At 31.3% G+C, this 72,089-nt stretch overlaps 4 protein-coding genes across 10 annotated transcripts in view; 3 read left to right on the plus strand and 1 right to left on the minus strand.

Annotated features, from left to right (window-relative positions):
* The first annotated feature begins 9,301 nt into the window (after nucleotides 1-9,301).
* LOC107422065 (transcription factor IIIB 60 kDa subunit) lies at nucleotides 9,302-23,408 on the plus strand. Of its 3 annotated transcripts, none has more exons than XM_016031459.4 (19): nucleotides 9,302-9,678; nucleotides 9,789-9,870; nucleotides 10,500-10,575; nucleotides 11,299-11,384; nucleotides 11,512-11,588; nucleotides 13,853-13,954; nucleotides 14,123-14,235; nucleotides 15,111-15,190; nucleotides 15,520-15,606; nucleotides 17,366-17,446; nucleotides 19,150-19,299; nucleotides 19,380-19,544; nucleotides 19,763-19,844; nucleotides 19,934-20,070; nucleotides 20,621-20,701; nucleotides 20,858-20,935; nucleotides 21,812-21,892; nucleotides 22,221-22,274; nucleotides 22,846-23,408. In XM_016031459.4, the coding sequence occupies exons 1-19, from the start codon at nucleotides 9,617-9,619 to the stop codon at nucleotides 23,068-23,070; spliced, it is 1,899 nt and encodes a 632-aa protein (XP_015886945.3). In that variant the 5' UTR covers nucleotides 9,302-9,616; the 3' UTR covers nucleotides 23,071-23,408. The 3 variants fall into 3 exon arrangements, with proteins under 3 accessions (XP_015886945.3, XP_015886946.3, XP_015886947.3); XM_016031460.4 differs by having other exon boundaries at nucleotides 9,303-9,678; nucleotides 19,949-20,070; XM_016031461.4 differs by having other exon boundaries at nucleotides 9,303-9,678; nucleotides 13,892-13,954.
* Nucleotides 23,409-39,725: 16,317 nt separating this feature from the next.
* Nucleotides 39,726-46,847, plus strand: LOC107422066 (protein FAR1-RELATED SEQUENCE 5). 4 transcript variants are annotated; one of them, XM_016031462.4, is made up of 4 exons: nucleotides 39,726-39,885; nucleotides 40,723-41,147; nucleotides 43,708-43,924; nucleotides 46,451-46,847. In XM_016031462.4, coding segments are annotated over exons 1-3 (630 nt in total). In that variant the 5' UTR covers nucleotides 39,726-39,884; the 3' UTR covers nucleotides 43,912-43,924; nucleotides 46,451-46,847. The 4 variants fall into 4 exon arrangements, with proteins under 4 accessions (XP_015886948.1, XP_015886949.1, XP_024931442.1 ...); XM_016031463.4 differs by having other exon boundaries at nucleotides 39,731-39,885; nucleotides 40,732-41,147; XM_025075674.3 differs by having other exon boundaries at nucleotides 39,737-40,007.
* An 11,942-nt stretch (nucleotides 46,848-58,789) lies between these two features.
* LOC107422069 (protein FAR1-RELATED SEQUENCE 2) lies at nucleotides 58,790-64,030 on the minus strand. 2 transcript variants are annotated; one of them, XM_016031468.4, is made up of 4 exons: nucleotides 63,883-64,030; nucleotides 62,746-63,185; nucleotides 60,044-60,261; nucleotides 58,790-59,013 (listed from the first exon to the last, which is right to left on the minus strand). In XM_016031468.4, exons 1-3 carry the CDS (start codon nucleotides 63,953-63,955, stop codon nucleotides 60,058-60,060), a joined length of 717 nt encoding a protein of 238 aa, XP_015886954.3. In that variant the 5' UTR covers nucleotides 63,956-64,030; the 3' UTR covers nucleotides 58,790-59,013; nucleotides 60,044-60,057. The 2 variants fall into 2 exon arrangements, with proteins under 2 accessions (XP_015886954.3, XP_060671233.1); XM_060815250.1 differs by lacking the exon at nucleotides 63,883-64,030 and adding an exon at nucleotides 63,684-63,853.
* A 7,558-nt stretch (nucleotides 64,031-71,588) lies between these two features.
* LOC125423161 (L10-interacting MYB domain-containing protein-like) overlaps nucleotides 71,589-72,089 on the plus strand; it is a 504-nt gene continuing 3 nt past the window's right edge. Inside the window, exons 1-2 of the mRNA XM_048476771.2 lie at nucleotides 71,589-71,732; nucleotides 71,811-72,089. The exon at nucleotides 71,811-72,089 is cut by the window's right edge and continues 3 nt beyond it. Coding sequence (XP_048332728.2) covers nucleotides 71,589-71,732; nucleotides 71,811-72,089 — 423 coding nt within the window. The remainder of the gene's footprint in view (nucleotides 71,733-71,810) is intronic.

The following is a 72,089-nucleotide window of genomic DNA, read 5'->3' on the forward strand; positions in this document are numbered from 1 at the left end:
ATCCAAATAGATTGGACCATAGAATCCTAATTATTTTTAACAATTTAGATATACTTTTCTTTTTGAGTGGATATTTAGGGAGTGATGAAATATTCTCCCACAATTTAGCTCCAACTCCTCTAAGTGAAAAATTCATTTAGTGGAGTGATAAGTGTTGACTTTTGAATTAAGGATTGTTTAATTTGATGAGCATTTTCATATCGATTCCATATTTATCAGTCTTATCCTGATTTTATATTATATTGCTTGTACCATTACTAACTTGGTCGATATCAAACATAGGGCTAATTAATTAATAAAGTTCAAATATGCTGATACTAAGAATTGCTCCTTAAATATCAATTACATGTCAAGGACTACCTTGTAGATCGAGACGATAGATTTTAATATTGTTCCACCACATACCTTGCCAAGTTAACACCTTACTTAAGGTCAAAAACTAGTCCGAGACAGGTGAAATACCCCACAATGTATATGGCTTGTAGCCTTTACTGATTCCGAACCATTGTGTAGTCATTACTAGATATGCAAAAGGGATAACCCTGATTTCCTTTGTATTGTAGTCATTCTAGTTTGTAATTTGCTTGTAGCCATTCAAATATGAGACCGGCTTGTAGTTTACCATAATATATATAGCTTGTCACCTTCTCTAATTGTAGAAGGATTAGATAGTGCAATATTGAGTTGTTTTTGAATGGAGGTTTAGTATTGGGCATGCATATATAAAATGTAAATGTTATGAATGAATATGAACAACTAATGAGACTGACACCTAATTAATATGAATGACAAATGAACTAACTCCTAATGAATGCTCATACATCAAAAGGGGTTGGTGTGATGGGTCTTTGTCAACCTGAAGTTTTCTAGCTATAATCTCAGTATTATAACACTATACCACAAACCGCTTCCATTTTTTCCTTACTTTATGGATAGTTTGTGCCAATAATTTGGTTGTTTAACTGGCTAACAAGTTTGCTTGTTCGCAGTGTGAGTGTTTGTAACCTTATAGTCGTTTTTAGTGATAGCTTTATGATTGATAGCAAGTAGATTTTTGTACCTGCTATCATAGATCCTCACCTAATAGCATGGAAATGTCCTACACATGCATATATATACAACATTATGATTAAATTGGAAGAGACATATAGGATTTACTATGCACTAACTTATGTAACATATATCTTTAAGATATAAGCTTGATATACATAATAAACCCATATTCAAATAGCTCAAGCTTTTATGATTAGTGGTAATTTAATATGACATCAGAGCTCAAAATCTTAGAAACCTAGGTTCAAATCCCATCATCATCATATTAACACCCATTTAAAGAATTAACACTTGTAACAAGGAACGTTAGACATAAGCTTAATGTACATAATAGGGGTCCTAAGGCGGGAACTGTCATATAGTAGCCATAGTGTTAATTGCTCTCTTTTTTCTATTGAATGGGCAAATTATCTAAATGAAAGCCTTTTTTTTTTTTTTTGCCTCTCGTATGAGGTTGTCGTACCTTCTTTCTATCTACTATCAAATGACCTTATAAAGTCCTAAAGGTAGTCTCAAAGATAAGGAATTCAAGCCATATTCATTTTGATTAGCTGTTCAGGGAAAAGAGTAAGGCCTATAGGCATGTTCGAGCTAAGATCGGTTGAGGCGGGTAAAGATGGTTGCCTAGTTTACTTGGTAAAGGACTCATTTTGTTTAGCGGTTATGGGTCAATTGTAGGTGGTTTACTTGTGTACCCCTATTCTCATAGTTTACATTCTCATTTAGAAAATTGAATTTTCAAATGAGTTCCATAGTTTTGATTGGAAACTAAGAGGTAATTCTTTTAAAGCAATCGAGCAAATGTGTGTGTACTAGCTTTCTAGCTTTAATAGCTTGAGTACTAGCCTCTTAAATTAAGCAGGGTGCTTTATTTAGGATGCTAAGTAGCAGTAGAAGCTATAGGCAAAGGCTTTCAGATTAGTAGCTAAGTTACTTTCGTTCATTTTTAGGGGAGAACAAAACCAGGCATAAGAAGCTTCAATCACTATTGGTAGTTCACCCGCTAAGGGAACGTCAAGAGGAGGTTGTTTACTTCCATTGACTTTACTATCAGTATAGTATAGAAGGTCTTTTTTGTGTGAAAGCTTCTAGAATGCCATTTATTTCGTAATAATAAACTTTTCCACATAGAGGTTTTAGCCACTTAAGGCGAGAGCGCATCCACAAAAAAATTATATTGGATCGAGAAGAGTGCTCAGCCTTGGTGCAATTTTTTTGGTGTCAATGGATTGATTTCACTAGTGGAGCACTTTCTACAATGTGCGTAAGTAGAGATGCCACTTTCAATGACGGACATCGGTTCTTGTGGTAAAGTAGCATCGAGTTTCGCTTGCAAATCAACAAGTTTATAGTTGCTAGATAAGTGGTACCTATCCGGTAGGAAAGTCAAAAAAAATTTTTGTCTGCCTCATCCATTTTGGAAAGTCAAAATTTTTTTTTTGTCTACCTCATCTTTTTTTTATTTTTTTTATTTCATTTGTTCAGGTAGTAGTTTTTTATGGAGTGGCTAGGTCAATGGATTGGTAAGCCCAACGCTCCAAAAGATGATGACATAAAAAAGGAACATCTATGAAAAAAATTTGTAAAGTGTTCGTCTAACTTCTAAAGGAGTTTTTTTATCGGTATTGCAAGGGTATGGGCTTCTGCGACAGGTATTGTTTAAGGGGACGAGAAAGGTTTTCTATTTTGGAGGTAGCCAATCAAATTGCCAACGGGGTTTTTATTATAAGTCACTTGAGACCGATGTTGACTCCCTTAGGAAATTACAAAACTTTCTAGTAAAATATAAATAGTAATATTTCTAATTAGGATTCTTACATGAATGCACTCTTGATTTTTAACTTGGTCCATTACGATCCATAAAGGAGGGGGCTTTCATTTGCAACAAGGTAGCCATAGGGAAACTTGTGGATGGGTTGAATCCTTCGTGATGGTGAAGCTACAATTTTGGAAGCAAAACACGATGAAAGCTTATGTTTGTACACCCTTGCTTAAATTTATACCCTTAAGTGAGAAAGGTGCTAAGCGAAGGTACATTATGAAATTTTTGAAAAAGAACTCTTAAACAATATTGTATCATAGATGATAGTGGCTTTACTTATTTATGTGAGCTAGTTGATCGAGAAACTATCGCCCAAAGGTGCTTTTACGAAAGCTGGTCATCAGTGTCTAAGATCCTTTCCTCACTCTAACTTTAGGAAGTGCACTCCTACCTTTTCTTGTGCACTAAAAAACTTTCAATATGAATGTATAGAATACTCTCGATTGATCGGTTGTAATGTTCATGATATATAATCCAATGTTCGGTGAGATGACTTTCTTACTGACTGAATCGCTCGAATAAATGAAGGAAACGAGGCTTCTAGCTTAGCTTTTCTCATTGGAGAGGAGAGTTTTGACTGCTAAGGAGGCAGGGGCATGTCTAATGGTATTGTATATAAGATCATTGTGACATTTAGGAGTGATCTTTCTCTTTTCATAAAGCTAATGATGATCTCACTTTCAAAAGAAAGTATAGACGTAAACATAGCTCCATATCGGAGACCTTGTTAAATTGAAATCATGATATTGGCTGTGCTACTATAGTTTTTAGCAAAGAACAAATGCCGATGATTCCATGATATGGTGCAATGAATTTCCTATCACATTTACCCATTTGTTTGAAGAGTTGACAAAGGTAATGTTGCTTCCTTCACATCAATGGGATTGGAGGTGTTCCCCCGATCAATGCCTTCCATTTTTATCTTGGATCAGGTGAATTTTAAAGGCCATATAAATGCTTGTCACACATGATGATTCTAATGGAAGACTACTAGCAATAATGTGCAAATGTCACCCTTGCCGAAGTCTTCAGTGTGAATTCTTATTTTCTAGCCAAAGTCTGCCTTGATGACATTTACATATTTTCATTGGCATATAGGCATTGATATAGTAAAAATTCTGCCTTGATGACATTTTCATATTTTCATTGGCATATATACATTGATATAGTAAAGAAATTATGACAAAAAATATGAAAATAATTTGTCCAGATAAAACTATCATATGATGCTGTGCTGTAAGAAAAAGCACATTGCACATGACAAAAACTCAAAAAATGAGAAAGAAGTTAACGAACTGGCAATTAATTGAATATAGAGAACAATAATCAAATTTAACCTTTACAAATTAGCATCAAATAATAATACGCACAAGCATTAGCAAAATAAAATACTCTACTTATCTTTTGATGCGTGAGTAAACTTCTCCAATTTTTGATATTTTCGTTAGTAATATGTGTTAATGGCAAAAGAGATTGTCCAGCTTCTTATTTATACATCCAATGAGCATGTGCATAGAAGAATAATTGAAATAATTGTACTAATCTTTCCATGGTCTCTCTTGATGAGTCAATTCCTCAAAAATCAATATGATTGTAGCTACCAAAATTTATCAAAGAAGAATATAGCATATGGCATTCCAAAATTCAAACTAAGGTGAAATAATATATTATAGTATAGTATTTTTAAATAAAAATACAAAACCAAAATCAACTACTTAGCTTTTTATTTAATCTGAGAGTTATTGTTCCTTCTATGCGATAGATGTGTAAATATCGCAAAGTTGTTATTCCAACTTGCTTCTTTCATATCCAATCTCTGATTTTCTTCCTGAGCAAAATATATTCAGTTTGACTTGTTTTTTCCCTTATGTTTGATGTTTGCTTCCTTCATGAATACTGGATTTCTCCATTGTTGAAGCTTTTTTGCCTTGCGTATTATAATCCTTATACTGTTTTTCTTATCCTTCAACTTTCACAGATATTAGAAATCAAATAAATAATATACATGGTCACCAAAGAAAGCGAAAAGGTACTAGAGATAAAGAAATTTGCACGAGCTTTACTTTAGAATTGAAATAGAGGTAATATACGGGCAAAGCATTCATTCAAGAGCACATGGTGCCAAAGTCTGTTAGTTTGATTCTATACAATTATAGAGAAAAATAAAAGTCGATATTATCTCATGGGAGACAAATAAAGCACACACATATGCATATATTGGCAAATTTTTCCTGTAAGAAGATTTTGAACGCTTTACATTTCACCAATTGACAATCCAGACATAATATACTTAACGCGTGTAAAGAGACCATATTTAGAAAAATAAAAGCATGTTTTGGATGCACATATATAATATAATAATATATATATATATATATATAGGCCTTCTATGGTGCAGACGTCTGCATTTTTTTATTGTGCAGACATTCTAAAAAGCAATGATTTTTAAAGAAACCGTCATACAGTCTTTAGAAATCTTCTATGGTGTTCATTGGGAACAACTCGCCTTAACCATTAGTATAAAAAATTTAGCACAAGAGGGGGCACTGCATAAGGAATTTATGTATATTATGGAACAAATTCTTATCTATCCATTGGTGCGATACTCTATGATGGTGAAGTAGAATGCCATTTATGTTAGATATTTTGTGCGGACTAGTCATAATATTGTGACTTATTTACAAGGTTTTTTTATATTAGTAATAAGACTAGCTTGGTTATTGACTTTTTTAGTAGAGTCCTTGAGCATGCACTCTTTGTAATACTTTAATTGGTCTATTAGACTGAATGATCTATCTCTTTAGAAGTCCAATTGTCTTATTTCCTGTTTTATTATTATATATTATTGATATTATTATTATTACTATTATTATTTATTAATTATTTTGTATATATATATATATAAATAAATTGGGGATGAGTCACTAGTGATAATAATACGATATGTATTTTGGTGATTAAGGTTTTGAGGTGTCTATGATGCCTATTTGTGAAAACCTAAGGGAAAAATGTAAGATAGCATTTTTTCGTGGCATTGCTTTTGTTACTCTTGTGTTATGTTTTATAGGTAGATATGATAAATCAATGACTGCGTTTAAATGTTAGTAATTTAATTAAATACAATTTTGTAATTATATGTGTAAAAATCTTGGGATGATAATGCTACAATGATATATGTTTAATTATTCATATTTGATAGCACTAACAATGTGATCATCCATATTTCAACGCCAACACCTTGCTCATATTTATATAAACTGAAAATTGATTTTTGGGTCTTCTTGCTGATCAATCAATTTTTATCCCTTTTGTAAAAGGTTTGTGTGGATCGATGGAAATCGGGTACTAATAGTACTTTAATCTGTGGCTTTGTAGCATTTTTTAATAGCGAAATGAGATGCATACAAAATATTTTGGAGAGAATTATGTAACCCTCATACCTGTTGCACCGAATTGTTAAAAAGCACTTTTCTTTATCATTGAAGAATTTGTGATGTCTACAAAATTTCCCAACGGTTAAGTCATATAAGGCTATTGGATTTTTTATGAAAAATATAAAACATGTGTGTAGAATATTGTATATTATGTGGCTTGTTGATGATTTTAAACCTTTATATAGATTCATAATTAGGATTTTAATGAGAATAAGTAAATAAATAAATATATTATTCAGAAAAATAAAATATTCTAATTAGGATTTCAATCTATTCAGATTTAAGCACTAAATAGATTGAACCATATAATCCTAATTATTTTTGATAGTTTAGATACAATTTCATTTTTTGTGCGGATATTTAAGAAGTAATGAAATATTTTCTCACACAATAATACTACTATTAGTTTATAATTAATTATATATATACTAGTGTTAAATCTAGTGCGATGCACGAAAAGTGTAACTACAATAGATAGTTTCGATAATTATCAATAAAATTTAATTAATTATAATCAAATCAAATATTAAAACATCGTATAAATATCATTCCACAAATAAAATTCTTAGTAATAAAATAAAATCAGTACAGGATAGCAGTTAAGATTTGAGATTAAATAAGATCACAAAAATCAACTTAGTCATAATTACAAATCAAATTGATGGTCTTATATAATTTTAATTACATTGAATAGTTACCAAAAAAATTACTTTACCCTAAATCCAAAACCCAAAAGTATGCAATTATACTTTTAAATACGAAATACACATTTTATATAGAATCGATTTTATATTGCTCCACATTATTGAAATCTTGTCTCATATATATATATAAGTACATTTTAGGTACTTTTGGAAATATTGAAAAAACATGCATTATTCATTTTAAATTTCTGATAAAGTGATAAATGTCATTATTAATTACTATATATTAATCTTATTATTTTATAATGAAATTCCACTTATTACATATCAATATATAAATATTTATTAGTGTATGGAGTTTTTGCATGAAATATCTTTAATATCCAAAATATCTTTTATATACATTTTTTTAACCTTATTTTTAAAAAAAATTCAAAAAGAAAACAAATAAGGAGAAAACAAATTCCTCTTGCCAAGTTTCATTTTATCACTAAAAATAAAAATCTTCATACCCACATATTATGGAAATTTTCAAAAATCAAAATCAAATTTTTCCTTCAAAGTTTTATGAAAATTGTGAAATTTTTGTTTGTGAAAATATCATTTATGTAAATTATGTCGAAATATTATTTATATAAAATATGCTAAAACCATTGTACACACTGTTGTAAAGATTTATAGCCAAATTTTAATAATATCCATACGTTATAGAATTTTTTAAAAATCAAAATCAAATTATTCCTTTCAAGTTTGATTAAGATTGTGAAATTTTTTAAATAATTTTATTTAAGAATTTTATTTTTTTAATGTATTTGAAAAGGAATAAAATGAATTTAAAAATGAAATATGACAATAATTTTAAAATTGTAAAATTTTTAAAATAATTTTTTTTTAAATTTTAATTTTTTAAATGCTTTTGAAATAAAATATAACAAAGATAAGGATGACATGTGTCAAAATTTTTTTAACTATTTTATTTTTATATATTATATAAATATTTATATACATACATTATTGTGTTATTATTAAGTAATATTTTGAATTTTGCAGACATTGGGTACGGAGCATTGAGAAGAAAGATATGAAGTCTTGAGTTTTTCGTTTCTGTTTTTTAGTTTTTTATTTTATTTTTATCTTTTTCTATGCATAAGAGGAACTTCTTGAATTCCAAAGGAGTAAATTGCGGGAAAATTTTATATACTAAATTTTACATTTTTGAAAACCCATTATTTATATCTTTTTAATTTTTTAAAATTACCAAAAGAATTTAATTTCCCTTTTTTTTTTTAAAGTTTTTGCAAGCACCTTTGTCTAGGTTACCTGTAAAGAACAGACAAAGCAAAATAGCAAAATAGCAAAATGAAGCACGCTTATGGAGATTCTAACTGGGGAAAGGACTACTCGGGGTAGAAGCGGTTTAGTCAATTATTAAAAACCAAAATTGTATTTTTATAATATTATTTAATTATAGAATATAAATTTGTGATTGTTTTTAGACTTTTAAACTGTTAAAAACTAACAACTAAAACTGTTTCAAACAATACACACACATATATATATATATATATATAATTAAAAAATTATTAATAATAATTTTTTAAAAATTTAAAATTTAAATAATATAATAACAAAATTTAAAAGATATAAATAAAATTTTCCATAAATTTCCAAAGAATACGGAACCTCTTATTCAAAGTTTTCTTGACCATTTGACATTTAACTAGCTGCATTAATTGATTTAGGAGAAATAACAGCATGTTTGGATAAAGATAAAATGAGTGGAAATTTAATATTTTGAAAAGTGATAATTTTTTTTTATTTAGATATTTATTGTAAAATAGAAAAGTATAGACTCAATAAATTAGTATTAGGAAAATATGTGTAAAAGTTATTTCCATCTATAAAGATGTCATTTTGAAAATTTTAAAAAAAATAATTTTAAATTTTTTTAAAAATACATATTTATCATTAATTTATTGTATAATATTAAATTTAATTACTTCTCAATTCCAACTTTTCCATTATTCATCAAACAGATAAAAAAAAAAATAATTCTTAGAAAATTAAATCCTAAAAATTAATTTTTCTCTTCATTTTGATACTTTCCAAACATCTTATAAAAAAAAAAAGTACAAAAAATAAAAAAAAAGCTTGAAATGAAGAATGTAAGCAGTAAAACAATTATTATTGATTTAAAAAAAAAACAGTATTATTGATTTATTTTAATTAGGTAATCTAAAATTTGTTATTTATTAAATAAAAAATGTTAGGTAATTCAAAGTCTTTGATACCAAAAATAAGTAAATAAAGAAATAGCCACGTCTCCTGGAAATAAGAAACTGCATTTTTACAACTTCCACTTGATTTTTATATCCCTTTCTTTGTCACTTCCCTCCTCCCAAGCCCCTTTTTCTGGCAGAACCACACACACACGCAGCGCCAGCCTCCCCCAACTGGCTCCGCCGTCGACTGCCTCTGCACTCGGAAGTTCCGCACCCAAAAGCCACCGGCAAAAGGTGCCTCCAAGCCGTCTGCAAGATTCTGCTGCTGATTGCGGCTTTGATTCTCAGCAATTCCGACCTCCTCCGTCCAGGCAAAAGGAGGAGGTGGCAGTATTGATGGTTTCGTTGTGACCTACTACTACTACTACTACTAATACGAAGATGGTCTGGTGTGGTCATTGCAAATGTGATCGTCCTACGCATCGCGATGAGAATTCCTACGTGTAAGTGACCACACCGACCTATCTATTCAATTTCTGCTCAAATTGATTTCAATCTTTTTGAAAGCTTTTTCTTAAGTGTGTATATGTCTTTTTTTTTAATTTTTTTCCAGATGTTGTGGTGTATGTGGAAAAGTTATTTACGATGACTGCTTTACTGATGAACCTACTTTTGTCAAAGGCGCTGGTGGAGAGGTATGTTTTGGTTTTGCCCTCTAACAATGTCACTCAATGCAATATGCAATTGTTTAAACTAAGGAAATTGATTTGTAAAATCAATTATATGTGTGTGTGTGTGTGTGTAAGAATGGTATATATGTATATATAAACGCATGCATGAAAACTTTTCTATGTAATGTTGCTGACGGCAAGCTGTAAATGAATATTTAGTAAAGTGACAAAGTGTGAAAAAGTAGATCCAAGAAGGTGTCACGCCAGTTTGCGCAACATAGGCTCAGCAAAGTTGCTTTAGGAGATTATTGCTCTCTCTCTCTCTCTCTCTCTCTCTCTCTATATATATATATATATATATCCACTCACCTACACAGATTGCTGGGCAGAGGTAAATGTAGGTGAGGTGCTTGGAAATGTTTAAAGCATTAGCTTAAATGGGGGTAGATATGAAGTTTTGAGTTACAGTTGAGTATCTGTGCAAATTTATTTTATTTCTAACTCATGGTTACTCTTTCATGCCATGTATATGAGTAGTTTCATCAATTATTATCAATGGTAATCACCATTCCACATGGATTTTGCTTCTTTACCATATATATTTATATATATATATATATATATATTTAATTTAATTACTTTTTACTGTGCAGAGCCGCTTGGCCGGTTCTTTTGTAAGATCCATTGCAAGTGGCTATTCAGAGTCACTTAGACGGACTTTAGATAAAGGTATGTATCTGCTTCTTTTGGATTTTTTTTGTTGGCTTTTTCCCATTCTGTTACTTTCTTTTAGGAACTTAAGCTATCAATATTATTGTTTTATAGAACTTAGGAAATTCTACATGACTTTTTGCCATTTCTTGTGGTCGCTTTTAAATTTAAGGGAATGAAACCTTTCTCACCAAGTCTTGTTCAAAATTTGTTCACTTTAGGATCAAGCTATATTACTTACTGGAACTTTGGAAATACCATTTAATAATAGATTCAAAATAATTATTATAGTTATGATGGTTTCATATTGGACAATGCTACCATCAGTTAATTCCATTTTCTACAAGTTAAACTTTTGGAATGTTTGATGACTTAATATGGTATCAAAACTAAATGGTATAGTGCTCTAATGCTACTAACTTCCATATAAATTTACTGTGCTGCATGCGTAAGGCCAAATTTCTGTCCTGTTATTGGCATTCCTATGTGTGAGGGAGAGATTGTGTATGTGTGTGTGTTAACTTGATATTTGTTGTCAAGTCCACTTTTTACATGCTTAGGCATGATGGTAACATGACATTTTTATATAATTTTTATGTATTATTGATTTGATAGTATCAATTTATTTAATCAAAAGCCTAGATTTTATGGTTTGAGACAAGATATCAAGCCACTTATATTTTATTATATGTGTTTATAGTTTCACTCATGTCTCTATAATTGTTGTCTTTTATTTTGCAGGGTCAGATGAAATAAGACGTATTGTTTTGGTCTTGAAAATAAGTGGTGGTGATTCCATAGTTAACCCGGCTTCTGCTTTCTACAAGGTGACAGCTTATTGTAATTTATTTGCCTTCCCATACCCCTGCTCTCCCCCTCCTCGTTCAAATGAAAATATTGTGTCCTTTTTAGCTAGCTGAACAGTATTTGAAATCTGACTTTGCTAGTTTACAGATAGCAGTTGAACGCAATTTCACTAGGGGTCGCAGAACAACACAAGTTGCAGCTGCTTGCCTTTATATTGCATGTCGGTAAGTCACTAGTATCACTTGTGTTCTTGAGAGATTGACCTATATATATATATATATATATATTTTATCATTGTGGATAGGCTTTTTGTTCTAAATGTTTAATTGTGGGTTTCAATATTTGTCCTGTATTATTGTTAGTTTAAAGGAGATTTATGAAAAGCATACTTCTTGTATGATTTATGAAAAGTATACTTCTTGTATCCAAACTATTAATGTTAGAGGAATACTGTCATATGTTAAGTGTTAGAGCTATTTTATTTTTTTATGTTTTTTCCCCCTTCCATGTTAAAGGTGTAGCATGATCGTACAACTCCTTTATGTGTATGATGAGAATAATACATGGAATCCAAAAAAAGAAAGTGTATCATTATAAGCTGAGTAACACTTGTGTTTTACAAGAAACCTTCAGCGAACCTTGTGCAAGATGTTCCCTTGCATCAAGTATATTAATACTAGAAAAAATAGGGTACTTGTTGGCATTGGTCTATAACATTTTGAGAATTTTAAGATGATATTTGTAATTTGATAAGGATTTTAGGTGATCTTAATTCTCAGATTTGGCAGGGCTATTTCATTCTGATCTTATGGTTATGTTCTTCAATTGTAAATATAATTTATTTAACTGTTGATGGAAAAAGCCATAAACTTAAATAAAATTGTATTCAGTGGTAAGTAGCTGAGATATAATTTGTTGTATTGAATATTTTTTTGTAGGTAATGTGGATAAAATATTCTTAACCTATAATCATTGTAAGCAGAATGGTATGACATAAATAAATATGTCATATTTGATTTTATTTTTTTACCAATGATCTTAGATCTTATAACAAATGATGATCTTAAAGTTTGTTGCATTCATTCATTTAGGTAATTTTAATAGGATTGCTTTAGATTATTAATTTTATTTGTCGTAGTGTGAACCACTTTAGTATAATAATTTGAATAGATTGAAGTGAAATTATAGTGGTAGGCATCCTTTTCATTAGTTATTCTTATGCCTTATATCTCGTTATGGCTTGTACGGAGGAGGATGGGTTTTAGTTTGTTAGACTAATTGATGATAATTGGTTTTTCTATTCACAAGATGACATTTTTTTAATTAGATAATAGTACGAAAAAGTGGAAATACATGATGGTGAAAGGACCTATTTTGAACCACCTGCATTTAGCATCCATTTATATCTGTACTCTTAAAATTTTGTCCAAAAAATATTCATCACTGTGAATAAGAGGAATGAGAGTCATTCTATTATAGCTAAAACCTATATAACATTTTAGATCTTTTAATACTAGCTTAGAAAACTTTAAGAAAATACTAAATATAGAAAGAGTTCTATATTCATTCATGTTAGTAAGTTGTTACTATGCAGTTTTACCAGCCATACTTACCATGAATTTGCTGTATAAGTGAACTACAGTGGAGTAGCAATTGAGATGTTAGCACTTATAAGTGACAACTTCAATTTCAAAAACAATCTCTTAGTGCTATGTAAATTGTATTTATCTTAAAATTTTGAGCTACATCTGAAAAAAAAAAAAAAAAAACACAAGAATATGGTATTAAATTATTCTACTTTCATTCATTTTAAATTTTTATGTTTCCTTTTGTTTTTGTTTTGATTTGAGTCTGATTGTTAGTTAAAGAGATATATCTTCGAATTTATGTTAAATTGAGTGATTAGGAATGCAGCATCACATGGAAATGTGGTTACCATAGAAAGAGCAAGGAGAACTTGGTTGGATTATCATTTATTAACCCATTTGGCATACTAAATGGTTTTAAAAGTAAGCTAAGAGGCAAGTTAGGTGACAAACTTAACGCTATAAAACTGTCTTATTAATGTGAAAAACAAAAACCTATCAGCTTATTGATGCAAGGAAAGAAAAACCAAAACTTGAGAGGATACTGGTAGGCTATTGAAGTTCTCAGACAGTTATAGAAATTTAAATTTAATTTGTTCTAAAATACTTTAGCTTGTCAACTGTTTCATGGATGATTTACCCAAAAAAAAAAAACAAAACACTGTTTCATGGATGTACTGTAGTAGATTTTAGGCCTATCTCCATATGTGTTATGACATATAAGTTGAGAAGCCAGAATACTATCTCATTTATTGGTCATTTTTTATGTTTCTAATGACTTGGGAGTTATAGTAATTGTCATCACAATTTTTAAAAATATATATATTTTTGTCCTTTTTCAGCACCTTACTATTTTCTAAATATGAAAAGTTTTTGTTGACTGTTTTCCATATAATTAGCAGACTCAGTAAATATTGCCTGCAATTTATGTTGTTAAACAGGACAGTTGAACCTCCAAAGCCATATCTTCTTATTGATTTTTCAGAGACCTTAGGGATAAATGTGTAAGTACCTATTTTAATTATACATATGACATCTTATGTACGGCTACTTTCAACAGTAACAAGTATATATGTTGTCTCTTTCTTGGGGGGAAAAAAAAAAAAAGAAGTATATATTTTATCTTAAATGCCACTTTTTGAATGTATCATTGACTAAATCTCTTTCTCTAGGTATGTATTAGGTGCTGTGTTTTTGCAGCTTTGCCAACTGCTAAGCCTTGGAGAGCATAATATCATTAAAAGACCTGTTGATCCCACCCTTTTTATTCCTCGTTTTACAGAAAGTAAGTTCTTGGTCACAAGTGTTACAGTAAATAGCTAGGCTGTTTTAGTTTCTTAAATTTTTATTTCAAACTATGGAAACACTAGTATGGATCTGGAGGACGTATACAAGCTCAAAACAATATGGATATTGTAATACAATACCCTCTAAGAAGATATATTTATATGGAATCTCTTGGAGACTAGGGTGCTAAATGGCAAGACTACATAAAAAGTCGATGTTTTATTAAGATGTACATTAACATATAATACAAATATTGTACATGTGCTGTGTATATATACAGAAATGTTATAATAAGCACCAATTTCATGTTATAATGGGCAACTGTATGGTCGTTGCCATCATTCTACACTATATGATTTAGTGCCGTCCCCGCATGACATCATCTCTTGTTACATGTGCAATGTTGCCCAATAGATCGTTTCTTATATGCTAACCTTCCTCAAAAGTTTTCTGCAAGCCAGTCTCATTTTATAGAGACAGCTCTGTGAGAATTAGGGTTTTCTCTTGAGTTTTGCCTATTTTATGCCTTTGCATGAGAGAGATAAATGTATTTGGAATTATTAGTTGTGCGATTTTCGTTGATAATGTGGAAAAACTTTTTGATCTCTTCTGTGCATATGTGGAATCTTGTTTTTGTACTTTGCTTTAGTTTTGTTGAGTTTTCAATATATATATATGTATATATATATATATATATATGGTTATATATATGTGTGAACCCATGAAATCTCTGTGCCCGGATTATTTAATTCTTACTACGGTATTAGTTTGTTCTGATGATAGCGATGTCTATATCCACATACATTATTTTGTTAGAAAACCTTATTTATCTTTTATTTTGTATTTTGTATTTTGTATTTTTTGGGTTTATAGAGTTATTGGATGGAAGAAATATTGAGGTTTCTAGAACTGCAATGCATATCATAGCTAGCATGAAGAGAGACTGGATGCAGGTAAGATGTAGAAGACAATATTTTAAATTTTGTTGCTGTTACAGTTTTATTCTTTTGGAAATCTTTCATATTACTCCCTTGCACTTTGCAGGTAGTGCTTATTTATCCTTGAACTTTTAACATCTTTATATGTATACACACAAAAAAGTTATTGATTGCTGCCACTGAAAGTCTAAGATTTAAATAAATACTATGTCTAAAGTGGGGGGTGGTAATATGTAACTGACCCTGATTTTTTATAACAATTGATTTCTCCTTTCCAATGTGAATTGTTCGTTTTGTTGAACCCTCCATTCAGGTGAATTTAAAATTTCTTATGTTATTTGTAGACTGGCAGAAAGCCTAGTGGGCTCTGTGGTGCAGCATTATATATTTCTGCTCTTTCACACGGGTTTAAATTTTCAAAATCAGACATTGTAAGTCCAGCTTATCCCATATAATTGTTTTTGTTGCTATACTTTCTTCTGAATCATAATTACCTTCCCTGCATTCATATTTATACTGTTTATTCTTCATTTTTCATGATTATCATTTGGGTTTTGTAAAATATTTTGAATGGTTCATGACAGTAAGTTGATTGATTTTATGATGAAATTCTCATTTTGCTAGTTGTTAATCATTAAAGGTCTTATACTGAACAATTTATGTTGATTGAAATAATTCATGCACGCATACAAACATATTTTTATAGAGTTTAGAAAAGAAAACTTTTTTCTGAAGCATGGACCACGTACCACCGGAAGAAGCACTATTATTACTTTAGGACATATTTTTTTGGGATAACGATGCATTATACAGCTATACTCTGTCGTATGATACTGCCTCTTTCTGTATTTTATTATGTCCTAAATCTTGCCTCACAAAATGTTCAACTACTTCATTTTTTGAATAAGTTATAGTAGAAAACGCAACAATGAATAATTGTGTACTTACATGCTTGACATTTGCTGTTCAATGTATATATAGAATTTAAATTGTCTTTGTATGGGTAAACAATATATAGATACATGTGCAGCCTTGCTATATTATTTATTTATTTATTTTTATGGAAAATTTACTTTTTGATGAGAAGGCAACATATGAAAAGAGGATGAGGATTACAGTTTAGAAACTAAGAAAAATAGATTAGATTGCTGCTTTCCAAGTCAAGAAAATGAGAGTTGGAACATCTGTAAACTCTTTGGAAGTAAATGCCCATAAAGAAACTTAAAACTTGAAATAATCCCGTAAAGACCTCATGTCTCATCTCTTGTCATAAATCCTTCCATTGCCTTCTAGCCATATTGTCCAAAATAAAGCCAATATTGCACATTGCACAACTCCAAAGAGCTAGACCTCTTTTGCAACCGATCCTTTAAAATTAATTTTATTAATAGATTTGAGCAAGACTGGGGAAATACCCAAAGACATTCAGCTTCTTCCACCAACCATAACCATATCTTAGCAGCCACGTTGGTAAAAATGAAGGAATGAGCAATCATTTGACTCAAATATTTCTATGCATCACATATTATGAGACAAACAAGCGTAAGGTCTTCTTTTGAAACATAGCACAGGTATATAGCATAACATGCACAAGAAGAAGCCAAACAAACATTTGAATCTTAATCTGTTTGTAAATCAGCTTTCCAAACTATAAAATGAGGTTCAGATACTAAGATATTATGGTCTAGTCATCAACTAGGAAGGTGAAGTATAATTTACAAGAAATTTTTTTGAGGAATCTAGCTTCCACACACTCTTTTGTCATGCATATTTGGATAGATGATCACCCCTTTAAGAAGACATAACAATGTACACAAATAAAAAAAGTTTCTATTATTTGGATAAAAGAAATAAAAAAGAAAATGAGATTCCTAGAAATTAAAGAATTTTGACCAATAATCACATGTTACATGTTCCCTAAGCTTGGGGGTAGCTATTTCTGACTAATTTCCACATCAAAACTTGAATGCTTGTCTGTTGTCCTAAACCCTTTGTATATAACAAAATCTGAAACTTGGTGATCTTAACTTATATGCAATTCATTAATTTGTAATAACTTTGGCATGTCCTATTTCCATGACTCTTACTTGAGGTTACATGGTTTTTCTTTTCTTCATCTTAACTTTTGGATTAATAGTTCTGCCCAAACCAATTTTGAAATTTTGTTTTAATGAATTTCTTTTCTACCAGGTTAAAATTGTACATATTTGTGAGGTAACATTGACAAAACGATTGATTGAGTTTGAGAACACAGATTCTGGGAAGCTGACTGTAAGTTACACTTCTATTGGAATATAATCTTGCACACTTCTATTTGAATATTTATTTCATAAAAAAATCTGACATTCATTTCAATTTTATTTTTCATTTTTTCTGTAACTCATATTGCCTGTAAATGCGCAAATATCAGAATGGGCCCAAATATTATGCACTAAATACTGCAGCAGCATTTCCTCATTATTTTAATAATTTATTTATTTTCTATTTTATTGCTGTCTCTGTGTGCAAGTCAACCCAAAATTTTCTGCCCTTTTGATGGTCTTCTAAATTAGAGGGCTTCTGAATTGCTCAGTAATAGTTTTTCTCCCTTTTTACTTTTGTTTTCATTAGTATACTATACAATAGTTGTTCAGATTGTTTTGGTTGGCTTATAGAATATAGACATAAATGTATAACACTACTTGTAGTGTATGTTATCAGTTTTAAACCTTGATGAGACCGAATCTACTGGAAGTTTGAATTTTGATCTCATTATGTTCATATCTTAAAAATAGGGTTTGAATTACGTATAGTAGTACTAGAATAGATTAACTGCCCATTTGGTTGTGGTTTTGTTTGTCTGGGATCTGTTTTAAAAGGTAAAGAATTCTTTATATATTATGTGGCTAAAAATATGGAAATACTTTTTATTAATCCTTATTATAGGGAATCACTTATTCAGTGATTCTAGAAGAATCACTTAGTAGGTGCTTTCTTGGAAACTCTTTTTGTAGGAGAAATTTGTCCTGTGAAATCATTCACAAACATGCTCTAAATATATAACCTCACGAAAGCCAGTTACTGCTTTACTGAAGCTATTTACTGCTTTGTGAAGATCAATTATCTTCAGTTCAGTATCCTTTTGGCTTGTCGCCTTGTTCAAATTATAGTTGTTTTACCACTGTTTTAGACTTTATAGTGTCTGTGCCTTTTAATAATAATATAATACCTGGCATACCTATTATGACTTACTGGTATAATGAGAAAATTATTTTCCAGTTTACCTTTTAGGGGAGGAGGATTTCACCTAGACCTGGTCAAACCCAACATCTGGATGTGTATTCTCATTGGGTTTACCACTAGGCCAAACCTATGAATATTTTCCAGATTACTTGCTTTCATCGGGCCATTTCCAAAATTTAGGTTATTTCACCATTTCTTTAATTTATATGAATTTCATATACACACACACACACACACACACACACACACACACACACATATAAAGAGCTTCTACGGTGCGGACTGCACCCAAAGCCGATGCTTTTTTCAAAAAAGCATCGGCTTTTCTAAAGCGAAGCCTTTTTCCAAAAAGCGTCGGCTTTGGGTGCGGTCCGCACCGTAGAATTACTCTATACATATATATATATATATATATATATATATATATATCATTTTAGTTATTGCTGTTTATTAAGGAAAAAAGAAACACAAATTTTAGTTTCTACTCTAGCCAGCCTCATCATTAATCATCTCGAGATATTTTGATTGAGATGTGATGTTTAGATGCAGTAATGAGCGCTGTTTGTTGCAAGAACCAATATGATCAGTGTGTTTTGAAGTCAACTGCTTCCTTTTTTATTGTATTATTGTCGTTACATTAATTGAACAGCTTGAGCTAGATAAAATAGTAATGGTAACTGTGGTGCAAAATAAAGTTGATAACTATTTTCCTTATATAGAAAAGATGACTGTTTAAAAAAACTTCATTACAGATTGAGGAGTTAAACAAGAATGCCCTGGAGCTCAAAAAAAGCACATTATCATCTTCTGGATTTGAAAAGTCGGGAGAAATTCTTTGTGAACATAAAGACAGTGGTCAACCTCCATTTGCACATGGACTTTGTAGAAGTTGTTTTGAGGATGTAGCTCTCTTACACTATTCTCCATTTGCTTACTCTATGCGGCATGTTTCTCTATCTTTGATATGTGCTCTTTGTTGTAGTTCATTGAACTTTCTGGAGGACTTGATGGTGGATCAGATCCTCCTGCTTTCCAGCATGCTGAAAAAATAAGAACAGCTGAGGAATCTGCTAAGAAATTGGATGAGTCTGTTGATGATGTTTTGCCTCAGAATGAGAGAGAAACAACTGATCACATGAGTGAAACAGTCAGTTTCTAGCTTCCTATTCTCTTATTATTATTATTATTATTTTTGCATGTACACCAAGGTATCATATAGTATTGCTTATTCTCATCTCCCATGTTTGTCTTCTAACTCTTTCATCAAAATTTTCTCTAGTGTATTTTTTCAGCTTTCTTGTTCTTTCGCTTATGAAGATGTGATTTATCTGTTAATTCTGATATCTTCTTATATATATATAAAAGAATGTTAGATCTTCCGCTGAAACTGGCCAGAATATGACCAAGAACGAAAGATTTGTTGAAACTGCAGAGCTTCAGAGTAATAGTAAGTCTTTTAGCAGTTGTGTAGGAACTTTCTTGGGTAAATTGTCTGATATTTTGTTATGATGCATTGAATAATTGATGTTATGAAAGCTTACTTTGTTTCAGTGTCTACTATTGGAGATCGGATGACAGTAGATGGTGCTTCTGATACCTGTCCTAAATTTAACGATACAAGTACTTTTACCAGTGATGAATCAGATGGCCTCTCTGATATTGATGATCTTGAGGTATTCCATTTGGTCGATGTAGCTCTAATATTTGTATAAATGTCATGCTAACTGGACTGTTAGGTATATAGTTATATCTGGGATAAAGAGTTGCTTAATTGCATATTCAATTCAGTGATACATTACATTAAATATATTCATTTAACTCCTTATATTGATTTTATTTGTATTTATTTTATTAATAATCTTTATTACAAATTTTTTATTTGTTATAAATATAAGCATAGAGATTTTGAATATAGAAAACAATATTGAATAGAGATGAGGGAAAGTAAGCACGCACATTTATGTTGTACATAATTATATTATAATATAATTGATATAATGCATATCTGTATTTATCTTTGTTCACTTTTAAAAAGTAGTAAGAATACTAGTTATAATAGCAATAAGAGTTAATATCCTGCTTCATATTTTGGCTTCAATTTAGTTATTAATTTTAGGACTAGTAGGACATAATGAAGCATTCAACTTGGAATATAATCTCCAGTTTTGGATCAATTGCTTAACTAATTATTGACAGTGAGTTGTTTAACATGTGGATTGTTAGGTTAGCGGCTACCTTAACAATGAGGAGGAAACACGCTTCAAAAAGATTATTTGGGAAGAAATGAACAGAGAATATCTGGAGGTAGAAGTCTTACTCTTTTTTTCCTTTACTCCCCCCCCCCCCCCCCCCCCCCCTTCTTCTATTTTTTAAATTTCTTTTCCTCTTTACTGATTGGATAGCATACATATTTGGGTAGTATTTTGTTACCTGTTGGATTATAACGTATATAATTTTCAGGAACAAGCAGCAGCAGCTGCTGCTAAAATGGAAAATGGTGAGGCTAATTCCAAGAGTTCTACAGCAAAGTCGAGAAAGGTCCTTATTAAGACATTAAATTCATCTTTTTATTCTAGTTGACTAGTTTATGTACTTGTTTTGCATGTATATTCCATTTGTGTAATTATGCATTTAATGTCTTATGTTTCTTCTTATATTTGACATTTTTTTTTTGTAATCTTTGCATTTGCAAAACTAATATTATGATTTGTAGTGAGTTGTTTCACCTGTTGGTTATTTTCTCTGATTCTAGTGTGGTATTTGTTCAAGAATCATTTTAGGTGGAGTAGGTTACTTAAAACTGCATATTCTCTTTTCCTGGCTTATATTTTCAACTCAGAATACAAATATCTCGTAATGATGTAATGAAGGGAATCTTGATGAAATAAATATGATTCCAAGATTACCACTTGCTCAAAACTTGAATGATGGGATTCTTTGTATTTTAGCTTGTAAATGTTTCCTATTTGAAGGCACTATATTGTTTTACCTTTAACTCTTAACCAAAGAGTAATGAAGGAAAAGACAAAAAATGTTTCTAATTTTAGACATAGTTATGCTCCCTTTATCTGGTGGGCTATAAGTTCCTCACTGATCTTCCCCATCAGAGATTGTTGGTTTGGATTCAGCCCTTAGTTTCAGCATTTATGATTGAAACTGCTTCTTTAGGAATCAAATCTGTGCAACTTCATTTGAAATCCTAAAACTGTTAATGTTGTCTAGTTTGTTTCCAAATATTCTGTTAATTTGGCATTTCTTTGATAATTGCTTGCCAACAAATATGTACAGTATGATCTGCAAAGTCGTTGTCCTCATTGAACTGCATGCCTTTTTTCTTTTATTTACTCCTTTTCCAAGTTTGTTTAAAACAAATCTCAAATTCTTATTCTTTTTTCATTTTCTGCATTAAACTAGGAGCGGCGTAAAAAACAAGATTCAAATGAGAATCCTGCTCAAACAGCTGCAGAAGCAGCCCGCCAAATGCTAAGCAAGAAGGTAAGTCTTCAAAAATGCGAACTAATAACAGTAAGTGGTGACCAAATCTCTAGCTTTGCGGCTGAGGTGTTTTCACATGATAGAAACTAGCTAGCTTGCAATTAATATTTTTATATTATTTTTATTGTTTTAAGTGATCCAGTTGTTTCTCTTTAGCTTCACCATGGTCTAATGCCTTTTTCATAAAACATATTTATGCTTCTGTATGACCTGCATTAAACATCTTGTGGTTATAATTTGGATGGTGGCTGTTTTTAATCATGTATTGTTGCTATATTTAAATTGTTTTACATGTCTGTCATTTCTCACAATATGAATCTTTTAACAGCGATTCAGTTCGAAAATCAACTATGATGCGCTGGAGAAATGCTTTTCTGACGATGTATGTCAATCTTATCCTACTAATTTTATGCAAAATAGTTCAGTTGCTTTTCTGTTTCTAGAATCTAGTTTGTAAATTCCACAGAGGTAGTGCATCTCTAAATACTTGTGATCGCTTCAAAAAGAATTTTTTCTTGTCCAAGACTCAGTCAACAAAATCTTAATCCTAAATATGGTGTGAAATAGACTTTGACATATTCTACTTGCAAAAGTATAAAGTTAGGGGCATTTAATTGGATCCAATTATTTTTTTTCAGACATAATTTATCATGTGTAATATTTATGCACATGTATGTTTATGTCTGTAATGTATATACAAACATGTAAACATTAAATCTCTTATATTGGAAGCTATGTCCCATTTAGTTGAGCTTAACAAGTTTGAGTCCTAGCCTACTGAGAAAAGAATAGAAACAGGTAATTCCAGGGCATTCTCTCCGTTAATCAATGTAGCTTCTAGTTTGGAAGATTTACAATTTCTGTTTACTAGGCTATTTTAAATTCTCAATTGATTTAATTTTGTGTATATTTATATATTATTGCACCTAAAGTGGTTGCTTATTTGTTTGCAGCCGCCTCCTCCAAATAAGAAGCCAAATTTATCAAGTCATGATGATGAAGCCACTACACAAAGCGTGGGTGGTAAACAGCATGATTTGGGCACTGTGGACAATGAAAAGGAGCTGGATGAGGAATACGAAGATATGGAAGAGTATGATATTGGCCCGAACGACCATGAATATTTGGAAGAAGATGTGTATGACTATGGCTATGATGATGGTGATGAAGAATACTGATGTTAGATATTTTTCTGTGCAACTGAGGTAAGATATCCGACTTTGTAGAAATTCCTTTTCCAACTTGGTCAGCCATTCTTCACTATAATACAATAGTATTCCATTTCGCTGGTTTGATGGATGTTAGCGTGTAGCTGTGAAAGAATTGCCAATGAGTTCATGAAATGTTCTATAGAATCAAGTTTTGCCCTTTTTGCTTCTTTCCCTCTTCTGGAGATATATTTTCTTGTGTATATTTTAAATAATCATGTTCCTTTAACTCAGCATCATTCCTTCTTGTAATTATAATAATAATAATAACAAATTGTTTTATAGTTACAAATTTTGTATTTTTGTTTTTTTCTGTAAATATGCAAACTTGTTTACTATATGGTAACTTACTAGACTGATTTTATTATGAAAAATTGGTTTCCATGCACCTATCCATTTGTTTGTCATCATTTTTTCTCTTGGTGAAATCAATTAGCTAATATTTTGCATAGTGCTATATGTATTTTGTATTGGATTGAATTTCAATACCATTAACGTCTAGGTTTGAAACATCTACACGTTATGTTGAACGAAGTTTGGCCCTTTATTATTTCTACGAGAACCCATCTAGCCATCCCTCTTCTTTTTGGTATGGTTGTTTTTGCATTTTTTAAGACTTAGCTTGTATTTCGACGAGGCCTTGTTAATTTTAAAATTGTCTGATTTGTATCCATACCAGGGGTTGTCATGATTTGATTTATTTTATTTGATTTTAAGAGACCTTGCTTGTTTTAAAATTGCCAGATTTGTATTGTATCCATACAAGGGGTTATTGGGTAGAAGACGATTTTTGGGAACCATAAGAGAGGTATATGATATGTTTTTTGAAGTGTAATTTGCATAATGTTCTATGAACTTGGATACTTTTGCATGTTGGTCGCTGAATTTTTTCTTTTTTTCTTTCTTTGGCATTTTTACTCTTAAATTGACAATGTAAAAATATAAAGCTATTCTTGAATTTATCAACTAGAGTGAACCATAGATCCTAAAGATGGTTGGGGAAAGATATATTATTTTGGGAATTTATAATTGCACTATCAAATGGATTCTATACAGTTTCATTTTAAATTTATATTTTTAACTACATATAAAATTATCATTAAGGTATTAATTTATTTGAATAATTTTTTTATATATTTTTATTTTTCCTCCCAAATTTCTCCTTTTAAATCACTTACAGCTATTTCTTTTCTTTAGTTTAAAAAAAAACTCACATTGCACCATTTAAATTATGTAAGCTCAAAACATGAAAATGTAATGTTTGTTTATTTTTTTCCTTTTTTCATTTTGCAATGATTCGTTTTGCTTTGGAAATTTTAAAAAATATTCGAACACAAAAGATCAAACAAATTTAAATATGTTCATAAGTGTTTAATTGAACAATTCAAAAGCGTTCAAAATTTATTGATCAAACACATACACAATATATTATAAGTTTGGAGGTGGTCATAAATATACAATTGAATAACTTTAAAAATGTTCAGATAAGATTAAAAATCAATTTTATAGTTTGTATAGAAGTTTAGGACTAAACAATTCAAGGTAATACAATAATATAATTTTAAAAGTGTTTAAAAATATATGATTGAACAATTTTGAAAATATTTAGAAATATACAATTTAGTATTTTAAAAATTACTTAAAAGTTTATTATCAAACAATAAAAAGTTCGGTTTCCGACAATGTTCTTGATGCGAAGATAATTGATGTCAATGGAAAATTGTTAATAGAAAATTAATGGTAGAAGATTTTTTCTAGATTATCAAAGGAGGAAGAATTGTTTTGATCGAATTGTAAAGATAGTTAAGAGAAAAGAAAAAAACAAAAAAGTGTTAGAGGTATGTGGACTATTTAAATAAAATATTGTACAAACAAAATTTTGTATTTTTTTATATATTTTAATGGTGATGTGTAAAGAATAAAAGTGTGTAGAAATATTTTAAGATTGCAAATAAAATTTCTCTATTATTTTTGACATATTTGGCATTGCAATGGAGTTGAGTTGTTAAACGCTAATGTCAATTTGTGAATTGCACCCTGTTTGGCATACTCAAATATAGGCCTAACTTGTAGGCATTAGGCATAAGGAGAGATGGCAGCATATTAATATGTCATTTTTTTCCCCAACAAATATATAAGGACAGATGGCAGCATATTAATATGCCATTTTCCCCCCCAACAAATGTATATATATATATATATATACACACACACATATATGTGTAAATAACATTACTAAGCTTATGTTCGACAATGCTAAGATGACACTAATATTTATTTATTTATTATTATTTTTATTTTCATCTATCCATTTTTTCATTTGTAAAAGGTAAAAAGAAAAAAAAAAGTTGAAAAAAAATTAAAAATTAAGAAATGATAAGATGACACAACCCTTCTATCCAACATAAGCTTAGCAATGTTCTAGGAAGATCATTCATGTATGTATATCTGTTTATTCACCTCTTTTTTTGCATAACCTAACCAATTCAATCACACATAACACAAAAATAAATAAATAAATAACTTATAAATGCGATCCTTATTATTATTATTATTATTATTATAACCATATATCTTATTACTAAGAAAATTAAGTAAAGAATTAGAATAAAACAATTTTGTGATATGACATTGATAAGAAGAAACCAATTATGTAGGGAATAATGGTTAATGAAATTCAGGAGAATACCTTATTCACTATGGATCATAACCTCATATGGTATTGTCACTACCACTAGTTCCAATAAGATTAAACCAAAATCACACACTAATTTTTTGCCTACAGCATTTATGCTTGATCAAGTCAGGTGCCATTTATTAATAAGTGCCTGGGTCATCTGCCGAAGAATCAAAATATGCCTCCTTGCATGCTATACCAAAATCAGCAACTTTAAGGCAGGAGTATTGACTGATAAGAATGTTTTCAAGCTTTAAGTCACTATGAATAACACCCTGCTGAGTGAATTAATTCCCATGTCCAAGGCAATAACAATTAGCTTCGAAAGAAATTTATGCTTGAGCTTTTGCAAATAAGCCCTCAAAGAATCCTATGATAAATGTGTCAGAATTATGGCAATTGTTAGTGTAAGAACTTTGTAAAACCAAGGCTAACAATACAAAGCCAAAGATATGTTATATTTTGTTTTTATTTTCTAGCTAGGTAAATTTTGTTAAAGAGTAAGCAAGAGGTGGTTTTGGAAATTACTTCATGATGAAGGGGAGGAGCTTGAGATGGTTCACCTACTTGTGAGCAAGTAGCTTAAGCTACTTAAGATTGATGTGTCAAAACCATATGTAAATCTTCTTTTATGAAGTTTGACAATGCTAAGCTAGGTAAATTAATAAGCAAGGCTACTTCTGGCTAAGCAAGGCTATGTTTACTACATGTCAAGGCACATTGAAGTACTTTAGGGTGAAGAAAGTGAAGTTCCATTAACACTATGGAGGTTACTTCATGAAGCATGCTCTTGCTATCGGTTTTGTAACTATAAATAGCTAGGAGTGTTGTAAACAAATTTTATGTCTATTGTGTATCAGTATTTCCAATATCTTAATAGACATTACTATACTTTGTTTGTATCTCCTTTTACAACCTTTTTCATTTTGCATATTCATTAATAAACGTTAGCTTGTAGGACCACCATGTTGAAAAGGGGGTAAGTGCAAGTCAAAGTTTACCAAGGTTTGCACAATCTTTATTTCTTTACAAGAAATATTTTGTTGAATGTCTTAAAGCAATATTTATGTCTATGTTTTATGTTCCTTTTAATGTCTCTTGAATGCCTAAGTTTTGTTGTATTTAGCATAGGAATTGTCTTTTTGTTGGGTATTGATTTTGTTTTGTAAAATGGCTATATGCTGGAAATTATGTTTCCAGCCACATAGGTCTATTGTTGGGGCTGGCATATTCTGGGTTTTTAGAACTAAGTTTTGATTTTTGGATATATTGTAATATATATATAAAAGAAAATATAGCAAAAATAATGACTCAAAATGAACTTGGGAAGCTCAAGATATGCAGGTTGCAAGTTGGCATAACTGCTAAGATTTCCAGCAGTTATGGCCCATGGGTTTGAGATGAATTGGAAGCCTTACCCAATTCTTTTGGACTTGGTCTTCTCCAGATTTCATCTTTGATATTTCAACATACCACATGTCAAAATTGAAGCAATTGGGATGAAGATATCTCAGCCTTCCATCAGGTCAAAGTAGCATTAACCAATTTGATGGAGACAGTCTTTTGAAATTCAAAATCTAACCAACCTTTGCCATATTTGTGCACTCACATGTGAGTTGGTATTTGAACGTTTTGTAGGTGGGAAATTTGTATTTTTTGAATTTTAAAGACTTCTATTTGGTCTCACACACATTTCACATGTGTGAGGCAAGTTTTGAACCAATATAATACAACAATGAAATGAAAAACAAAATTAATTGTGCTATCTAGTTTGTGTGGCCTACTTTAGCATCTTCTCTTCTTCTTTTTCTTCCTTCCAAACTAAAACACTAACAAACCTCAATATTACTATACCAAAAACAAACACCGAAAACCTTCTTCTTCTTCCTTCCAAACTAAAACCCTAATAAACCTTAATATTACCATACCAAAAACAAACACCGAAAATCTGATTAAAGGTTGTGCACAAGACTAACACCTTGTGTACAACACTCTTGGTCAAGTGAACCCAAAAACCACACCAAACCTAAAGTAAATCTTCAAGACCAAACTAGTTAGTTAAAACTATGCATTGTTTTTGTATTTTCTTATAATCAATCATTGCTTTCAAAATTTTCGATGATTACACAATAAACTAGTGGCTTTTGCTAAAATTATGGCAATGGTTAGTGTAAGTTTTATAAACTCATGGCAAAACAAACAGAACCATGGAGAGCATTTTGTTAAACTAGTTTCAGCCTAGGTAAAATCAAGGTGCATGAGAAGCCTAAAAGCTTAAGGAGATGAGGATCTTAAGGAGCTTGTAACTTAGTTAAGCATGAGGTGTCAAGACATGGTTAAAACAAGCACGACAAAGTATGCCCACATGGTGACAAATCAAACCTACAAGAAGCTGCATGTCAAGCCTTGGATGAATAGTTAATGGTTAAGCAAAAGGCAATTATACATCAACTTATGTTCACATTGAAAAATTGCTTCAATCTTTACATCAAGTTAGAGTTGGTTTTGGTCATTATTACATAGCAGAGTTGGTTTGTAAAGCTATAAATAGCTTGGATTTGTAAAGCCGAATGTGTGTGTATTTTTAAATCACCATATCAAAATGAGAACCTTTTGGGTTTAATGTTGTTAGTTCCTATCAGTTCCTAAGAGTTTTGCTTCCATCTGTTCTTTTTCCTAAAGCCATAAAAACCCTTTCCAAAGTTTAACTTTCCACATTGTTAACTAAACCATGAGGTTCAATGAAAGACTAGTACCTTTGCCTTTCCAAACATTTTCTTCTTGGAACGAACTTTACCTCCCAACAGCTTTTAGCATGCTGCTATGTATTGTGCCATTATAATGGAAAAAATCATCTCAGTAAGAAAGGAAACGTAAAAGCACCAACCTTTAACTCAATTCACCATTATCAATTTATCATACTTCTGTTAGATTTTTTGAGTCATATTTGAACAACAATAAATATCAGATAACAAGAGAAAATGTACACTTTGATAAAATCTTTGAAAGATCAAATGAAGCACGCAAAACTATAAAATCTTTTTGTTCTTGTCTTTTGATTTTATTGTCAGAAAGCTCTGACTTCTTGTTGTGGATTTATTGTTCCTTAGTTTTAGCTCTTTATAATATCTTAAAAGTATTTGAATCATGACTCATTACAATTGACAATTTCTTTCACTTGACTAAAGATAGGCAATCCAATAAGCAATGTTGATATGGTAAATGTGTTGTTGTTCTTTGACCACTATAGATAAGAAATATGAGAAGAAAATTAAAAATAATTCTTATTACTCTCTGAAATAGAATACAAAAATTAAAGCTTCTCTATCTTGGATTTTCATGTGAAATCTCTCTTTTCTGTTAAACTCTCTCTTAGAGTTTGCTTACTCTTCTCTCAAGCTCTCTCTGGAGTCTTAAATTCTCTCTTGGAGTTCTTACTCAATACTCTCAACACTCCTTTCTTGGGATGAATGATATTAAGATGGGATAAATGCAATGAGAACTAGAGCCTGTTTATAAGCTCACAAGGTTAGCTGAATGTCCTAGTTTTTCAATTGGTTCTAACATTCTACACCCATTGCCTATAATCATTAAGCTAGTTTTACACTAGTAATTGCAATAATTATTGTCAACAATGGTGAGATGTGGCAGTGCGGCTGGACTTTACAATTCTCCCTTTCCAACCACATTTAAAAATTGATGGTCATCTGCCATCCAATCCAACTATGTCTCCGTACAGCTTCAACTTCTCTTGAGTAACAACTTTTGTTAACATATCTGCTGGATTATCCTTTGTATGAATCTTCATTAGCTTCAACAATTGTTGTTCTATTACTTTGCATGTACAATGATAGGGGATGCCAATGTGCTTTGTACTAGAATGATACGTTGAGTTCTTGCTCAAATCTATGGCACTTTGATTGTCACAATGTATCTTGTAGTTTGCTTGCTTGATACTCAGTTTTGTGAGAAAATGCTTTAACCACAATATTTTCTTACTCGCTTCTGTTGTGGTAATGTACTCTACTTCTGTACTAGATAAAGTAACAAACTTCTGCAGTATTGATTGCCATGACATAGCTCCCCCTACAAAAGTATAAAGATAACCTCAAGTAAATTTTCTATTATCAAGGTCTCAGACCATATATGCATATGTATAATCTTTTCAGAGTGGATCACCTCCCCCATAGTAGAAATATAGCTTTGATGTACCCTTAAGATATCTGAAATCCACTTGACTGCTTTCCAGTATTTCTTTCCAAAATTTAAAAGAAATCTACTCACGACACCTGCTGCATGACTAATGTCTGATCTGGAACATACCATTGCATATATTAGACTTCCTACTACTAAAGAATATGATAATGACATAATCTCCTTTACCTCTTCTTTGGATGAGGGGCACGATCTCTTGCTTGAATTGAAATGATTTGGAAGTGGAATGTTGACTCGTTTGCCTTTATATATGAATCTCTTTATCACTCGTTCAACATACTTGTCTTGAGATAGGCATAACTTTCTGTTCTTCCTATCTCATATTATTTACATTCTCAAAATTTGTTGAGCTAGTCCTAAGTCCTTCATATCAAAGGACTTGGACAATTCCTTTTTCAACTAACTAATTTTCATTGCATCTTTTCTAACGATCAACATGTCATCTACATATAGCAAAAGTGCAATGAAGTTTCCATTTGAAATTTTTTAAATATAAACACAATAATCTGTTGCAGTGCTTTTGTAGCCTTAACTCACCGTAAACGAGTCAAACTTCCTGTACCATTGTCTTGGTGCTTGCTTGAGGCCATACAAGCTCTTTTTCAGCTTACAAATGAGGTTTTATTTTCCTGAAACCTCAAATCCTTCTTGTTGTTCCATGTAGATTTCCTCATATAAATCACCGTGAAGAAATGTTGATTTCACATCCATTTACTCAGGCTAGGTTTAGACTTGTTATTAAACCAAAATGACTCGAATTAAAGTCATTTTTACCATTGGTGAGAAAATCTCATCAAAGTTAATTCCTTTCTTCTGATGAAATTCTTTGACCACCAATTGGGCCTTGTGTTTTAGTACCTTTCCGCTGCCATTTTTCTTGAGCTTGAACACCCATTTATTCTTTAGTGCATTTTTTCTTGTCAGAAGCTCAACCAACTCATAAGTATAAAATTTTTGTAAAGATTCCATCTCATCTTGCATTGCTAGCAGCCACTTTTTTTTTTTTTTTTTTTTTTTGGTCTTGATGGGAAACAGCTTCTTGGAAACTCTCTAGCTCTACTTCTTCAGTAAGTAGAATATACTCAGATTCTGGAAATATTTTGATGGAATCTGACCTTGCTCAGATTTTCGAACTTGTAAACCGCTGGTTTTCAGAAGGTGTATCATCATCTGACTGCTGTGATGGTTCTATCGCTTCTTGAGAGGATTGAGTCTCCTCTTGTTCAATGTCCCCTTCTTCCTCCTAGTCTGCTTCTGGCATATCTTCATGCACCTCGTTATCCACTATGCCTATTTTTTGCTGGTTCTGGATTAGAAACAAAATCCTCAACACTAGAACTATGATTAGGAGACATTATGGGTTTTTCAATGTCTTCCATTGTTTGGTTTTCATGGAACACTACGTTCCTACTTCTAATAACCTTCTTTATTTTAAGGTACCACAACCTGTATCCAAATTCTTCATCTCTATATCTTATAAAGATGCATGGAGTAGATCTTGCATCGAACTTTTGTCTAAGCTCCTTGGATACATGTATAAATGCTAAACAACCAAACACTTTTAAGTGAGAGTAAGAGGAAATCTTATCTAACCACACTTTCTCTGAATTTCAAAATTCAACGGTATTGGTAGTGATCTGTTGATCAAATAGCAGGTGGCCTGAACAACTTCTTCCCATAATGGCTTTAGAAGCTTAGCCATATTAATCACTCTTTTGACCTTTTCCATAATTGTTCGTTTCATCCTTTCGGCTACTCCGTTATGTTATAGGATGCGAGGGAATATCTTCTAATGTTGAATGCCATGTCTTCTGCACTAGGTATTGAACTTTTTAGAAGTATACTCACCTTCATTATCTTAATGGAGACATTCCAGCTTCTTTCTTGTTTCGTGCTCTATCATGGCATGAAACAGTTTAAAGTAGTCTAATACTTGGTCCTTTGTCTTCAAGAAATATACTCATACCTTTCGAGAAGCATCATCGATAAAAGTCAGGAAATATCTGTTGCACTTAGTGACTCCACCTCCATAGGACCATAAACGTCAGAGTGCACACAGAGGAACTGAAAGAAACTTTATGTTACGTACCAGAGAAGCAATGACTACAAGGATCTAGCACAGTATACTTGCAACAAGTGATAAGCTTATTCCTTATCAAAGTAGACAATCCTTTTCCACTCATATGACCAACTCTCTGGTGCCATAGATTTTGAGATGCCTTACTTTATGCAATGTTAAAGATGTCTGCACATATCTTCACATGAGTCCTGTATAATATTCCACAAATACGTCCTCGAGCAACAACTATAGCACCTTTCGTCATTTTTCATATGCCATTACTGAAATGGTTGTCATGGCCTTGTTTGTCAAAGACCGCTCCTGAAAATAGATTAAGCCGAAGGTCTGAAACATGACAGACATCCTTCAAAATAATTGTATAACCAACGTTCATTTTTACTTGAACATCACTAGTTCTCACAATCTTTGCATAACTGGAATTTCCAATCTTTACTGTGTAACACCCCGTCCCAAATCGCACCGGAATCCATGCACGTTGACCGAGGTTGACCGTTGACCGAGCGGGTTAAAAGTTGACTTTTTGTTCCAGTTGGAATTTCCAGTTGACAGGGTACCGTGGCGAAGTGCATGATGCCCCGAGTTCGTAGACTAGTAGCACGTCGAAAACGGAGCTACGGTTTGAAAGTTATGGGCAAAACAAGTTGAGGTACAAACAGTCCAAAAGGTGCCGGGAGTTGACTTTTTCTTGTGGTGTAATTTTTTTTTGACTCTTGTATGGTTGTAAATTACTCGTCGATACGAGTTCATAGACTAGCGGCACGCTTAAATCGGACATTTGGTTAAAAAGTTATGGACGTTTGAAATTCACCGGATACCGTAATATTTTATTATATCTGGCTTAAGTGCACAATGATGCCATGTGTCATCACCTGATTGGTCCACGTAGAATGAACAGTATCACACGGTGGCTTTTATTTGACAAAAATCTCGGGGAAGAGAGAGAAAGAGAGAGAGGAGAGAGAGAGAGAGAGAGAGAAACCGACCGGCCGCTGGAGTTTTTAAATTTTCCAGCCGATTCACCTTACACGCGCCGGCCAGATGGAATCCTCTCCCCATTTTCGGCAAAATCCCAAAGTTTCATAGCCATTGGCTGCCGGACGCGCCCGGATCGAGGAGGCGAAAATCGGCGGTGATTTTTCCCTCCACCGCCGGCCACCGTCGATTGACCCCTTTCCGGCCATTTTTCCCTCCACCACCAGCCACCCCTCACCACCTCCTCAAGTCCGGCCTACCCACCAAATTTCACGACCACCGGACCTCCGACGCGCCGGGATCGGAGCTTTTTCCGGCGAGGGGCCGAAATTCTTCAAACCCCGATTTCTCCGCCGTCCGGCCTCCGTTTGCCTCACCGCCGGTCCCATTGGATTCCTCTCCCCTCGATATACAAATCTGCAAAAAATCTCAGCCAACGGCCACCGCACGCGCCGCCGCCGACGACGGTTGCCGGTGACCGCGGCGGCCGATCCCTCCCGACTGTGTTCGACCTCCTGAACCTGAATCCGGCATCCATTTCCGCCAATTCGAGACGGTTTAGGAGAATTGCGAAGTCGAAACCCGAAAGCTTTCCGGCGAGATTCCGACCACCTCGGGTCCGATCACCGGAAATTAAGACCGAATCCGTGATCCTCATCACTCGAGCTTTGATTCGGTATATAAATCGTAAATTTTAGATATCGTTTGGTGTTCGCTCCCCGGGTACCCATTTGGGAATTACCCGAATAAAATATTAATATATTTGGTTGGTACTGTGGATGTTTTAGGTGCGCGTACGAGTAGTGGAGTTGATCTCGCGGAGGATCTTAGCTGATTTACGCGCTTAAGGTGAGTGGCCCACCTTTAAATATATTTTGGGCAATTAATTATGTTTAATTGGTATTTAAATTATGCTCATGTGGTACAATTTAATGATGGTTTTATTGTGATTTAATTTATTTATTATGCATGAGCAAAGTGTATTTCGGTAATATTCGTACGAGGTTTTAAGTATTATTTTCGGGCATAACTGGGTTAATTATTTTATGAAAATATTTGTTTAAATTGTATAAATTATGCCCGTGGTATTTTAATTGTTGAACCTCGTGTTACGAGAAAAATTATGATTTATTGGTTATCGATGTTTCTGTACCGTTTGTTAAATAAAAATATGTGGGATGGTATTTTGTGAAAATTTGGTATATTTCCCACGGTAAATTTTGGAAAACGGTACAGTTGGTTTAATAATTATTTTAGACGCATTCATACAGTATTGGTGTTCTGGTATATATATATGTGGTTCAGCGCGCAAGTATTATTATTTCACCTGTGAGTTGCCATTGGACCGTGGGCAGGCAAGTTTGTTATTGGCCTCAGCCGCCCCCCTCCTTGGCAGGGATGATGGTTCAACAACAGTATTGTCGGGACGCCGAAGTGCCGTTTGCAAGTTTCTCTCTTTAATCTCCCCGCCAATCGTTGCTCAGGATGCTAGGTATCGGAGGGCATCACCGGTATATGGTGTGATGCATCAAGTGTAGTTTTCAAATAAAGTTTCAAACCCCAAAGGTGTTCAAAAATTATTTATTATAAGTTATTGCATTTTAATTGTATATTGGGGTATTTATTTATTTACTGTCTCTCAAATGGTTTGATCCCTTGGTTTTCAGGAAGTACGAATATCGGGTTTTGTGAAATTGTTTTAAAAAGGGAACATTTCCAACGAAGTGATTAGTGAGAGTTTTAAGGGAAAAATTATCATTTCCAACTGTAATTATTTATTTATTAATTGTTGGTATTAATTCAATTCCCTTATTGTTATATTATTATTATTATTATTATCATTAAAAGTGTTTAGTAGTTAGGGTCACTCATTGAGATGATTAGCATCTCACGTTTTTAAGTTCCGTTCCCTTAGGTGCAAGGGGTGGTAGACGTTCTTCCGGAGCGAACCAATTTTCCACTGCTATCGTGTTTCGAGAAGTACCTTTGTACTCATTCATTTCAGTGTATTATTTCTTTCATCTTTGTTGTATTTCTGTTGACTAGCACTTCATAAAGCTCTGTATACTATTTTGACACTTATGTTTTATTTATGCACTAGGCTGCTATTATTGTTGTGAAGTGCTGTAAATTGTGGAACAACTTGTAGTTTGCGGGAGGAATAAAGGGGTGATTATAGAAGTGTGTTTTCAGTGCAGGTAAATTGTGGTAAGTCCATCCCTTAGGGGAGGTTCTGCCGGATTTTCCATAGGAGGGTTCGGTAGGGTTTCCCTGGGATCAGGGCTTGTCTAGGGTTCTGGTGAGGAATTTTGGACGGGTCCCGACAACTGTACCAAAGTCTTCTGATTTGTATGTTTTGAAGAAATTTCTATGTGGAATGACATGGTAGGATACTGCAGTATCAACTATTCATTTAACATCTTGGGTTGATATATGAAAGCATGTCTCTTCTTAGGTGGAGTAGAGTGCCACTTCTCTTGTAATAGTGATTAGTGTCTTTCCATCCTTTTTCGACTGGTTACCTTGGAGTCTTTGCTTTGTTAATGATTTCTACAGTTGTTCTTCAAATGAACCTCCAAGCCACAATGATAACATTTATATGATAACTTTCTATCATCTGTAAATCTGCCTCTGCTCTTGCTCCTTCCTTTCCCCCTATATCGACCACTTCTTTATTGTCTTCCTCTTTTTGTGACGAGGGCATGTGACTAGTCCATGCTAATGTCCTTTCTCCTGGTCTCTTCATTAAATAGGGCATCCTTAACCATAAACATCCTAGCCTCTTCATTAAATAGAGCATCCTTAATCATAGACATAGTAAGTTTGCCTTTTGGAGCCGAATTGCTAAGAGAGACTACCAGGGTCTCCTAACTGTCTGGAAGAGAGCTTATAAGTAGGAGAGCCTGATCCTCATCCTCTAGTTGGTATTCCACAGCAGATAATTGATTTACCAAGCTCTGGAACTCATTGGTATGCTCAGCTATAGAAGTTCCACTTTGTAATTTTAAATTTACCAATTGCCTAATCAATAGGGCTTTATTCTGAGCAGTCATGACTTGGTACATGTCCTCCAAAATCTTCCAAAGGACATATGTATCTATTTCCTTAGCAACATGATGGAAGACAGTATGGTCGATCCATTGTCTGGTCTGATCGATCGTTTTCCTATTTAATTTCTTCCATTCTGCTTTTTTATTGGGATTGAAGTTTACTCCTTTAACTTGTAAAGGATCAAAGAAATCTTTATAACTGAGGAGATCTTCCATTCAAAGTCTCCAAAGTGTATAATTGGTGGCAGTGAGCTTAATCATAGCTTATCAAGATGATTTTTCCATTGAACATTTTTTGTTCAATAATAGCTTGATAAAAAATAGAGTTAAATTTGGCAAAATGAGTTAACTGTAGCATTCAGAATGGTTGAAAATTGTGGACTTGACTCTTTGAAGGTCAAAATATGATTATAAAAATTTTGGGACAAAATGCAATTTTCAAAAATTTTAGGTCAACCTATAAATACAGAACGAAGGGGTTAACCTACAATTTTTGAAAATACAAAGGCTATTCTGTAATTTCAGAAACTTTTGATGACATGGCAGAATGCGTGTCAATGACGTCTGAACATGTGGCAGATGATGTGTCTTTGCGTGGCCAATGATGTGTCAAATTGCTTGGATGATTACGTGGCTGACGTGTCGCTGAGCGATGGTGATGTGGCAGCTGACGTGGTCATGTTCAACCTTCAGATGGTGCATGTGGTGCATGACTTGCTGTAGAAAAATTTTGGCAGTGCGTGGAGGAAGCGCAAGCGATGGTGCATTGCTCTCCAACATTGTTTTTCTCTTCTCGTCGAGTACTTTCACCTAGTATACTTAAATCTTTGATTTAACCAACTTTTTGAAACATCAATTTGAAGAACAGAGGTTCTGTTTTTCCAAATTTGAAAGCAAGCTCTCAATCTGGAGCTCTAATACCACTTATTGTAGTTCTCTGACCACTATAAAGAAGAAATATGAGGAGAAAATAAATAGTAATTTTTATTACTCTCTGAAATAGAATACAAAAATTTCTATCTTGAATTCTCATGTGCAATCTCTCTTTTCTGTCAAACTCTCTCTTGGAGTTTGCTCACTTTTCTCTCAAGCTCCCTCTGGAGTTTTAAACTCTCTCTTGGAGTTTTTACTCAATGCTCTCACACTCCTTTCCTGGGATGAATGATATTGAAATGGGATAAATGCAACGAAAACTAGAACCTATTTATAAGCTTACAAGGTTGGCCGAATGTCGTAGTATTTCAACTGGTTCTGATATACAACACCAACGGTCTACAATCGTTGAGCTAGTTTTATGCTGGTAATCACAGCAATTATTGTCAACAATGGTGAGCTGTGGCAGTGCGGCTGGACTTCACAAAATGATGGCTGGATTACATTAACATTTCTTCGAAGACTTTGCATAAAAGTTGAAACTTTATTATTTTATGTGCTTCATTGCTTACAATCTCCAAACTGATCCATAGGAACTGAACCAGGTCAAAGGAGTGGACAGGACCTGCAACTTTGTTATGTATAATTGTATATGAAGTTTCCATTTTTTTTTTTCTTTTTGCTTGTAGACTCCTTTTTTTTTTTTCTTTTTTTTTTTTTTTGTCTAGTATTTTGCCCTTCTTTTATTTTTTTATTTTTTTTATATATTTTCAATTGCACCTCGTCTATTAAATCTCATATAAGTTGAAGGGAAGTTTTTTTTCAGTTACAACCTCATACATACTTGTTTCACAAATGCAGTCTAATTTATTAAAATGCCATTTCCTAACAATTCATCTGATTCAACATAAGAATTAGTACTCTGAAATTCATGCTTATTAATTTTGTTTGTTGGTTTCTGTTGGTTGAAACTTTTGTTATTTTCATAATGGATAGTACGGATGCTACGAAGAAATTTATAGAGTACTAAAAACCAGGCCAATGTTTTGCTGCATATGAGTGCTGCTTGACCGAGTCATTTGATCCTAACAGCCAAGAACATCAAGAAATTAAGGTAAAAAATGGAAGAAACACAGAAAATTCCTTCAAAATATATTAAGTTTAATTGGATAGTGTTTAAAAAGCTCCATTGACACAGGCCAAAATTTAGATTGGTGAAGGTATACCAGACATCAGGATGACAGGGAAATGACTTGAAGCTTTGAAACAAGCAGGTTTTGAGTTTAGTTAGTTGCCTTTGCGGTTTCACCAAGCTACCCTTTATGGTTGAGTACTACTGCTACATGTGAAAAGATCAAGCAATCAGCTATCACTGAGTTTGCTGCAAAGAGGAGAAATGAGCTTGGTGAAACTGATGTATCAAGGTTTTATCCAATTCTAAAATTGTTAATAACGTCTTCTTTGTCTCCATATCCGAACCGACACGATCACTAACTACATTAATCTCACAAAAAATAAAAAAATAAAATTAAAAACAGCTAAGAAATTATATGACATGCACATGTCAGTTTCCCAAAGAGGCTGTGTTCCATGAAGTAGCCATTGCGTGAAGTCGTTTTTTGGTTCCCTCCAATACCAACATGAACATTTTTGAGTCCCAAACACTTGCAATTTTTTTAATCCATTTTCACATTTTCGATTGGGGGGATGAATCCATTTTGATTTATTTAAACTAATAAAAAGTTGTTTTGATAAAAAAAAAAATTCTTTTTGGGACAAATTTCAATATTGTCCCAGATAAGCAATTGATTTTGTTGAAAATATGCATTCGGAGTAAAAATTTTAAAACTTTCATATAATATTGAAGATTAGTTTGTAAATTTTAAAAGCCTAAATAAAAAAAGATATGAACAATAAATTGGTAAGTGAACAGTAATGCATCGAATTTGATGCAAAATTATTTATTCACTACAAAATGGTACAACTATTGACGCATAATTGGAGTATAAGTTGCATCAAATTTTGTATCTTTACGCTAGATTGATGCATAGTTGGAGATGTTTTAAATGAGTCATGTATATAGATGAGGAAAATAAATGGTTAAAAATTTAACTATAAATAAAATTTATTGGTTGACGAATAGATTAACATGTAAATGGGCTAAAGTGAAAGAAGAATAAAATGGTAAAACCTTAAGGTGTTAAATCAAAATATAAATGTATTTTATAAAAAAGTAAGGAAATTTATTCAACAATCTATAATGCTTTACTACAGCATCGTTAACAGTAGTGATATAACTTTTGTATTTTATATTTATTATGTTTTATGAAATTTGGTTCATTTTAACAAATATATATATATATATATATATATATATATATATATATATATATATATATATTGTTTATCTTTTTTCATGAACATTTATCATTCATATATATATATATATATATATTTGACCTTTTAAACAAAAAAAGAAAAATACAAAACCAAATATGTATATGCTATCGAACAAGCAATTGAATAGAATAATTTTTGTCATGCAAAATAAAAATTTTAACACTTGTTACCACGCGTAACGGTAAAAAAATTAAAAACTAGAAGGGGTGAAACTGCAATTTCTGAAAACATACTGGTAAAATTTGGAAATGTTGCAAAATACAGGGGTGCAATTGCAACTTTGATTTCCTTTTTCTTTTTAATTTATTAATGTAAACGTGGCATCAAATAAGTGGGTGTTTGCTGTCATTCAACTGTGGATCCTGATCCACACTGTAACACTCGCTCAAGCCCAAAATTCTCTCCCTCAATCCTTTCAACAATTTGAACACTTGTTGAGGACTTAACGAACCAACAAAATCTGAGTCCTTCTTCAACACCAAGAAAACTTTAATCTCCTTCGTCTCTCCCAAATCGAAGTAAGTTTAGCTTTTATTCCTTAATTCCAGAAAACCCAATTGATTTCTTTATTGTTTGTATGAAGCTCTTCGTTTCCTTCTTCCATTTCATGCTCAGTTACTAATATCTGAATCAGTCATTAGTAAGGACTGAATTTAGAGCAATCAGAGCTTTTATTTAATGGCTTTACTTTTTTGTTCTATTTATTATTTATTATTTATTGGTTTATTATGCTCTTTTTTTTTTTTTTTTTTTTTTTTTTTTTTGGGGGAATAATAGTTTGGGTTTTTCTTCATGCCTGCTGGTATTGAAACATTGGTTGTTTGATGCCTTTTCACCTTTAAAATGTGTAAAAGACTGTAGTTCTATTTATGTACAACTGTTTAAATTTTTGTGGTTTCATAGTTAATGTGCTTTACCATGTTTGAATGTGAAATGGGTTCATGCAATTTTAGGAATTTATGTCTATTTACTGATATTTTAGCTCACCGGCTGTTTTATACATTGACTAAGAGACGAATGTTAATTTCTACATTTAAAGGGGATCTTTAGGGATACTGTGATTGAGTACGACCCCAATGGAGGCAAAGGAAAGAATATATATATATATATATATATATATATATATATATATATATATATATATATTTGTTTTAATTTAATTTTTTACCCCAAAAAAAAAAAAATCAAAAATCAAAAATCAAACAGGCATAAATGATTTATTATTATTATTATTATTCTCTTTTCTGAATAATTTGATGTTGAATAATCTTGAACTAATTAGCAAATTGTATGAGATGATGAATTTTGGGTTTTGGTTGGGATTTGAAAGGTATTTGACAGCTAATGTTTGGCAGTGGATTCAGATGAGGGGACTGTGGCAGTGGAGAGTTCTTCTATACATGGACTTGTTACGTATGGAGGAGATACAATTGTAGAACCATATGAGGGCATGCAATTTGATTCTGAGGATGCTGCAAAAATATTCTACGATGAGTATGCACGGAGGCTGGGATTTGTCATGCGAGTAATGTCCTGTCGCCGTTCTGAAAGAGATGGGAGGATTCTTGCTCGTCGACTTGGGTGTAATAAGGAGGGCTACTGTGTTAGTATTCGAGGTAAATTTGGGCCAGTTAGAAAGCCAAGACCAAGCACAAGGGAAGGTTGCAAGGCAATGATTCATGTTAAGTATGACAAGTCAGGCAAATGGGTGATTACTAAATTTGTGAAGGACCATAATCATCCTCTTGTGGTCTCCCCCCGTGAAGCTCGTCAAACAATGGTTGGTTCTTTCATGCATTTAATAGATTTTGCCAATTCTAACCAATATTCCTACTTACTTTGCCTTTACTATTAGAGTTTCACTTTTTGTACATGCTATTCGTTACATTAGGTTGGAAGTTGCCTTTTATTTTTATATTTACCTTTCTAGGATCAACTTTTTTGTGTTTGCATTGGAAAAACACCTACAATAAAAACTAGTGAATCTTTATTTATTTATTTATTTTTTTCTGTATTAATTTTCCACATTGTTTTGAACAATTGATGTGGTATGTTTTTGAAAGACAATATAATCCTCTAAGAGTAGTGAGTTTATAATCTTAGAGAGGGAGAGTCTAGAAGCTGATAAGTCTATATAAATAATGTACAATAGAAGAATGGCATTGGAGAAGATTTGGAATGCCAAGTAATTAAGAACTGTGAATTAAATTTAGGCTTTTTTACTCTAACTTGGATTTCTCAAGATGGGGATGGTAATTACTAATGACTTTTTTTGTTTCTTGATAAGATGTTGAATTGAGTTGTATAGATATTAGATATTTCTTAAACGAAAGTTATTTGTATAATGTCCATTTTCGCTGGACACAAGCTTTAAATGTGGCCCGTGGGTCTTAGTTCAAGATTTCCGATGGTATTGAAATCTTTAATTTTATTTTGGCCATAAGCAGTTTTAATTTTGTCTTAGTAGTTTCTTGTGTAGGAATTCAATAACAATTAATATATCTATGGGACTCTTCCTTTTCATTTGAGGACAAGATTATGAGAATCAATTCTAAGAATGTGGGAATTTCATTGAGCCCTTAAGTTTGACTTAACTGCTTAACTATTGTAATTAAGTCTAACAATGATTTTAATATTCATCAGTTGGCTCCCTTTTCATATTGACTATTTCCCCTTTCCTGTTAACTACTTGGTTCTGCTTGATGACATTATATGGTTTATGTGAACGTGGAGGAAGTAACTGATGAATTTCCAATAATTATGGTAAGGAGGTTAGTGAAATTTTCTCATTCCTTAATAGGTTTATGGCTTGTGGAGAGTTTGATGTGATACTTATGCCTTTGTTTTATTTTCTGCATTTATTTTACAATTAATTCCAGCCATATTCCAATTCTTGTCAACCCTTATCAACCTTTTAAAGGTCCTATCATAAAATCGTTTGGGAAATTTACCATCAGAACAGAATCAGAACCGCAAGTTTTTTACTAGCTCCATTTTGAGATAATAACTTTGAGATGATGTTTTAGTTAGAGCATATGGTGTAAGCCTAGCAAGATTAGCCAGGTAGAGCTGTCATGTTTGATTGGAATGTTGGGAAAGAAGTAGCTAATTACTCTGCTGGTGGCATAACTCAGGTTCTTTAAGTTTGTGCTAGGATACAGGAATTTCTCGTTAATTAATTAATTTATTTATTTAATTTTTTAACTTTGAATTACTGTTGATTATGTACAAATAAGCATGCAACATTTTGGCTATTGAGGCTTTTGAGGCTCTGTTATTTACCTCTAGATTTTCTGGTGATTAGCTGGAGTTTTTGCTCAGCATGTTTCCAGAGTAGAATCTTTGGTGAAATTAGTTGCTTTTGAACGTCGAGGATTCAGGTGAAATCCACTTGATATTATTAATTCATTAATTTGAGATATGAAGTTTTCTGAGAAAAATTTCGCTAGATACAAATCTGTCACTCTGATAATAGTACAGTATTAGTTAATTTTTCATAAATTTCTCTTGCTCATGGTTCTGAAAGAGATAAGACATCTATTTTGAATAGTTTGGGCAAAGTGAAGAGCAGCACTATCTTAGTAGAATCATAGGTTTGCTTTCTTTGATGCCTTTATATCGAGCTTCTTTTTCTCAGAGTGCAACATAAGAGTTTTTAAGCCTAGTCTTTTCTTTCTTTTAAAAAATAACATTGTTTAGTGAGTTTTAGATTTTATCTTATTCTATGAGCTCATAATTTACATGAAATACATTGCTGTTCATAGAAGATCTGTTTGGCTTGATACTTGGCACTGTTACTGTCGACTATTTGAAACATGAAAAGGCCTGATACAAAATCCTAGGTCTCCTATAAGTTTTTTTTGTATAGTTTCCAACTATGTAGAGAAGAATTTGCAGTAACAACAGATAATAAATCAAATTACTTGTGGAAAAACCAGTCTATTTATTTACCTTTCCCCATTTATCTTTTTCTTTTATAGAAAATTTTCTTTAAATTTGTTTGACTGACTATATATGCTCTTTGTTCTGGCATGCTTTTATCATTCTTGCTTAGCAGCTGGAGACGGTAAGTAAATGATACAGACATGTCTGTGAAATCGTTATATCTACCATAATATAAACTAATGCTTACAATTTTGCCATGTTCTGTATTAGTGTGATATTTATGTCTAATTATTGTTTCTTTTTAAGTGATGATCTCAAGTGGTATATATATATATATATATATATATTCTCTAAATGGAATATGAAATTATCCTATTTTATGGGTATTTTATTATTTGAGGATCAAGTATGATCTAAATTTGAATTATATTTTTCTTTTCTACTACCTTTTGTAGGATGAGAAGGATAAAAAAATTCAGGAATTGACTACAGAGTTGCGGAATAAGAAACGTCTATGCACAACATATCAAGAACAGCTTACTACATTTATGAAAATTGTTGAAGAGCATAGTGACCTGCTATCTAAGAAAGTTCAAAATGTTGTTAGCAATCTTAAAGAATTCGAATGCATAGATCAGGAGCTTTCCCAACATCGATAGTCGCAGCGTTTGAGTGAGTATTTTGGCATCCTTCCTAGAATTGTTTGTCATGTATGCTCTATGCCATTTCTTTTTATGTTATGTTCTCTAAATTAGTTTGCTTTCAAGGCCATCATTTCTATGAGAGACTCATGGTTTAGCTGGTTACCTCTGTAATTACAATTTTTGAGCATTTGCATATCTAACCCTTTGCTTCTCTTCACCATACTTGTTTTTGTTATTATTGCATTTTTTATTTTTATTTTTAACCAAATGGATAGAACAATTGAAATCCCTATTCTCCTCTAGAAGCTGTGATCTGAATTGCCTTATCATTTTTGTGTGTATGATAAATCCAGTTTGCTAAAAATAAAGAGTCCAAATATCAACAACAGAAGGCAATGCTCATAAGATAATTAAATTAAGTAAAAGAGATTACTGTTTTTGTTCCATTTTGTTCTATTATTATTATTTTCTTTTTTCTCTTCTCTTTTATTTTGGTATAAACTGTATCACAAGAAAGAAAGTTGTAACATAAGAGAGGTTAAGAGATCCTCAAATGCAGTCAAAAAGACCTAAACTCTAATTGAACTTAATTACATCCTTCCAACCCATAAGAATGAAAGAAACAGGAATATTCTTCTAACACTTTTGAAGTAGAAGACTAAAGAAGTAGGAATATTTTATTTATTTATTTTATATTTTATTTTGTTTAATGTGAAATGAAACTCATAGGTAATAGAACATTCATTTTAGAGGATGAGAATGCCTCAAGAGATCAAAAACTAAAAAATAAAAATAAGAAAAAAGGAATAAAAGAAACTACCGTTGTATAAGTTTACAAGTCCTTCCAATATAAATTTAGGATAATCTTTTAATACGTTAGAAGATGATGCCCAAAGAGAGGCCAAAAACTTAATTATATCCCAAATGTGAGAAAACTAGACTTATTGATAAACTCCCTACCATTTCTTTCCGACCATATGACCCAAAAATATGCAAAATTATGCATCTCCATGAAATTTCCCCTTTTTTCCCACCAAAATTCAGAAATTGTCAATCAATAACGAATTACGAAATTTAGGTACAACCAACAAAATATAGTTTCTCTCAAAAATCTATCTAAACAAAAGAAAAGCAGCCACATCACTGTGTAAAAATAAGAGATCCCTTAGACTTTGCACATCTTGTGGTCAAACCTTCCATTTCTTTCCAACCACATTATCCAAAAGAAAGTGAACATTGCACGTATTTAAAGAATTATGCCCTCTTTCATTGATCTCTTAACCTTTTACTCAGGTGTAAACTTTTAAGTAGATGTTCACCTAACTATAAATGATTATGTTTTATTCCAGAAATTGCTAGTTATCTGAACTATATTTATTATAGTTTCTAGTGAATAAAAATTATCATCGTAATGCAATGTCTAATTACTTGTAATATATAACTTATAAATATCCTGAGTATGTTCTGTAACGAATAATAATGATTGATAATATATTATCATTAGTTGTACGATGCAAGATATCTTCAATTTTCCTGTTTCCCCACCCATTTGGCAAAACAAGTATGCCTTATTGGTATTATTGGTGAGATCACTAGGACAACTGAAAGGAGGATTAATCTTGCTGTGTTGGGGAGAAATGCATCATCTTGGTGATGTTGCTATTGGATGTACTGGAACTAGGTTTGCGTAAGTATTTAATACTGGTAGTTGTATCATAGTGATCTAGACTCTTGATTTTTCTAGAAAGCATGCTCCGTCTTCACTCTAGGTTTCTTGGAAGCTATTGCATTCAAAACGAGTGTGTTAAAACCTTTCAAACGGTTTTTTAAGCTACGACATATGGTTGCGCTCAAGTAGTGGGGGCTTCTACGTGGTATGGTAGAAAAGAGGTCATGGGTTTGAGTCTTTGTACTTGTGCTCATTAATATTGGGCCACTTTCTCCAAACTGCGCTAGACATAAAGCTATGGTTCAACTGTCTTGCAGAGTACTTTTGACAATGTTGGAGGCCCCTCCTGGCATGGGTTTCTCAACAGGTAGGGGTATTCCAGTAATGTCCAGATACAGACGTGCCCCCCATCTGCAAGCTCCTTTCTACCTTTCTTTTTTTTTTTTTTTTTGGTCCCAATAGAAGATAACGGAACAGGTTTTTAGTTTTCTACCTTTAATAATCTTCTTATTTTTTGTTCTTTTTGGGTTTAGGGTGGGTATTGGGATCTTTTGCCAACTAGATAACTGAATTAGTTTTTCATATTATAAATTCAACAAATATATTTCCATTTCTATAGTCCTTTCTGAAAACTTCCTTTGTCTTTCCTCTTTGGCATCTTTTATAATCTTCCACGGCTGTGAATTGACTAATGGCTATTTCTATAAGCAAGGTACACAAATGGAGGATACCAGTAAATTATGAATCTTAATATTTATGCGACCACTAATCCTATGTTATTGCGTCTCTTTTATTTCAACTTATGCCTGTTTAACCTTTGATAAGAAAGTTGTTCGGGAAAAAAAAAAAAAAATTATTGTAATCATTCTTTTTCTTTTATTTCAGTGCTGCAACAGAATGAAATGATGACAAAAAAAAAAAAACGAAAAGACCCAAATCATTTGTTGTATTGGGTATAAACGCAATCATGGTTGGAACTTCCATGTTTGGTGATCAATGTTCATTAGAGCCAGGATTGCACGTAAATTTAACACCTGTGGTACTTGCAAGAACAATCATGAGCATATTTTGAAGATGTAAGTGAATTTTCTACTTCAATTCGATAGGGCATGGACATAGTAGAAGTATACATGGAATTCCCTTCTTTGCAGATAGTTTATATCCAATTTGGTATAGTATTTGATTTGCTTGTATTGACGAATAAAAGAATGTAATTCAAAGAGTCAAATTTGATTGTATCAATGATCAAATTTCCAGTTATGACATTTTTAATTTAGTTTCATATTGTGATTTTCTTTTCTTTTTTGCAGATAGATTATAATATCCTTGTTAGTAGCTGATTTCCTTGTATTATAAGAAAATAATTTACTGAAAAATTTCTGTGGATATTTTATTTTTATTCTTATATTGTGGTTGTCTTTTTGGTATGTGAGCTATGAACAAGGAAGACTTAGTGCCCTACCACATGGTTTATCGAGGGTATAGTTATGGATGTAATTTTCTCATTCCATAGCAATCTTATTAGCAGTTTCCTATCTTTTCTGATATGTGGAAGTCTTTTAGATTTTCATGGGTTGATGTTTTGAAGGTTAAATTTCTTTTATTTATGAGGATAAAGTTGAAGGGCTTATTAATTAAATTTACATCATGATAAATTTACATGGTTTTTATTTTTTTATCGAAAACTTATTAATTAAAAGCACATAGAATGAGAAATCCTCAGAGAGAACTTAAACTTATCAGCTACAGTAGGTTCTTTCCATTTAACTGATTATAAGATATGGATGTATCTAAACTCCTTCGACGAAAGAAGCCCCAAACTTGATTAAACCCATAAAATCTTCAAAAAACATAGCATTTGTTTCCAAACCATAATGGACAAAACAAATTCATTATAGCACAATTTTACTAACCTTTTCCTCTTTTGCATTTTTTTATTTTTTTTTAACACTTTTTGGATTTTCAAAAGCTCTATTAAAGCATGTCCAAATTTAATCACTTCATAATGAAGGAATATGTGGCCAACAGATTCGCTGGGATGGAAGAGACAAACATATCACATGTGTTTAGCTTGGCCATGTACAGGAGGCCCAAGAACAGAAAAAAAGAAAAAAAAAAAGAAAAAAGAAAAAAAAGAAAAAAGAACCTTCTAACGTTTTGGTAATTGCATTTTAAGCTTTGTTGGTAAACAAGCCCAGTGTTCGAACCCAATGCCTGCGTTTTGGTTCAAAACGACTTGGTTCATCTTATTGCTTTAGTTATAACATGTACATGCATACACAGAAAGTAAAATGCTAATAAGCCTTACTGCAGTCTTCACAGAGCACATTCCCACGTACTTGTCCAATCCATCCCGTTCTGTGATGATGAAATTGGTCTGATTATAAGATATTTACATGTAATGATATTAATGGTCAATTTGAGATAAATATACCAAAAAAAAAAAAAAAAAAAAAAAAAAAAGAGGGTCATAGAGGAGGCAATTTAAAATTATGCCATTTTTTTTGGCCAAGTAATTTAATAGTATGTCATTAATAAGGGAGACTGCTAGAATTAAAACTTCAGGTATAAAATTAAATCTCTTTGGCAAACCTTGGGGAAGACTTTCGTAGCCCTTGCAGGACAGACTAATGGTAATTTGTCCATAGCTCTCCAAATAGAAAGCCCTATGTTGGATAACCCTAATGATAACTAACTTTTTTTTTTTTTTTTTGGATTTAATAAAGTATTATTATTTTCGATGTAATAAAGTATTATATAATATATGATTTTGACAATGGTGAATCTAGAAATTCAGTTTGGGGGTACCGTTGTATAATGAAAAATATTTTTGAAAGCAATGATAGCATAAATTGTTGCTTTGGCTTAATAATTATACGTGGAAAATTTTCAATTTGTATTTTAAATTTAAAAATAGAATTTATTTGCTATAATTTGGAAAATGCAGAATATTTTATGGAAGAACTTATTTATAGAAAAAGTTGCTTATGAGCGGCCCCGGGGTGGGTGGGTGGAATTCTCAAAAAAATACTTTATAAATATTAAAATATATATATATATATATATATATATATTTTTTTTTTTTAAAAAGAAACCAAAATGGACACTATTTAATATTTTGAGAGGGGACACTACCCTTTATGTTTAAGAGATTGTTTTTCAAAAATAAATGAATAAAGAAAATAATACAATTTTATTTTTTTTGAAGAAATCAAAATGGACATTATTTAATATTTTGAGAGGGTACACTACCCTATATGTTTAAGAGATTGTTTTTCAAATATAAATATGAATATATATTCTTATCAAAGAAAAACATCAAGTGTCTAATAAAAATAAAGGGCAAATAAACAATCGAGTAACTGCAATTTAGCATAAGTAATATTTCGTTTATACTTTTCAAGATTTGGAATAAATACAAAAATATTTCCAAGTTAAAAAAATATTATTTACACCCTCTATACAAAGTCTATGTATACCCTTACGCCCTTCTAAATTAAATTACTTTAAATTCTTTTTGTACTTTTGTTTTTTAATAATTAATTTAAAAACTTCAAATTTCAATGTCTTTATTTTTAATTAAATTGTTTTAAAACTATGCGATATATATATATATATATATATATATATATATATATATATATATATATATATATATATATATATATATATATATATATATATATATATATATATATATATATATATATATATTTTGTTGAAAAAACAACTATATGATAATTTTAATTACATAAGCTTTCTAAAGTAAGTTATACATTTTTGAAAAATACGGTAAGTTATATATTTTTGACAAATACGTTTAGTTAAATATATTTGAAAAATTATAATATTTAGTTAAATATATTTGATTATAATTATAATACATTTTAATACATTTAACCAAATATATTTGACAAATTATCATTTAGTTAAAAAAAAGCTTCTTTGATTAATATCATCAGATAGTTCTTTTTTAAGAAAAATTAAAAATTATCACATAGTTTAAATAAAATTAATTAAAAAATATAGATTAAAAAAATTTTCAAATCTTCAAATTAATTTTTACAAAATCATTAAAAATTTAATTTTTGCAAAAAGAAAAAAAGAAAAAAAAAGACATTTAAAGGTAATTTAATTTTACTTAGGGTATAAGGTTAATTTAGCTTGCCACCAAAGGGTGTGGACGATGTATTAAAAACCTTAGGAATATTTTTGTATTTAATCCAAATTTCAAGGGATGTAAATGAAATATTCTCTTTAATATATCATACGGTTTAGAATATATAATTGTACTTTGGATCCTTAAGTTTTAAAATTGATAATTTAAACTCTCACACTTCAATTTGTTATATCCTGATCCAAATAAAATTATAGCAAATGGCATTTAATGTGAGAAGGTGCTAAAATGTAAATTTGTTAAAATAGAGGACTTAAATTGCAACAAATCAAAAAGGAAGAGATTTAATTGCAACAAATTGGACAACGCTGCATTTTAATATCCATTAACCACCGTTAGTCTAAAAGTCAAATTGATCAAAATGTAACAAATTGAAATTAAAAGACTTAAATTGTAATATTTTAAAATTGAAAATTCAAAAAATAATTTTTCCAAACTAGAAGGTACTAAATTACAATCAATCCTAAACAAAAACAAAAAATGTAAAATACGATTTCATACTTAATCCAAAAATATTTGTTCTTGTCAAATATCTTCTTGTACAACTCAAAACGCTCTAATTCATGATATTCGGTAATATCCAAAAGCATGCTTTGGATTGCAGTGCCATACACTTGACATTTACCAACGACTCATATTTTCCATTTCCGTCTTTAACAACAATACTACATTTCTCTTGGACATCGAAAATGCACTTAATGAAAGTACCTATAACGAGCTCGAACAAGAATAGGGATTTTGATTATAAAATCAAGTGAAGGGATAAGGAAATGAGGCTGAAGTGGAGGCGGACAAAATTTTAGGGAGACAAAATAGTTTGCTTGTACACCAACGATGATAGAAACTGTAATCGTTTCTAATACCGTACGATATCTAAGTGCACATGTAACAGTCCAATCCATCCGCATGAAATATTGTCCGCTTTGGGTCCCGTCCGTATAGTTTTGTCAAAACGCGACTCAAGAGAAAGGTATCCACACCCTCTTATAAGGCATGCTTTATTCCATTTTCCAACCGATGTGGGATCTCACAATCCACCTCTCTTGGGGCTTAGCGTCCTCGCTGACACACCGATCCGGATCTGGCTCTGATACCAACTGTAACAGCCCAGTCAATCCGCATGAGATATTGTCTGCTTTGGACCCCATCCGCACGGTTTTGTCAAAACGTATATCAAGGGAAATGTATCCACACCCTCTTATAAGACATGTTTCGTTTTCTTTTCCAACCGATGCGGGATGTCACACACATCTAGTCATTCTTTTAACATTTATTTAACTACTCAAAACTACAATTCATTATTCACCCTTAAGATTGTGTGTGTGTATATATATATATATATATATATATATATATATGGAAGGAGATTCTCATCTTAGAGCCATTTTGATTTAAATCCATCACAATTTTCTTTATTAGACTTTTGACTACTTCAATAATTGACATTTAAAAAGTTATTTAAAGTTTATATAAATTCATACAATATTTATTTTGTCTTTTTAAATTTTTAATATTATATCCATATAAATAATAAATGTTTATTTAAATATTAACTTTTAAAGTAATTCATGAACTAACAATAAAGATCTTTTTTTGATAAAATCATTATAATGTCTTGGACAATGGCAGATCTTTAAGATTATATATATTTCGAGTCAGACTCATATCAGATGGACTAGATGATTTTAGTAATAATATCAGATTTTTATTTTTAGTTTTTGATCACATTAAAAGCTAAAATTTATAGTTCAATTATTGATTAAATAGAGATTTAATTATGTACTAAAGTTTTATTTGGGCTAAGTGAAACTAGTAGATACTCAAATAGCCATAAATGAATTTTTTTAATTTTAGTCCTTGAATTGTTCAAAAACAGAAAGAAAAAAAAATAGTAAAATTATCAAGTCTACCTGATAAGAGCCTAATCGGTTATATATGGCTGGAAACGTGATGATGTGTCAAGTGCGTAGGGTATTACAACAATTAATGATTTAATACTAAAAGCCTAGTTAGACAAATTGATATATGTATATATATTTACATGGGTGGAAACATGATAACTTGTCAAATGCAGAGGATTATCAATGTCAATAAATGATTTAAACTAAAATCCTTTTTAGGCAAGTGACAGCCTTAAAAATATATCATATTAATGGGTTTCAAACATAAAATGGGAGCAATGTTTCCAACAAATCATGGTCCATATATAAGATGTTATTACATATCCAGAATCCCTTCGAGTCCCTATATAAGCCCTGATCCCAATGGAAACTTGGTCGAGCTGTCCTATGAAAAATCCGACAGCATCTCCCCTAAGAGTTGAGCATACCTCAAAAATTTTATGTACAAAAACACTATTATATCATACCACCTTATTCATTCCATCTTATTACAAGATTTTACACAAAAAAACAGCACTTCAATAACAAAGTATAAGAATATATATATTAGAAATAATTTAATTAACAAAGAGTATAGCTATTCATATCCACCTATACCACTCACTTAATACTGTATTACATTTTTATATCACTTTACGAATATACCAAATGCAGAAATGTAGATAAAATGGTGATAAACCAACAATAATAATAGTAATATTAATGATAATAGTAGCATAACTTGTCTGAGGACTACCACACTTGTCCGAAAGCTACCATATTTGTCTGAAGGCCATCATATTTGTCTGAAAGCTATAATATTTGTCCAAAGGCAGCGATACTTGCCCAAAGACTGTGATACTTGTGCGAAGTGTACAATAATAATAATACATGATAATAACAAAAAACAAATCATAATACATAATAATAATAATGATAATAATAATATTAATAAGAATAATGACAAATAATAATAATAAATAAATAAATAATAACAATAACAATAATAATAATCACAATAATTAATAATAACAACTACGATAATAATTAACAACAATATCAATGATAAATAATAATAATAAAAATAGAAACAATAATAATAATAATAATAATAATAAAAATAATAATAAAGAGTAATAATAATTAAAAATAATAATAGTAAGTCATTAACGAAAAATAACAATAATCCCATAATAATTAATAATTTTAATAATAATAATAACAAATAAGGGTAATAATAGAAAATAATAAACTTGAATAGATAATATAAAAAAGTAAAATAAAATTTTAAAATTTATAAATATATTACGAAATATGCACACTCGTAGCGGAGAGCCGTATGATATCATATAACATGCTAATATACGATCCCATGATGTCATTTTTTGTTGGTATGCTGCTACCAATACGGTCCTGGGTAGTTACCTATAATGGCTGTTCGACCTCCTAGACTCGTAAGCAGTAGAGTTACAAGGCTAAACTATTCATGAACCGAATCGGATCGTTGTCTCATATGGTATGATGCATACAAATATAACATAATATATATATATATACACACACGCATATATAAAAAAAATATATATATATATTTGATGCATCATATGATATACTAGTGGTGCCAGATAGAATCCAGTGTCCGAGCACTACTTAACGGTGAGGTTAAAAAGAGAAACTTACAATCGATCACCTTATCATGGCTAAAACAATTATCCTTTGATCGAGGGAAGGATGATTGATGCTTACCGAGTAAATATACTTGCCAATCCTTAAATCCATAGCTCTCACAGAATGCATGCTAATCCATAATGAGAACTATTATGCAGCTAAGGGGAAGACAGCTGATGTTCACTATGTAAATATACTTACCTATCCTCTTTGACCCCAGCTCAACTAGGATGACTATGTATATAACTTGTGCACTAATCCATAACATAATAAATAATCATCTTGCGGTCAAGGAAGGAGACGATTGATGCTCATTATGTAAATATACTTACAAATCCTCAGGTACATGACTTCCATAAGATCGATATAATATAATAAACAACCATCCTGCGGCCAAGAAAGAGGGTGACTGATGTTCACTGTGCAAATATATTTGCCAACTTTCAGGTCATGATATCCACAGAATAGTCATAATATAATAAACAATCATTCATAGGATGACCATACATACTTGCACACTAATCAACAGTATAATATAAAACACCAATACTGTATAGTGCATCTAAAAACTATAAAATTTTACAATATTATAAATACTGAAATTTGATGATATACAATCGGATTTATATATGTTTACTAAATTCATAAAATTTCATATTTTCTTTTAAACAACTACATAAATCCAACAATTTTATAAAATTAATTTCTTTACAAAAATTTTAATTTCGCAATTATCCACATACACAATATATTTTGTAAGCTAAAATTTATCATTCTTCTTAAATCCTTAAAATTTATTTATGCAAAATTATATTAAATCACATAAAATTTACATATAACTTAATTTCATACAAATACATTTTATTATGCAAAATAAATATAACAGTAAAATTTAATAATACTTTCAACAGTAAATAATCACAAATATTTCTGCAAAACTATATAATAAATATATTCAAATCACATAAATAGCACCGTAAAATCAACAAAAAATTTCTTAAATTTATAGCATACATAATATTATTTTGAAATTCTAAATAACACAAAACATATATGTATACTTATCTTTATTTACACAAATATATATATATATATATATATATATATATATATATATATATATATATATATATATATATATATATTCGTTTATATACATAATAAAATTCTTTTAATAAATTTATATATGCTCATATATATGTTTATAAAAATTTATATGCATATATATATATACAACTTATGTACATTTATATACACTTAGATATACTAACACATAATCACATATATTGACATACATTACAATAGGTAGTCATGTAGATATATACAATTCTTTTTGTTATTTATTTATTTATTTCTTGCAGCTTTTCGATTCTTTGCCGCCTTTATCTCCGTCACAACTCAAATTCGGTCAAGGTTTTCGAATTCATGTGTATCACTTTGTAATAAGATCCAATTATATACTACCCCACTTTACACTTGGCCCCTTATATACTAAATAATATTAGCATAACCTATTGAACCATCTAAGAGATGCCTCGGACCCAAACCAAAAAAAAAAAAAAAAAAAAAAACACAACTATCTAAGTGATGACAAATTATAATTATTTTTAGGCGTTTAATGGGCACATAAATTGCATGTGACGCACTAGAGAGAGACTGATGGATGAACAATTAATTAAGTGAAATTTAAAAAACTGGGGCAAATGTTACTTGTCTACACATAGTTCAAGGATCTAAGTTTACCTTGTCAAATTGCAGTAACTGATTTAAAATATCATCGTGTGTTAAAATATTATTAATTAATATACTTATACAATTTAAATATAAAAAAATAATTTTTTAAATGAATAAATAAATTTAAAAATAAACTAATTAAATATTATTATATCATCTAATATTATTTGGTAAATAAATTTGGATAATTTAACATAAAAAAATAGTGCTAATTAAATATACAATAATATTAGAATTATCAAAATATTTATTAAATAATGTGGCTGCTGATATGATAATATCATTTTTTTTTTATCAAGATTACAACATGTTCTAAAGTAAAGGAAAGGAAATTTTACCCAAATGAAAAAAAAAAAAAAAAAATATATATATATATATATATATATATATATAAGTGAAAAATATATATAAGGGGGGCTCAAGCCCATAAATGAAAAAAAAAAAAATATATATATATATATATATATATATATGTTATATTATTTTTTTTAATGTTAATATTGTACAACAAATATAGTATAAAACAAATTTTAGCCATAAACTTACACTAACTTCTAAAGAAAGTAACGAAGAAAAAGAAAATAAGGACAAAAAAAAATCATTTTCAATATTTTTTTTTTAAGAAAACAAAAGTTTGATTTGCATTTTTTTTTTAAAGATAAAGAAAAGTAGGGAGAGGACCATAAGATTTTGTGAATTTTTTTAATATTAAAATTAATTTCATTTTGGAGATAGTGATTTTAAGTTGCAATCTGCAGTTTTGATTGCTGGTATTAAAAATTGAGAGATAATTTTGTTGATACTATTGCCCAATTTGGATGATTTAGTTAGAGTATATTATCATAATATTATTATGTCAAGTTGAGAGTTGATTTTTGTGTTATAATTGATAAACTTTACCATTTGAACAATTATAAGTTGTTACTTAAATAATGTTTTATTGTATTTAAATTGAATTTTTTTTCCTATATTTTTTTAATCTATGTGTGTGTTTTTTTTGTTTTCAATTAGTAATGTTAAGGTTCACTATAATAATTAAAAAAAAAATAAAAATATATATATATATATATATATCATAGAAGGCCCCCCAAATGTTGAATCCTGGCTACTGATTTCCATTTCATCACCGAATCCCTTTCTTGCTCTAGCTACTGTCAAAGCTCCTATTCAGAACTAGTACAATCGTCTTGATCATTCGTTTAGAAAAATATTGTCTCATGTTATTCATAGTTTTCATTTATATGTGTCTTCCAATTAATCAATTTCGGAACTGTAATTCTTGCAAATGCGATAAAATGCAAAAGTTACCTTTTATTCATCTACATTAACTAGAAATTTCTCTCTTGAACTTATTTATTCTGATGTATGGCCTCCTCACCCAGCTTCTTTTTCTTATGGTTACAAATATTACTTATCGTTGGGGAACTATTTCACTAAACATATCTGGCTTTACTTGCTTCATACTAACTTTGATGTGTTCATTACATTTCTAAAGTTCAAATCAATGGTGGAAAATTATTTTCAAAAACCAATCATTCCGTTATGTTATGACAATGATGGCGAGTTCATAAAATTTTAAGACTAATTTGTCTCTAATAATATCTCCCATTTGTTTTTGACACCAACACGCACTTTAGAACATAATGGGAGAGTCAAGCGTCGTCACGTCAAATTATTTAGACCGATTTAACTCTTCTTGCTATTATCATATATTTAGACCAATTTAACTCTTCTTGCTGGTATCATATACAGCGGAAGCCTGATCGAAACTCAATAAAATATGTGATAAATAATGTCACTATCCATTATTTTACTAACCTTTATGCGCAGGAACTTCCAAACTATTTTCTTATAATAGATCTGCGTGTGGGTGCACATGATCACAATTCACACGTACATGATCATAAAAAAAACAAGAAGGTTAATCTGAAAAACACTCTGGAACTCACAATGTCTGTTTTTCTCTCAATGTGTTTTCGATTCTTTACTAAAATTCTCAATCTTAAGAAAATAATAGGTAATAATATTTTTTTGGAGGCTAGTAAGCAGTGTATTTATACACTGCTAACCCTAATCCTCTTAGGATTTCATAACACTTTGGACCCAGTTAATGAACTCTTTTTTGTATCTTAATAATCAGTTAAATGGGCTCTATCATTTAATAAGTTAATTTGGAGATCTACGGTCCATTATTAATTAAGGTTCTTGATCAACGGTTTAGATTGCTTCTGGAGCATAAATCCAACACTTCTCTCTTAGCTCATACCTCACTTTCTTCAATTATGGTCTAATGCATTCCTTACCCCTGCTTATCTTGTCACTTGGTTACCCACACCAATTCTGAACACGAGTGTTCTCCTTTTGAAACGTTTATTTTGTGCATCTCCTCCTGACTGTAACAAGTTTCAGGTGTTTGGGTGGTTAGTTTATCTCCTATGTGTTTCTCAGTTACTCTTCTTCTCAAAATATGTATTTCTCTGTTTTGATCCAATAAGTAAACGAATTTTCAAGTCTAGGCATTTTGATTTAGTAGAGTCATTTGTCCCATATCACTCAGTCTAATGTTTTCAACATCAATGTCCGAGTGGTCCCCATTTGCCACAACTCCAATCCATTTTTATATTCATCTAATTATCCATCCGCCAATGTTGCAAAGGAATCAAAATTAGAAAAATTATAATTCATCATTATGGAGACAATAGGAAGCAGCTTATATATCCCGGAGGATATTTCAGAACCTCAGCGTGTCCTGCTTTCTAGATCCTGTTCTTGCCACAGGAAGCTTTACAAACCAAACTATTGAACTACTCATACAGAAAGGAGTTCCGGAATTGCATATCACATTCCTTAACCTCATACATGCCCTGCCAAAAAAATTATGTGATTCTTGAACCATCTATTTCTTATATGATCCATCCATAAATTTTTAATATGTAGCAAAAATTGATTGGATATGATTTTAAAATAATTAATGCAATTGAATCTTATATATGTATTTATTATTTTTGCTATGTATCACAAAATTTGTGGAAGAACTGTACAAAAATAAATAATTCGAAATCCCCTTGATTTTATCTCATGCCCCTAAGCAATTTTTTTTTTTTTTCAAATTCTGATAAGGATCTCAAGTAATTACCATAAATGGAAGTTAAGGGCCAATTGGTAATTGTCCAGTTAAGGGCCAATTGGTAAGTGTCCGGGAATCACATTCTAATTGCAATGATATATATATAAATATATTGGAAAATTTTAGAGTGTGGATGATCAGCATATAAATCTCAATATTGTCTATGATTTTTAAAAAATTTATTGTTAATATTCATTTTTATATGATAGTATTAATAATAATTTTTTTCAAAAACCGTCATTAATACTAAAAATTCACATGTAAACTATTCGCATCATAGACGGACTCTCTCTTTCTCTCTACATATATATATATATATATATATATATATATATATATATCTTAATTAATTACTATTTATGTAGTCTGAAAATTAAAACCAAAATTTGACAATATTTCTTCATACATCTCAAAATTGAGTGATTCTCATTGATCGAACAATCTCATGCCGCCTGGATTCATATTAACAAATAATTTAGGAATCTACGACCATAAAATACTAATCATGTCTATAAGCAAACAAGTCTAGAATGTTCAATCATTAAAATAAATATATATGTATATATCTAAATGAAAATTTTTGTTCTCCAAAAAAAAAAAAAAAAAAAAAAAAGAGACTTGTAAGTGGAAGCTCCCAATAACAAACAATTGGTCTAAAATAGGCTTTGATATAAAAGCATCCTATCATAAAAGTTAAAAAGCTTATCAAACTTACCATTTAAATTTACACAGTTAGCACTTATGTCACAAAACTCTGTACTAATCTCTTTAAAAACAACTTTTTACATGGATTAAAATAACTATTAGCACAAGTATCCCAGTGCACTCAGATCCTCTCCAGCACTTCCCCAAAAGCCTGGTACTGCATCCAAATTGACAAAGTCGATATCAGATCCCAATACAACAAGAAAATTGATGAAAAGTCATGCAAGATCAAGTTGGATTTGGTGCACTTTTAGATTAACACTTATAGCAGGCAATTTGTCTGATCAATCATCCAAAAACAGTTCCCCCATAAAAACTTGCTATAATAGAACAAGTAATTCCATAAGTTCTGTAAATTTGAACAAATGTAAGAACGCCACAATCAAAACTGAAAATCCCCAAAAGAAAAAGCACTGACAGGTAACAGGAGGAGCCAGCTATGAGGCTCATCTGGTTTGTGCAAGAAACCTAAATCCAAAGACTCTTAAGTATTAACATACATGACATAGCCGAGACTACTAACACAAAATGCTTACACAAAGATCAATTTTTTTCATGATCTCATCGGACAGCTAACTAATACACTAACATCCCACTTTGTATGCAAGACTATAGTGGATTGTGCATTAGACTATTTTAATTCTAATCAAATTGAGCTTAAATTAAAAACTGATTGAGCTATACTTAAAATAGTCCAATTTAATTCAGTCTAATCTTGCATACAAAACTGGCTATAAAGGTACATATCTATAATCTTTCCAAATGAAAAAAGATAATCAATCTATTCATTATAAATCCATCATTGCAGAAAGACCAGTTTCGTGAAAGGTGGAATCTGAGGCAGTCATCGGAAATGATGGTACAAGTGAAATAGTGCTATTTCACAATGTCCCAAACCTCGACATCTATTACAATGATAATTACTAATTGCTAGGACACATTTGCCTCTCGTACCTCAGTGCTATTTAGAAAACATCAGAACCATTCACTGTTCCATAGGATAGTGCATCCTAATTGCTTATTTAGAAAGAAGGTCCGCCACAGGAACACAAGGGGACAGTGCATCCCAACTGTGTGCATGAAGTTGACACTACAATGCATCCCAACTGTGTGCATGAAGTTGAGGCTACAATTATAAATGAACAAACTTATTTGACTAACATGCTGAAGAACAGATGTATACTTACTTTATTTATAGAAGCTATCTATGGTGTAAAATCTCCTTCGTTTTAGTTTCAAGCTCTCTTAAATTGTCATAAATTAACTGAACTTTTGTTGAAAGGTGTCCATTATGTTCTTCAACATCCTTCATAAATGCAAGCAGTTGCTCTCTATATGTTGCACTTAACCGCTTCTTCATTCGTAGTTCAGCAGATAATTCCTGTATTTTCTTATCTTTCTCATCCTGAAAAGCTTGAAGTTAATTCTACTTATTAAAGGAAATATAAGTGGAGTGGAAAAAGAAGGTGCACATTATGACACATTGATCACAAAATTGAACCCTACAATGGAATTTTAACTTCCAAAAACCCAACTGATCCTCTATATTCCAACAGAACAATAAGTTCAGTGTGAAGTGTGGCTCAAACTTGAAATCTATAATAAATAATACCAACATTTGGAACTTCATGAGAAAAAAAAAATTAAGGTGTGAATAAGCTAGATGAAACCTAAGAATGGTTCTACTAGGCCATTAAGTATGGCTCAAACTTGAAATCTATAATAAATAATACCAACATTTGGAACTTCATGAGAAATAAAAAATTAAGGTGTGAATAAGCTGGAGGAAACTTATGAATGGTTCTACTAGGCCACAAGCACATGCCAGAACGAAGGAAAAATTAACCACGTATGAAAGAAGAAGAAAAGACCAAATAGATGCATGCGTCGCACATTGAAAGTGTTGATTTACAAAAGAAGTTATGAAAAAGTAACAATCAAATGAAATAAAAATAAAAAATAAAAACAATGTACTGAAATGCCCAATATATAAACATAGGATAATTCTGTTCACATGGAATAATAGCAAATAAAGAAAGGTATCATACAGAATACAAGTACCGTAAGTTGTTAGGTCATGCACATGCATTGCTACAACATAGTGATTTAATAAAATTAAAGTGGAAAACACTGATGAAGGGAAAAAAAAAAGAGATAGTGAGAAAATACACATCAACAAATCCAACAGGGGGCACTGCTTCAAGTCACATACATGACAGAATGCCAGACAAAAACAAAAATGCCACCCTTTCCAATTGTTAGATACTTGCTTAGTGAACAGGTAAAGGACTTAAAAACTTAACACAAGCAAGCAGAGATCAGAAAATTTACTGCCAATACTTGGGAAAGATTATGGGATGTCATTTGAAAGTTTTTGCATCAATAAAGGAAACAAGAGAAGCATCATCCCCCTTATGCTTTGGAAGCAGTGCCAATTTTATCATTTTTGTGTTAACCATACATTTAGGCCCTCTACTTTGGCCCCAGTTCAAAATGGTCCCTCTATTTTCAATTGTTTAAATCTAGGCCTTCCTTTTACTTATGGTTTTAATTTGGGTTAATTTCTCACAGAGATTAGATGGACGTTTCCTCATGTGCCTCACTTGCAAACATCAACCATTCCCTCCATATATCCATTCTGTATTTGAGAGAGACGAAACACAGAGAGAGAAGATGAAGAAAGAGAAATTATGGGAAGCAAGGGGTTTTCACTATCTTCAAACCAGATAAAACTTTTTCCTTGTCAACAAGTGGATTCAACAACAGTCATCTTTCACAGATTTGCATAAATATGAATATCTCAAAGAGATCCTAGTGCCAAAAGTTTTTAATTTTTCATTGTGGAACCTCAAAATGGCCAATAACTAGAGGCTGAGGCAGAGATTATGTCTGTGGCTTAGTCTCTCGAATCTCTAAGATTTGCAATATATACCCTATATTACATAATTGACGTGTTTTAGTAGCAACTAGATGTTGATTTCTTTCTAGGGGCATTGAAATGATGTGGTTTTGAACTTCCCATCTCCAGATCTGGAATGTATATTTTTTTCATATGCTCACTCTTTCTCTTTCTTAAACGCAGAATGGATGCATGAAGAGCACAGTTGAAGGTTGCAGGTGAAATGCACATGGGGAAACATCCATCTAATCTATGTAAACAAGCTACTCAAATTGAAACCAAAAGTAAAAAAGATTACCTAGATTGAAACAATTGAAAATAGATGTACTATTTTGAAATTGGGACCAAACTAGAGGGCCCAAAAGTGTAGTTAACCCTTTTATCTTCAGACCGTTATTGCACCAATAAAGCCTGATAATTTTATGGGTATCTATTAGCTCCCTATATATGTTTAAACTACTTAATTGTCTCAAATAGTATATTTTTGCCACCTGATATTGTTAAATAGATCCATAATAAACACATTAAGTAATTTATTTAATGATATTCATACTAATAGATCTTAAAGTCTCGAATGAACACAAAAGATGGGTAACAAAGGAAGGATATCAATAGAGACAAAGAAATCAGTAGGAAGAATCTAAGTTCCCAATAATTGACCAACTAACCTGACAACTCATCATCCAAAAAAAACAAAAAAAAACAAAAAAAAAAAAAAATCAAATTATAGCTATTAATCCATGAGATCAAGAAAAAACTCCATAAAGCCTTCAGAAAGATTCAAATATACCTCTCCCATTGTACAAACAGTTCTAGAGACAAAATGTAGGAACAACCTTCCAGTTTGCAGTAATAATTAGAAAGCACTTAAAGCTTCAAAAACTTCATCTAGGAGAATTGATCAAGATTTATAACTGGAAATTTTTAACTGGTCATTTTTTATTGGAGTGGATTAAAACTTCAATTGCATGCAAGGTAAAATGAGCTTACAAGTGTACGGCGACTCGTTTGCAGTTGAACCACCAGTGGATGAATATGGTCCCTCACAAATTTCCTAACAACCCATCTTCCAGTCTTATCTCTTTTTAACAGAATCATCGCTGTGCAAGCTTCTCGTCGCCGGTGCTTCTTCTGCTCTTGAACTTTTGTTTGATTATCAGAAAACCCTCTACACCCAAGGCCACGGGAGATTATTGACCCATCACGCTCAGACTTTCGGGATGACAAAACACGGGTCACAAATCCTGTTTGTCTGGCATAATCATCATAGAATCCTCTTGCAGCTTCTTCTGATTCAAACAGCATACCCTCACTTGGTTCTTCAACATTGCCAGCCTCACATATACTTGATTCTCCTCTTGTTAATGTTTCTATCATCCCATTTTCTTCATCCATTTGCACATTACAAGTTACACAATACACTTGAACACCTGCAAGCCATGTTAGCCATCTCACCAGGTTTACTACCATGTAAAGTTTTGTATTCTTACTTAATAACTTGCAATTTTTGACAAGTCAGCAAAGGGATGAGTAGATTTTCACCCTTCCATTTTTGGGAAAGAGCTAGAATCAAAAGGAAAGTAGTTGTTAAAAATTTAGGTAAGTGCTCACTTATAGAAAGACCCAATTTAATTCAATGTTTTGTTTTGATTACATGAATTCTTTTTCCACACCAATGGGGCTGGCATGAATTCTCTTCCAACAAACAGCCCTACACCCCAGAAATGGGCTGATGTACAGTCAACTTAACTATATAGTAGTTGGTGAGACCCAAGCAAATGCATTACTAACTTTGCCATTATATTGGAAAAACTCAATCTCCTCCTTCAAGCTCCGAACAACAAGGAGAAGAAAAGTGCAAACCAAAAGGAAAAAAAGTTATTTTATTTTATTTTGTTTTCAAAAAAAAGACATAGATATATACATACATAAGCAAAGAATTATGAATAAATTTCGAGAATAGGAATTGGGATTGCAAAGAATTCAAGTTCATCATTCAGCAGCTCCAACAGCGAAAATCTAGTTACCACAATAGAAAACCCAGCAAGAGGAAGTATAGAGTTGAAATGCTTGGAATAATGCACAGAGAGTGAGGAAGAAAAAGATTAAGAAAGTTTTAGTACTTACTGTTATCCAAAGAGGGCTTGAAGTTGATTTGGGTTTGAAAAGGAAAGAGCCTTTGGCGACCTTTTCTTCTCATTATACGACTTATATATATATATTTGATTAAAAAAAATAAAAAATATATGCATATTTCATTTTCCAAATTGTTACGTGGGAAAAAATAGCTGTTTTCAAGGAACCAGCACCCCACGTGTTTTTCTGGGCACACATAATGTAAAATCTAGGTTTTATTTTTATTTTTATTTTTTATTTATTATTTTTTTTTTGAATAATCAAAAGCCTTATATTTGAAACCAAATAAAATCACATCTTCTATATCTAACATGATTTTTTTAATAATATTTTATTATTAAAAAGATAAAAATTAATAGAATAGTATCTAATATGATTTTTTTAATTATATTTTATTATTAAAAAAGATAAAAATTAATAAAATAATAACAATTTATTAGTTATCAATATTTTAATTAGTAAAATTATCCTTTTATTTTTGTTATTAAATTATTATTAATGTTGAAGATATGTGGCATACAGAAATGCTAGATGCAGTCTCTCATGCACTCCCTTCTTTATATTTACTTATATGGTTGACACGTTGTGGTAACTTTTGTAAAAGTGAATATACTCATTGCATAGACTAATACCCATTTTTTTAAACCTTTAATTACCAAATCGCCACTTAATTCATGTTTAGACAAAAATGTCTCCACACGTCACTTTAATGCTAATTACCATTTTTTAATACTATTTTTGTTCTTTTGTTTTCTAGTCCATCACTTTGATATTAATTTCCTTCTCTTAAATGCTTTTATTTTAATCAAAGAAAAATAATTTTTTCATTGGGCGGAAGCAAAAGAATATATATATATTTTGCAAAGAGAAAAATCTTATCAAGAAATAAAAACCAATACACTTATCAGGTTCAATGAAGAGAGAAAGCCAATGCGGCTCTGCATATTGAGCAAAGCTCATCAGCAACTTTATTTGTTTTCCTCCTAGCATAAAATCACCTTAAACTGCCGTTAGTAGCCAACAAAACTTTAATATCCTTAACTAAAAAACAGTCACGCCCTAAAAAGACCCTATCATCATGAAGCATTTGTACTGCACTTTGGGAATCAGAAACAATTTCACCAACAAAAAAAACCAGCTTGCATATTGAAGATAATTGCTTCCTTTATTGACAATAATTCAATTGAAAGAGGGTTGAGAAATTGAGCAAAAGGCTTTGCCATTGGTGGTGTCTTGTCCGAAATTTGAGAATCTATTATATCCTGGGAGATGATCATAGGAAAACACCCACATTGATGTGATAGGAATAGTCTTAAGCACATTGTGGTACCACACAGGTCTCGGATAGATCGTTCAACAAGCTGATCATCAAATATTAAGGACATATAGGTTTCTAATTTATTTTTGTTTTTTTTTTTAATTAATCATTCCACATGTATATACATATATTATCCTTTCTATATTTTTACTACAGTCTTAAGATAAACTGTTTTATATGTTTATATATGTGGAGATGTGATCTTGTATATTTTTTATTTTTTTATGCGTGTTTCGGGTGGAAAGAAATGAAAAAACATATATATATTTTTCTGCGTATAATATCATGGGCAATCAATTTTATGGAAATTAGATTAAACATATAGCCAATCTCCAAAAAACTTGATTTATCATCATCAAATGATTAGGACCTACAATACTTTTTATTGTGACCCACAAATCAACACCCATAACAAATATGTGGAAGTCTCTTGTATATGAAATTCAACCATAATGATTCTTTTCCACGACGGCTTAAAGCCTAAGCACCAAGGGCTTATCCAAGGAAATTGACACTTTTATCTGAGATATAATGCTACCTAGTTAGGTTCAACTACAATGATGGAGCTTAGTTTACTACAGAGTTGTTAAGATTGGTGTTGTAATGGTATCCCTTTCAGCTGCATCTATATGGTCATCTTATTAAATACAACTTTAATTTGAGCAAGTTTGGACTTTTGACGTGATGGCTTCCAAGGCCCTTTCTTAGGGCATCCAAGATGGCATTTCCTAGGGACTTCCCCAAAAATTGGATATAACCCAATAGCGTAAAAGAGAAAAAAAAATAACTACTTTTAATAGGAATTTTGAAAATAATAGTCATATCCATTAAAAATTCCAATTTAAGAGAAAGAAAAGTTAAAATAAGCATACATATTAGGTCAATCCATAAGAGTATACTAAAATAAAATAAATGAGTGCAAAGATAAATAAAATAGAATATAATGGTCTCACAAGAAAGCAAGAACGAGACAATATATCAGCTGTGAAAAGGTACATAATGTGAAGATGTGATAATGGGTAAATACATGACGGTAATGATGAAGGAACGATGTCTCGATGTAGTACGCACTAACTGTCAGCTAAGGTGTAGGGAAAACAATTTTAAAAAAATACAAAGCTATGAGACGAGCTTAATGTGAATAAATATGCATTATGAAAATAGATATTATTCTTAAAAATTATTTCTCTCAATATTTCACTTTCATTCTTTGAAAGTTTCCATGTTTTGATAGAAAGTTTTCACGAAACTTTAAATTTTCCCTAGCATAATAATTTCATAAATTGTAGGATAAGGAAATTTAAAACTAGATAATATTTTCCACATTATAATAGAATAATATTTTACAAGATATTAATTATAACTATTGGTAATTAAAAATGTAAAGAACCATATACTGTAATATAGTGTAACAACAACAACCCTGTGTACCATATCTATTATCATAACTTATCACCCGACCATACTAGCATCTCAGTGTGTCATTGACTACCAGGAGAGTGGGAAACTATCAATGTGACCCTCAGTATCTTAGAGGTGTCGCAGACTAGGACCTTTCATCCAATCTCAAGAAACACTTGATCAAGTAGAGGATAGTCAAATAAGCGCATGTACTCATAATCTAACAAATCCATAACCATATACAGTATAGTACACAATAATCCACCATCCAATATACAACTTATGACCAATCAAATAAAACCCATGTTTGTTATATCAAAATATTCGTTCAAATATGCATAAGTTAATATAGTCATATACCCAAATTTATTTATGTCAACCCATTTCTTTTAATATACCATAACATAATAAATCAAAATGATTCTTTCACAACACAAAATAAAGTATATAACTTTAACTAATTCCAAAAACAATAATAATAAAATACTATATATAATATATATAATCAAATACATAATTCCTAAAAATCATTTAAGAAAAATAAAGTTTACTCACACTTCACAGCTCGTAGCAACTCATCCATCGAACCACCTCCGGTATCAGTCTGAGTGCCTAAAATAATAATAAAATTTTCCTTAAGCTTCAAAAATTAAACTAAAGATATTGGATGCATACCAATGTCCCAAAATAACTTTAATAATTCTAAAATTTTTAACTTCAGTTTTCTTCCAATCTGTTTAATTATGTCCAAATATAGTCCAAATTTAATCTGTATAAACTAATTAACCCAAAAATAGAAAAATTATCAAATGACATCCAAAATTTACTAACTTTATATCAATAGAAATCTTGTGGAATGGGTAAAAAGAATATAAACTCACCTTGATCCAAAAACATTGCCGGTTGTTGGAAAATACGTAACCATGAAGAATTTTGATAAACAAAGGGTGCCAATGGATTCAAAGGATCCAAAATAGGGGGAGAACATATAGGGTCAGCCTGGATTAGCCAAAAATGAAGCCAATCCATTGGAGACCTGAAAAGGCACTGTTGCGACTTCGCCAGCCAGATCCCAATGCATCTGTTGGAGTTAGGTTATGAAATTTCAAGTTTTGCAGGCAAGATGATGGGCATTTTAGTGATATAGTGTGTGTTCACTTGTTTGGCTGGAAAAGAGATGAAATCAGCATTGATCTGATTGGCTATGGGAGCGAGTCATGGGATCCAAATAAGTCTTGCAAGTTTGGGTGTGTTCACATGGGTCTCAGGTGTACTGGGGACAAAATGCATATTTTCTCAATTGTTTAATGAGGGCACAATTTCTAAGGTATAGACCTTGGGTATGTAAAAAATAACAACCTAAATTGGTTTGGGTACAGATAAAATTCTAATATTTAAAAACTTTTCAGAACTATAATTTTCTAACAAAAACTCAAAATTAGGTGTGCCATCAGCCTATATAGTTGTATTGATTAACTCTATGCTACAGTATACTGGTCAAATAAAAATTATTGATCAATAAAAAATCAAACTTAGGGCCAACTAATAGTCCAATTAATCAATCCCAATCAAATAAAATAAAATTTAAATTTAAATATCTAATTTTTAAAACAGTCGTCACAATTCCCACTTACGTAAAGCCAACACGGAGCTATTAAAGCTCCATGGCCTATTGTCTTCCACAATCCCAGCATCTACCTCATTATGAAACTAAAATAGTATAATTCCATTATCCATTTTCGTATGTTCATCTGACAGATTCCAATCCTTTCTAATTGCCATTGCCACATGTATTGCCTTTGACGGTGTTTGAGACAACATCTTCCTCAAGAAACTATGCTGTAGGTTCTCTCCATTATCATCTACAATTGCGTCGTCTAGATCAATAAGAAAAATTTGTTCATTCAAATAACTTGTAAACTTCATCCATATTTTACATTGAGGAAAAACAAGAAAACTAGTACTCGCTGCTGGCAAGACTAGGTTTTAGATCCACACTTCATTCTTGATTGAGAAAACAAAAGGCAGAGTCATTTAGGGCCTGTTTGGCCAGCTGTGTTCAGAACAGTTTTCTGTTCTTGAAAACAGAAATTTGTTTCCAAAACAATCTTATAGCTGTTTGGCCATTTGTTTCTAAAAACAAATTCAGAAAACAAATAAAAAAAAAACAAAATTGGAAAAATATCAAAAAGATGTTTCCACTTGTTCTCTCACCTGCGCCGCTCGACCAGCTCCTTCACTGGCCTTCGAAACGTTCACCGCTCGTCGACCCACGCACACCAGCTAACCTTCATTGAACAGATCTCGAATAGCCAGCCGTTCCTTCAACAAATTTCGAACAGATCTCTGCTCAAGTTCACCGATCATGTTTTCCTCGCTTCTTAAATCTTTCAATACTAGTTGGATTTTGTCTGTTGATAAATTGCGTTTGTAGTTTTGTTGGATTTGGGTTTAATTGCTTATTATTGATTGTGAATTTTTCTTGGTTAGCCTTTGAGTCTCATACCAATTCCACGATACTATGGAACTTTTTTTCTTCTTCTTCTTCTTCCTCCCAATGTCTTCAATGGAACTTCTGTCTTTTCCTTCTGTCGGGCTTGCCATTCCTAAAATTTTAACAAAAAAAACATCAAATTCAACCCAACTTGCTCAGAAGCTTGCTCCTCCTCCTCCTCCACACTTCTGTGAAACTTGGTAGAATTTTCAGATCATGTGCGATTGAGATGTAAAGGTTGGTGCCAAGTTATAAATTCAATTTTAAGTCCTGAATATGATATGTTGAAGAATAACTATATCTAAATGAATGAAAGAAAAACTTATCAGTGCTGAGTCAGATAGTTAGTTGGCTAATTATTAGTTAACTCTAGTTAGGCTCTGTCCGATGTATTATTATTATTTGATCAAATTCTGCTATTCTCTGTTCTTCATTATTCTTCTCAGTGTTCTATTTCTGTGTACATAAAGTGCTTGTCTATTAGGGGCTCCTCAAGTTTCCTCTCAACAAATCATTTTTGTAAGATTTTTAAGTTTGTTAGTCAAGTTTAATAAGGTTTCAGGGAAGTCATTGATCTTGTATAATTCTGCTGTAAAAATAATATATATATATCTATTAATCGTTTCTATTTTTTTTTTTTTTTTTTGGCTCTGATATATTAATTGTTTGTAGTGATAACTTTTAAGCACTAACTGGTAGTGATAGTGCCAGAAACTAGTATAAAGTTGAAAGCACTAACTGAAAGTAATTTTAAACCATTTAATCATGCACCCTCAACATATCAGTACTCTTATCAATTAATCATCTAATCTAGAATCTTACATGCAACTTCATAGTATCTAACATTCTTTTTGTACTCTTTTAACTTCTGTGAAACTTGGTAGAATTTTCAGATCATGTGTGATTGAATTTCATGCAAGTGCTTTGATGTTGAAAAGTCAAACAGATGTTCTGTGTGTTTTGTTCTGTGGTAGCTTCATTGAAATTTCATAAATGAAAGCATCCCTTGTTCTTATGCTTTGCTCACAACCCCGAAAGTGGGTGCAAACTTTTCCTTTTTGAAAAATTCTATTTTTCTACCTACTTTAATTGAGTACATGGGAAAAAAAAAAAAAAAACATAGTGAGTTTTTTTTTTCTTTTTGTTTGGTTATTTTGACTGTGAGTTTTCTATTTTAAGAAAAACCAAATAAACCTGATAGCTCCTTCTGCTGCTGCTGCTGCTCAGCCCGCTAAGCCTGCCAAGCTTCCTTCCAACTGTCTAGAGCAACTTTTTGCCATATTGAATTTCCCTTTTCTATGCCTTTGTTTTTTTGGTGATCTGGGTAAAAAGCTATACAGAAGAGAATAGTTTTATATAAAACACATATTCAAATGTGAAGTGCAAGTGTGGCCTAATTGAGACGTGTGGACACCTTTTTTGAAACATATATATACATGAAACCGTGTACACATACATACATATACAAATAAAAGAAAAAAAGATAAGGGATGGGATGTTTTGACATGTGTGTGTATATATATATATATATATGCATGGAGTCAAGAAAAAGTTTGTGTGGCTAAACAAAAGACATGTGGATACCTTTTGCCATATACATGTATGGAGCCGTGTGCCTTGGTGACAATTTTGATGTTTCACATGTTTATATATATATATATAAAAAAAAAAAGAAACAAAGCATATGGAACCGTGTGCTTTTATGGATTTTGTCAAAGCTCTACATGTATATATATTTATATATATATAGGTGGACATTTCTTATGGTGGGTTTCTTTTAGATATATATATATATATATATATATTATTCAGTTTGGATGAATGTTTATAAGCAGCACTAAAAAAAAAAAAAAAAAATCTGTAGAAACTGGCAAAATTTTGATTTTCATAGAGTTTGATGATATAAATTAAGAAGTGGGTATAGAATGGACTAACAAAGACATGCAAAGAAATGGATAGGAAACAGGAGCTAGAGATATGAATGTAGATTAATCTTCCATACCCTCCATGTGTGTAATTAGTTTGATAAAATGCCTGTGGCTATAACGTTTAGATTAAAAATCATGTAAGGCTGCAATATTCTGGTCAAAAAATCATGTAAAGTTGCGCATGTTCAATATGTTCATGTTGATCATCTTTCTTGCCTTTTCATTGATTGTTTTGTCTTTGTGTCAGCATGGAATTTGTCTCTCTCACTTTCTATGATGATTCCCTTTGTTGAAACTTTTAAATTCCTAGAAATGTTTATGATGATTGCTTCAATTCTGCTGTTTATTTTTTCTGTAGTATATTTGTGCGATATCAACTATGGAAAATGATGGTGGTGATGATTCAACTCCATGGGGTGCTACCAATGAAAAGATTTATATAGATGTTATGGTAAATTTAATAAACAAAGGTGGTATGAAAGATGGTCAGTTCAGTTCAAAGGAATGAACTAATATGCTTGAAGCTCTGAATAATAAGTCTAAAAGAAACTACAACATGAAGCAAATTAAGCAGAAATTCAATAGGCTTCGAAGTAAGCATCGTGAGTTTAGTGAGCTGTTGCAACATACTGGATTTGGTTGGGATGCTGAAACTAATACTGTGAATGCTACAGATGAAATGTGGCAAAACTATATATGGGTATATGTACTTTCGTTTGAGGATATACAATATATTATTATTATTATACGTTGATGAATATATTATTTATTCTTTTAGGTGCATCCTAAAGCAACTCAATTTCAAAAGAAAGGATGTGAGCATTACAAGCTATTAAGAATTATATTTAACAAGTCAACTGCTACTGGAGTGTTTCGTCATGCATCTACTAGTGATCCACCCAATACTGATGATGAGATGGAATTGGAGGCTGAGAGTGCACATGTTAACATTAGACGTGATGATCCCTTTTCTACTCTCGATAAATTAACAAGCAATTTAAGGAAATGCACTGCATCATCTAGCTCAGAACGTAGAAGTAAAAAGGAAACTAGGTCA

This window comes from Ziziphus jujuba, chromosome 3, assembly GCF_031755915.1.
Source record: "Ziziphus jujuba cultivar Dongzao chromosome 3, ASM3175591v1".
Lineage (NCBI taxonomy): Eukaryota > Viridiplantae > Streptophyta > Magnoliopsida > Rosales > Rhamnaceae > Ziziphus > Ziziphus jujuba.

Coding starts and splice junctions, on each gene's coding strand:
- LOC107422065 (XM_016031459.4), top strand. CDS start 9,617: ATGGTCTGGTGTGGTCATTGCAAATGTGATCGTCCTACGCATCGCGAT. Junction 11,385..11,511: donor CGGCTTCTGCTTTCTACAAG/GTGACAGCTTAT, acceptor GCTAGTTTACAG/ATAGCAGTTGAACGCAATTT. Junction 17,447..19,149: donor CAGATTCTGGGAAGCTGACT/GTAAGTTACACT, acceptor ACTTCATTACAG/ATTGAGGAGTTAAACAAGAA.
- LOC107422066 (XM_016031462.4), top strand. Junction 41,148..43,707: donor GTGAAGCTCGTCAAACAATG/GTTGGTTCTTTC, acceptor TACCTTTTGTAG/GATGAGAAGGATAAAAAAAT.
- LOC107422069 (XM_016031468.4), bottom strand. CDS start 63,955: ATGAGAAGAAAAGGTCGCCAAAGGCTCTTTCCTTTTCAAACCCAAATC. Junction 63,186..63,882: donor CAAGCCCTCTTTGGATAACA/GTAAGTACTAAA, acceptor CATGGCTTGCAG/GTGTTCAAGTGTATTGTGTA. Junction 60,262..62,745: donor AAACGAGTCGCCGTACACTT/GTAAGCTCATTT, acceptor CAAGCTTTTCAG/GATGAGAAAGATAAGAAAAT.